The 57089-nt window shown below is 34.7% G+C and overlaps 6 protein-coding genes and 1 non-coding gene across 16 annotated transcripts; 3 read left to right on the plus strand and 4 right to left on the minus strand.

The window, feature by feature from the left end:
- Positions 1–1344: 1344 nt before the first annotated feature.
- CYP51G1 (CYTOCHROME P450 51G1) lies at positions 1345–4435 on the plus strand. The gene is made up of 3 exons (XM_086432997.1): positions 1345–1556; positions 1771–2317; positions 3273–4435. The coding sequence occupies exons 2-3, from the start codon at positions 1844–1846 to the stop codon at positions 4269–4271; spliced, it is 1473 nt and encodes a 490-aa protein (XP_086289123.1). The 5' UTR covers positions 1345–1556; positions 1771–1843; the 3' UTR covers positions 4272–4435.
- A 971-nt stretch (positions 4436–5406) lies between these two features.
- On the minus strand, positions 5407–10312 carry LOC147405322 (putative beta-1,4-xylosyltransferase IRX10). The gene is made up of 4 exons (XM_086432998.1): positions 9844–10312; positions 7082–7470; positions 6331–6572; positions 5407–6097 (listed from the first exon to the last, which is right to left on the minus strand). Exons 1-4 carry the CDS (start codon positions 9950–9952, stop codon positions 5584–5586), a joined length of 1254 nt encoding a protein of 417 aa, XP_086289124.1. The 5' UTR covers positions 9953–10312; the 3' UTR covers positions 5407–5583.
- Positions 10313–12743: 2431 nt separating this feature from the next.
- On the plus strand, positions 12744–12816 carry TRNAK-UUU (transfer RNA lysine (anticodon UUU)). The gene has a single exon. It is a non-coding gene; the product is annotated as a tRNA-Lys (tRNA).
- Positions 12817–12828: 12 nt separating this feature from the next.
- On the plus strand, positions 12829–16111 carry LOC147405324 (uncharacterized). The gene is made up of 5 exons (XM_086433056.1): positions 12829–13072; positions 13177–13296; positions 13427–13513; positions 14454–15083; positions 15620–16111. Exons 1-5 carry the CDS (start codon positions 12950–12952, stop codon positions 15926–15928), a joined length of 1269 nt encoding a protein of 422 aa, XP_086289182.1. The 5' UTR covers positions 12829–12949; the 3' UTR covers positions 15929–16111.
- Positions 16112–17032: 921 nt separating this feature from the next.
- On the minus strand, positions 17033–27012 carry LOC147405325 (protein MEI2-like 4). 3 transcript variants are annotated; one of them, XM_086433054.1, is made up of 15 exons: positions 26383–27012; positions 25427–25622; positions 25174–25219; positions 23210–23542; positions 22590–23032; positions 22343–22501; positions 21717–21833; positions 21477–21625; positions 20917–21014; positions 20402–20818; positions 19129–19789; positions 18554–18638; positions 18389–18457; positions 18029–18208; positions 17033–17844 (listed from the first exon to the last, which is right to left on the minus strand). In XM_086433054.1, exons 2-15 carry the CDS (start codon positions 25502–25504, stop codon positions 17692–17694), a joined length of 2988 nt encoding a protein of 995 aa, XP_086289180.1. In that variant the 5' UTR covers positions 25505–25622; positions 26383–27012; the 3' UTR covers positions 17033–17691. The 3 variants fall into 3 exon arrangements, with proteins under 3 accessions (XP_086289180.1, XP_086289179.1, XP_086289181.1); XM_086433053.1 differs by having other exon boundaries at positions 20399–20818; positions 26383–27011; XM_086433055.1 differs by having other exon boundaries at positions 20399–20818; positions 23210–23497; positions 26383–27010.
- Positions 27013–42978: 15966 nt separating this feature from the next.
- Positions 42979–50047, minus strand: LOC147405326 (Histone superfamily protein). 2 transcript variants are annotated; one of them, XM_086433063.1, is made up of 5 exons: positions 46865–50047; positions 46714–46785; positions 45084–45164; positions 43890–44063; positions 42979–43537 (listed from the first exon to the last, which is right to left on the minus strand). In XM_086433063.1, exons 1-4 carry the CDS (start codon positions 47025–47027, stop codon positions 43921–43923), a joined length of 459 nt encoding a protein of 152 aa, XP_086289189.1. In that variant the 5' UTR covers positions 47028–50047; the 3' UTR covers positions 42979–43537; positions 43890–43920. The 2 variants fall into 2 exon arrangements, with proteins under 2 accessions (XP_086289189.1, XP_086289188.1); XM_086433062.1 differs by having other exon boundaries at positions 42982–43537; positions 43897–44063.
- Positions 50048–50190: 143 nt separating this feature from the next.
- LOC147405327 (uncharacterized) lies at positions 50191–56472 on the minus strand. Of its 7 annotated transcripts, none has more exons than XR_015175898.1 (4): positions 56000–56472; positions 52567–53442; positions 52270–52389; positions 50191–50537 (listed from the first exon to the last, which is right to left on the minus strand). XR_015175898.1 is itself a non-coding variant. In XM_086433060.1 (3 exons), exons 1-3 carry the CDS (start codon positions 56393–56395, stop codon positions 52369–52371), a joined length of 1293 nt encoding a protein of 430 aa, XP_086289186.1. In that variant the 5' UTR covers positions 56396–56472; the 3' UTR covers positions 52269–52368. The 7 variants fall into 7 exon arrangements, 4 of the variants coding, with proteins under 4 accessions (XP_086289186.1, XP_086289187.1, XP_086289183.1 ...); XR_015175899.1 differs by having other exon boundaries at positions 52270–52393; XR_015175897.1 differs by having other exon boundaries at positions 52508–53442; positions 56000–56471.
- Positions 56473–57089: the final 617 nt, after the last annotated feature.

Genomic DNA, 57089 nt, shown 5'->3' on the forward strand with positions numbered 1-57089 from the left:
TCTTTCATGAACAGACATTCATATTCCACTCTTTCTTTTTCAATTTCAACTACGAACAAATAATTCATACCATAATTTTCTTAGATTTTATTTTCAAAAGTTTGATTTGCAATAATAATTCATTATTGGTATAAACTAAATTGCTGAATTCAAGTTAACTTTTTTTTTCATTAAAAAATAATGTCTATTTTATTATTACCTGAGGACCCCAGTCTTGATATATGTGAAACCAAACCAAAGTAGACCTTTTGTAGTCTAAAATCAACCTATTCAGTAAGAAAGCTTAGATGAAGTCAAAGACCTATAATTTCTTTTTGGTTTCCTTCTTTGCCATCTACTAGGGCTTTCTAGTCTTGAATTGCATATATAAGGGCTCTTGGATAGAGCTCTCAGTATTCTTTGGATCCAACAGTTTACTAAGATATTTAGGTCCATGTGCTATCAGTCATATTTTCATTCCTCATATCTGCCCTAAATAATCCCTCTTTATTTTATTTTTTGGGATTGAGTTTTGGGTTCAATTTTCCTCTAGTACTAGATTCTTTTTGCCATTTTGTATTGTTTCCTTTAAATTATACTGAAATTTAGTTTGAATGTATTTTAATTCATGTTATAGGCTAAATATTAACCATTCAAAAAATGTCAACTCAATTATTTCTAAATAGTCCCTAAGTTTTCCACAGTATTGGCAAATTCACCTCTTTTTTATTTATTGTCGAATTCACCACTTTTTATTTATTGTTGAGTTCATCATTTTTTAAATAAAAAGTGGTGAACGACATTGGTAAAACCCACCCATTTTCAAATTTTTGAGTTTTTTCGACTAAAATACATGGAAAGATCAACTAAAAACTTGAAATAACGACTTGTTTAGATGATTTCAACCCAAAAAAAAAAAAATCATTCTTGATCAATTTTCATCCAAAAATTAAGAAGAAAAAACACCTCGAAAATAGCTTCTTCTTCCTTCTTAATTCTTTTCCGACGGAATGGAGTCTCCAAAACTCAATTGAGATGCCAAAAATCCAACTTTTTTGGATGGAAATGATGAGTTCAAATGATTAGGGCATTCAATTGTGAGAAATGTGGGAGATTACGTCCAAGGATTGTTAAGAAAATAAAGAAAAATTTACTAAATGAAATATTAAAAGACAGCCCAAAATTAAGGGACTATTTTGAAAAAAAGTCCCTTCAGAAGTTGAGTCGAAGGAACTTTAGTAGTGAGGGTGAAATCTTTACTAATGGCCGGACTCTTTTCTATTCATCTTAGGGGTATTTGCGTAAAATCGTGCACATTTAGTTACTGGTTTTGTAGTCGATGGCACACAGATCATCTCAAAAGAGAATCTGTCTCCACACATACCTCCAATAAAATTTGGAAAAAACAGCTGTCCTCGCCTAAAGCACACAATATATCTTTCCATCTTTCTTTCAGTCTCTCTCTCGCTCTCGCTCGCAGAGGCGGCTCTGTAATGCAGCTTTGCTTTATATGCTCCTCTCAAACATATTTGGATCTTTATGATGGTTTTCTCTTTTAAAATCTGATGATCAAGCAGGTTCGATTCTCCAAAGCCTTTTTTATTCAAATTAGTTTCGGTTTGATCTTTCTAGGGTTTTGTTCATTTTCTTCGTTTTCTCAAAACATTTGATCGTATTATATCTGTGTGTGTGTGTGTGTGTGTGTGTTATAGCTAAAATTACTAACTATCTGGTCCATTGTTTCTTTCATTTTTCAAATAACTTTGTTTGATCCGCTGTTCTTTGATCCAGATCTGAGCTAAGTCGGTAAATCGGGGTCAATTTTCATCAACTTCAATCAGTTTTTGTTCTTGTGGATTTCACTATGTTATCGATGGATTTGAAAGAAAATAAATTCTTGAATTTGGGGCTTCTCGTTCTAGTAACATTAATAGTTGCAAAGCTCGTTTCTTCGCTTCTGATGCATGGATCTAAGAGACGCCTCCCTCCAATTGTTAAAACATGGCCAGTGTTTGGTGGTTTAGCTCGATTCATGAAAGGTCCTGTTGTGATGCTTAGAGAAGAGTATCCGAAGCTAGGGAGCGTATTCACACTGAATTTTTTGAATAAGAATATTACTTTTCTTATTGGACCTGAGGTCTCGGCGCATTTCTTTAAGGCTCAAGAGTCTGATCTTAGTCAACAAGAGGTGTATCAGTTTAATGTGCCTACGTTCGGTCCAGGTGTTGTGTTCGATGTCGATTACTCTGTGCGGCAGGAGCAGTTTCGGTTCTTTACTGAATCTCTGAGAGTTACAAAGTTGAAAGCTTATGTGGATCAGATGGTTATGGAAGCAGAGGTAAAGAATTATACAACTTTATAATTTGCTTTCTTTAGTAGTATAGATTTTTAATTAATTAGATGTCTGTTTTAAATTGTGTGAGTAAATATGATCTGTACATTTTAATCTGATGGTTAAAGCTTCATGAAAAACTTAGTTCTCATCTTTGTTTAATTTGATCTGAGGAGATCGTAGGTGATGCAATCAACTATGTTCATGCAACTAGACTTTGAAGTACATTGCTTAGAACAGTGAATGATTTTTTATTTTGATGTTTATTGTGGTTCTGATATTGGAAGATCATATTTTGTATGCCGATTAATTTACACCCTTTGTCATAAAATACTATTTTATGTTACTTATGATCTTTAAACATTATTCTTCCCTGTTACTTGTGATCATTCAGCCAATTCAGCAAAAAAAAGAAAAAATTATTATTATTATTATTGTTAAATTCAAGGTTCCTGGGATTAGGAAACATGTTTTGTAGATCCTAGAAGAGCTTGGTTTCATCACTAATTATTTTGGGGTGTTGAGATGAAGTATTGTAGTGTTACCTACATTTCTGTACCAGTTTCTGATATTTTATCTCGCAGATGCTTCACAAAGTAAGAACTGAAAGTTGTAGTTCACTGATGATTGGGCATGGATTTGATTTATCTTCCATGAAACGTTATTGTCCGATATTCCCAAGTTCATACATGTAAAGTGCCTGTGTATATTGTCCTCGGGTTATTATTCTTTTAGAGTAAGAATTTCAAAGAGTTCAAAGGGGTCTTTTTCAGGATTTCCTAGTTCAGAGGGACAATATTTGTAGTATTGCCTGGCCTTAGTGTTTGCTTTTCTTTTTCGGGTTTGGTCATCTCGGCCCTCCCTTCTTGTTGTTTTTACTTTCAATTTATCTATCCAAAAAAAAACCTGTTTATTAGAGCTCAAGATCCTCATTATATGTTCTTGAATTTAAACCTTGCAGGACTACTTCTCGAAGTGGGGAGAGAGTGGTGAGGTAGATCTGAAATATGAACTAGAGCACCTTATTATCTTGACAGCAAGTAGATGTCTCTTGGGTCGGGAGGTACGTGATAAGCTGTTTGACGATGTATCAACCCTCTTCCATGACCTTGACAATGGAATGCTCCCAATTAGTGTCATCTTCCCTTACCTCCCCATCCCAGCCCACCACCGCCGTGACCGGGCCCGCAAGAAACTTGCAGAGATCTTCACGAAAATCATATCTTCTCGTAAGGAGACAGGAAAATCAGAGAATGACATGCTTCAGTGCTTCATTGACTCAAAGTACAAAGATGGACGCCAGACAACTGAAGGGGAGGTTACTGGTCTACTCATTGCTGCCCTCTTCGCTGGACAGCACACCAGTTCCATCACTTCCACCTGGACGGGAGCCTACCTTCTTCGACATAAGGAGTACCTAACCTCCGTGTTGGATGAACAGAAGAGTCTTATAAAACAACACGGGGACAAAGTTGACCATGATATCTTGTCAGAGATGGATGTTTTGTACCGATCCATCAAAGAAGCTCTGAGGCTTCATCCCCCTTTGATTATGCTACTACGTAGCTCACATACTGATTTCAGTGTCAAGACTCGAGAAGGGAAAGAATACGATATTCCGAAAGGTCACATAGTTGCTACATCACCTGCTTTTGCTAATCGTCTCCCACATATTTACAAGAACCCAGATGGGTATGACCCCGACAGATTTGCACCGGGGAGGGAAGAAGACAAAGCAGCAGGGGCGTTCTCATACATTTCATTTGGAGGTGGCAGGCATGGTTGTCTTGGGGAGCCGTTTGCATATCTGCAGATCAAGGCTATATGGAGTCATTTGTTGAGGAATTTTGAGTTGGAACTGATCTCTCCTTTTCCAGAAATTGATTGGAATGCTATGGTTGTTGGAGTGAAGGGGAAAGTGATGGTGCGATACAAGCGGCGCCAGCTTTGTGTCGAGTAAATTAACTTGCTTGAAGGATTCTAGGGAATTAGTGTTTGTGTGTGTGTGTGTCTGTTTTTATTCACCATTTCTATGCCTTTTGTTTTTTGTAGTCTTCATTTCCCTTGGAATCTGTTCACTGAAGCTTTGTTTGGTTATGGTAGAAACAAGTTTCGTCTGCTAAAGATGCCCTTCCTGACTTGACTACCTACAAAAACCCAATTTTGTTTTGTTGTGGAGAAAAGTTGAATTTGTTTCTTTAAACAAGAAAATATTTTCTAATTTTAAGAAAAGACAATTGCCTGACCATAAACCTAAAAAAAAGTAGCATGGGGACGCAAGAGTGATCAATGTTGCTTATGTCCTTGTTCAGGTCATTCTTGTGCTGTGGCCTGCAATGGCATTTGGACACTAACATCAGTGTGGAGGCCTTGATCTGATATCTCAAGGAATCTAAGATTCTATGAAAACCAAAATTTGCCCAGACTGATGGTTCATATGTAATAATGTGATTCTCTTTTATTTGATGTAGAATCATGATTTTCTGACTCCCCCTCTACTCTCCTATTGTGGCATGTGACAGAGCTGTAAGATTTTTTTTTTCCTCAGGATGCAAAACCCCATAAACATGTACAGTTGTGAATCTCGTGGAAGAAAATCTACGGTTCTGTCACATGTCACATTGGGAGAGTAAAGGGAGAGTCAGAAAATTATTATTCTTTATAATATATATATTATGTGGTACTCAGAGACCCTAAAGAGAGACAAACATCTTTTCAATATATGGGTTAAAAGTTTCAAAGTCGGCTGATTTTTTTGTTAGTCAATCTATGACGAGGAGATTATCCTCAAAAAATCAGTCAAGTCCAAAATTTCTATCCCCATCTAAAGTGGTTTTCAAAAATCGGACAGTCCACGATTCTTCAACTTGTAAACTAGGATTAAAAGTTTTCGAAATGAGCTGATTTTTAGTGAGATGATCTCTTCACCATATTTTGAAAAATGTTTGCCACAATATTTGACTCTCTTTAGGGCCTCCAACCACTTTCCATATATGTGACCTGTACGATTGGGTGTATGCTTGTCCTACAAAACGCATAGGTCATTAAGATTGAAATAAAGTACAACATATGACTTATACATACAAAAAAAAAAAGAAATCCATATAACAATTTTTACAAAATTAAGATTTACAATTCATTAAGGCTAGCAATACAACTACTTATCGAGTTTAAAAAAAAAAGGCCAGCAAAACAACTCCCAATGGGCAGAGTGATGGTCTCAGATAAACCATTAAACAAGATAAGGATCTACATTCAAGAATCAACTGCTACTACCAAGGTTTGAGATCGCCCACTGGTCCCGCAGTCCAGTTCAGGTTCTTCTCACCCGACTTCAAGTAAATGCTTTCATCATGTGGTAATTTTCGAGCAAGTCCATTCAGTATCTGATGGAAAGCATCCCCCGACTGTGCTGGTTGTGGGAACAACATCGCTTGTTTCATTGAAGGGTTGGCAAGTAACCTTTGCTTCCTCAATATTACTTCTGGTGGAATGGAGGTAAGGATGGTGTCCAAATTAGGAACATCCTTCTCTGCTACAAACACCCCAATTTCCTCCCATGGGATTGCATCTGCAAACGGTAAAACAATGTCATCTGCTATGATGATAGGAATGCAACCAAATATCACCCCTTCAACCAATCTTGGACTCCATGGGGCCCACCCCAGAGGGCACAAACAGAAAACAGCCCGTTGCATATCTTCGTAATAAGTTGTTGGGTGCTCTGTTGAGATGTCAAAAAGTGGGTTGTTCTTAAAGTTCTCCCACACTGCTGCCCGTGCACCTCTGTACAATCATAAAACAAAAATAATAATAAAAGAGAGGGTATTTATCAATGCTCGGAATCCGATTAAATGAACATTTTAGGAGCATTGTGCCTTAACAGCTTCAGCATAGAACACCTCTCAAGTCGGGTCTAATGTGTGCCTATGTGTCATTGACTGTACATGGCTTCAGCTGACAGTCAGCTCATATTTCATTGTAACATAATTAGATTACTAAGCTTTAAAGAAATATACCTTGCATAATAACCACCTTCTGGGTCGTTTCCTACATCATAAAACAAACCTCTGAAGTAAACAAAGATGGACCGAGGGACGTCTGGAGGGATCAAGTGGGCTTGCATTTTCTGTGGAGGGGCATATGGAGGAATTGTGATCGAACCCTTTTTTAAACAAACATGGTTCTGTTGTCCAAAAGTCTGAACCAAAGTAGCATGTTGGAGCAAGGGAAGAATGCCACGTTCAATAGCTTTCTCTTCCTACAACGGACATGAACCAGATCACAACATATAAGTTACAGTTTGGTAAAAAAAAAGAATAAAGACGGATACAGTATCACATTCGAATACAACCTGAAAATTTGAAACTAAAAAGAAATGGAGAATAGTTGCATTAGATGAGAGGACAAAAACAAGCAACTGTCCCTGCCTCTGCCATATATAAAACTCGTACAAAGGGGAATCCACAAATTTGAGATCATAGGTTCAAATCGACAGGATTGGATGATCCTAATTTCTAACATTTGATATATGGTAGTTATTTGGATTTGGACATTCAGAAGTTCAATTAGCAGTCTAAATAATTATATAGACTTGTCCTACTCTTTCTTTTTACTTTTTTTTATGGGTAAGCTGGACTTGAACCCACAACCTCAAAGTTGCTTTGCAATGTCTCAAACCAACTGAGCTATGGATCTAAGCCCAATCGTGTCCTACTCCTTACATCCGTAAACAAGTATATATAGCTTGAGAGAAGAAATTTTTCTTACTAGATAGTGAAAGCAGGCCCCAAAGTCATGGGGAACAACAAAGAAGTGATCAGCCCCTTCGGTTCGATTCCAGTAAGGCCAGTTTGAAGAGATAAGCTGGATTGCACTTCTCATCATCCGAGGTGATTTGAAAGGCAATGGTAGCCCATTGGGCGTCAGATCGCAAGTGGTGTACACAGGGGTGTAGAACCAATCGGCTTCCTCAGGATTGAGCGTTCTGACAGGACTTGACAATAAGAACTTATGCATGAAGATTTCAGCAGCAAACATATGGGTGAGGCACCTGGGGTCCTTCTGCAGAATTTTCTTGTTATATTTGCTTGGAAGCTCATAAACAAATACTTTCAACCTTCCCACTGGATCATCTTCCAAGACATCACCAGCACTCCCTACATTTGGAAAAAAATCAAACCACAGTCACAGATCTAATACTCAGTGATTTTTTATTTTTTTTCCTTTTAGATTTTTGACTTTTTGACTTTTCACACTTATAATGAGCCAGCTCAATATGAATGTATACTCAAAATTGAGAACTTAAAAACTGTATTTTACAAATATATAAACATAAGCATCTTCTGAAAATCTCCACAAGATTTTGGGGCTAAAATCAATTTCTTCTAAGAGATTTAAAGTATTGCAAGAAATTAAAATTAATATCCAAGATCCTTGTGATGGAGAACAAAGCATTACTAAAAGCAAGGAAGACCTCTCAGACAGCGTTCTGAAAAATAATTGGAGTAAGTGCCCATGTCAATCGATAAAACTTGATGCAGCACAGAACTAATCTGTAGAACAAGCATATATCTTACTATTATTAATGCTCAACAATTTGATTTAGCTCCTAAGTTAATCTTCTGATTTCCAGCTCAAGATTGAACTTGGCGGGGATAGTAAAAACAGGAAAGTGAGTTAAAAAGTCAGCCAACCATGTAGAAGCTTTGAGTTTGGATTTGATCAGTGAGTTCTAGACCACAGATTACCAAGTCCCAACGGAATGGATCAAATCTCCATTGGAAAGATTGTACCAATCTGACTCTAATTTTACTTTTACTATGTTACAAGAAGATGTTTTGGTAAAAACTATGATTTAAGTACAAAAACTCCCTGATAGACAGAAACTTTGCATATTGAAGATTCCCCCTTATGGTTGATCTGAGAGAAAATACAAGTTTCACATAGCTACGATCTCCTAAATTCAATGATCAACCCAATGACATTAATGAAAATGACCAAAGTTAGGATTCTAACCATAACCAATCAGAATCAGTCCAATAAATTCAAACTGCAAACATGGTTTGGACCCTCTACCCTATTAGTTATGAGTTAAAAGTAATAGTTTTGAGGTCACAGGTTATGTCAAAGCTTCTCCACCAAAAAATAAAATAAAAAATCAAGCATCAATTCCCAATCATTCCAACCATAGTCACCAAGTCAAGTGTGGAAATAGGTCGGCTAGTTGTGTAATTGTTCCTACTAAGTGGTGTTCTCATATTATATCATTGAATCACATATTAAACTACAATAATAAATCATCAATACCAGACTGAGTTGCATGAGTTCACAATTTGTCAGAGTCATATCTAATAGACTACAACACCACCAGACTTGTCCTTGATATTGTCTCTTTAGTGGTCAACTTGAAATACCCATATTTTAGAAAGCAACGTATCTAATACAAACTCCATGTTGGTTAACAGTATCGGTCATCATTCGAGGTTTCAAAGGGGTTCAATTTGAAGAGTTTTGTTTTTAGTTATAAGGGGAGATGGTCTTTTAGTTTTTTAGGGGTTTTTTTCTTCTAATTATATAGTTTTTTTTTCATGAGTTCTGACAAATCGAAAATAAAGTATGGCTTCATAAAACTGACTTTTTTATCATAATGTACAATAAACAGATAGAAGCCTGTGATTGAAATTAAAACAAAAAACCAGACAATTTAAAGACTCAACCACCAGTAATGGTGCAAGTCAAATCTCTTGAGGTCAATCTGTTCCTTATTCCAGATTACAGAAGGAATTGCTACTGAACTTCATTGTCTCCTCAGTTTTGAAACCAATATATATGTAGCCTAGATACTTAAAAGATTTCAGCCTTGTATTGGTTGGCCTTCTCGACCACCATATTATCTTTCTCTATTAATAAAATCTCATCTAACTTTTAAAAAAAAATTCCAACTAACCTATCATTCCATTTGATTGCAAAAGGCCCATCTCCCGGCTTTGAAAGGAGAAGACCAAAACCCACAAAAATATCAAAACTTACAAACCAGCAACACTCGAATTTACACCAAATGAGAGACATTATCTCCAAAAACCATCTAAATAATTAATATAAATTTCCCGAATTTGAAACAAATTATTAAGGATAATCCAGAAGAACCCCTTGAAATTCACCCAAATAGAAAAAAAAAATGGAGGCAAACAGCCCAGAATTCGAATTCATATGAAACAAAATCCCATAAAGCTTAAACTTGACAGCTAAACCTCACAATTAACTCACTCCGAATTTGAATAAACATATCATAAACATATCTTAAGCTCAATCCCAGAAATCACAAATCTCCACACTAATGGCATAGATCAGAAGTACCCCAAGACCCAAAAAGTGAACCTAAAGATCTCTATGTTCCAACATTTCACCCCCAAATTATACCAAAAGGAATCCAAAAAACCCAAATGAAAACTAAAATGCTAAATATTTCACCAAGAAAATCAAATAATAATAAATTAATTAAAAAAAAAAAAAAAAAACAAGAAACGCACCAGAAATTCGCTCTGTACGTTGACTATGGTGAAGCTCTCCAGCAATAATCCTTAAAGACAAAGCAAAAGCAAAAAGAACAAGAACACAAATCCGCATTGAAATCTGCATTTCTGCTCCCAAAATCCAATTTCTAGCTACAGAGAATAAAAAAATTGAGCAAGAAGGAGATAGTATTTCTTTCCAAGGTTTGTCTGAAAGATTTATTTATGGAAATAGAATGAAAGGTTGGGATGTCGTCTTGGAGTGGTTGACAGAGAGAGTTTTCTTATATTTTGGGTTTTGGGAAGAAAAGGAAATAGAGATTCCCAAAGAGAGAGATAGAGAGAGAGACAGAGAGATGCTTGAAGAAACAGAAAAGAGGTTTGAAAATTTTGGTTCAGGAAAGATGTAGAGATCAATGTGGGTTTCTGAAAGCAATATGTTTCTGTAAGTTCGATGACAAGTCCATCTCTTTACCAAGAGACAGCTTGTCGGATCGGATTTCGGAACCAATTCTCTTCATTTAATTTTTCATTTAGGACGTGTTTGAATACATTGCAAGAAAATACATTTTGCCCAAAATCACGTTTTCAGTGTATTATAGAAACTTGGTGGTAAAAAATCATTATTTAAAATATATCTCTACGATTTCTCATACTTAGTTAATCATTCTCCACTCTAATTTTATTTAAAATAATGAATTTTCCTAATAAATGATAATTTTTTTTTCCAAGATTTGCCTTGCAATCAAACATAACTACAAGTCATAATAAGTATATTTCTTGGATTTCAATAATATTCCTATCTAATAAGAATCAAGTTTTTCAAATATATCAATCAAAATTTTCCAAAAAGATAATCATTTATGTTGGGGATTCGTAATAACCAACGACATATTCATCATTTTGAATATATTTTTTTTTTCATGATGAAGAGTTGTGTCTCGTTCTCTTTCTCTGGAAAAGATGAATTTTTTATCTTTTTTTTTTTCTTCTAAAAATTAAGTGTTTTTGTTTTAAAATAAAATGAAGAAAATGTAGCCAAGTTATATTTTTGCAGCTTGTTTTAGTGAAGGAAAAAAAGATTTCGTTTTTTCCTTCACTCTCAAATTAAACGACGAATTCACTATTTCTTTTGATTATTCAAAAGTGATGGATTCTCTACTTTTGAAAGCAACAAATTCGATGTTTAATTTATTTCAAAGTGATTCTAACTTACAGTCATAAGTTTCCCAATTCAAAACCAACTCTCCACAAATTCTAAATTTTTTTTATATGTCCTTACACCAAATATCTCTATTAAAGTGTCGTTGAGTCAAGAATTTCAACCCCACTAAACCTTAGGAAAGCAATCTTTCCAACCGGCCAACTCATGGAGTTGAACACAACAATGACTTCAACCACAATCTATTGGCCCTTCTTCAACTCTTTGTTCTTGTATATCGATCATTAATTGATATGATGATCGTTACCCAAATACACGAGAGTCTGTGTCAAAGGTCTCCAACCCCGTGCAAACCCCCACCAAGGCATCATGCTCCTTGTGTTTCAAGGTGCTTATTGTAAAAGCCTATGGGTCTAACTCATCCTCACAAAACCGGCTTGTAAGGTGAGGATTGCCCTAGGTTTATATATATCCCAAGGTCATGATACCTACGCGATGTGGGACTATCACTCACACTCCCCCTCACGTAATATGTCTCCTGCTTCCGTGTGGTTACCCACTCTGGTACCACATAGAAACTTATGGGCCTAATGCATCCTCACAAAACTGGCTTATAAGGTGACGATTGCCCGGATTTATATATAGTCCAAGGTCATGATACCTAGGTGATGTGGAATTATCACTCACACTCCCTCTCACGTTTAACATGTCTCCTACATCCCTATAGTTATCCGCTCTGATACCATGTAGAAGCCCATGGGCCTAACTCATCTTCCCAAAATCGACTTGTAAGGTGAGGATTGGCCTAGGTTTATATATAACCCTAAGTCATGATACCCAAGCGACGTGGGACAATCGCTCACACTTACGATATTTGAAAATTAAATTCACAACTCAAAATAATTACAATAAATGCATTTTTTTTTTATTGGATTACCTGTTTTTCCTAGTGATTAGTGGATTTGTGTCCCTATATTGTATATCTAACCAATCAATAAATAGCAATTAGTTCTCAATGTGTCAACTTAATAAGTTGGTAAAAGGCATATGTGTGACATACAAAAGGTTTTGGTTCAAACTTTCCTTTCAACCATCCACCAATATTAATCATAATCAGGGCAGTCTCAAAGATTATACATCTCAAAATCAGCATTCAAGACAAAGAAATTCACATGAAGGTTCAAAAAGATCAAAAGGAGACTAGAAAGTAGTAATAACGAATACAAACATGCTTAAATTAATAAAGAGCATTGTTGTATACAAAATGGAATGGGGGAACAAAATACGTTCATCAGACCATAAATTTTTGGGACCAAACTTCTACGATAATGATGATCATGTTGTTATTATTTTTTTTTTTTTTGGGGTTGAAAAGGATTTTATAATTTCAATTTACTAGTATTGGACATTTCTATGTATAAATGAGAATAATTTTGCAATTTCAGGCTAATATGAACATAAATCAAGAGGAATAACAACTAAAGTAGAGTCGTGTTAGAGTAACATTGAAATTGACATCGTTTGGGATATTGGTGTGCACATAACCATAGATGCCTTTCATCAAGATCCAAATATGCTTCTCACTCGTATCTCAATGAAAGCATCTATGGTTCAATAGACACATCCACGTCAATAATGTGCCAAACGATGTCAATTTCAATGTTACTTAAGCATTTTCCACTAAACTATTGGTCATGCCAAGCAATTGCCCAAATAAAATTGTATATTTAAGTTAACAACCTAAAAAGGTGTCAAAGCCGTCCTAGCTCAGCTGGTAGAGCGCACGGCTTTTAACCGTGTGGTCGTGGGTTCGATTCCCACGGACGGCGTTTTTTCAATTTTTTTGCGACTAATGTCTGTCTCTCTGCAATGGAATGAAGCTTTGCTTCTAACGTATTTAACTTTGAATCCTTTTCTCATCTTTTTTTTTATTTCTTCCAGAAGAATCCAAAACGATTTCAGATGGCTGAGTCGCCTTCCATGGCGAATTTCCAGTTCAAGCTTCTGCAAATCGTTCGTCGCCATGAACAAATGAAAACTGCATTTAATACTCTCAAATCGCAGATCAAGACTGGCTTGCTCGAAGTATTTAGATTCTTTTTTTTCCTCGATAATTTGGTTTCGTTTTCAAAATTTTCTTGTTTTTAATTTTTTTTTTCCTCAATTTGTTTTTATCTTTAATTGTATAGGCTGAAGATGTCTTTTCTTCTCTATCGGTTCCATTAATGAGACTTGTGGGAATAAAGACTGAAGAAATGGCAGAAGAAGGAAGATCAAGCACCATTTTCATGGAATCCAGTTGTCAGCAAGTCTCTCTCTCTCTCTCTCTCTCTCTCTCTCTCTCTCTCTCTCTCTCTCTCTCTCTCTCTCTCAATTTTTAAGTAATTAATTAGGGAATTTTGGATCTACATCATGGATTTCGATTGAACTTTCAAGCAGGTCTACCAGAGAAATGTTTCTGGATCTGAAACACGGAAGAGATCTCCGTTTCCCGCCAAATGCAAAGATCAGCTTCACAGATTGGAAGTAAGAAGCTTTTTTTTTATATAATTTGTTCCAATTTTTTTTAAATTTTAATTTTCGTCTGTGATGCGCGGCGCGTGAAACGGAAATGGCCCTCAAATCAATTTGATATTCTCTCTTGACGATAGTCTTCCATGGGAGACTTATGCAAAATGACCAATTATAGAACTATGATGTTTCGCCAAAGTCATTGATACTCTTGATTTCAGTCTTGCATTAGAGCAACACAAAATTACCAAAACACCCTCATCCTCACTCTCATGACAAAAACGCTTGATTTTTTCCCTTAAACCAATATCTTGAAACTCTTATCACAGTTTTTTGTTTAAATGTTTTTCCTAAGAAAGCAATATATTGCCCACCAAAATTTAAATGTTTGGAAAAATACTTTTAAAAAGAAAAAAAAAAAACTTAACATTCCCCAAAAACCCTATCTTATTCTCGGGATTCGATGGTTAAAGGAGATAGAATCGTTGGATAGAAAGTGTGGGCAGTTTTATTTTTAACATTTGTTCTTATGTAAGACTAAAGTTAAGGGAGTATGCCATCAGTTTGAAAACAAAGGGGAGGCATCTCTAACTTTCACCAAAATCTAGAGAAATTCTGCAAAATTGCCCAATAATTAATGGTGTGGCTATATAACTTCTAAAAATAATAATTCAGTGTATATGTGTGATTTTATAATTGGATTATATGTATTCTATTCACTTATAGTACAATTTTATAGTAGAGAGTTGCGATTGCCACCACACCAACTGTGTGCAATTCTTTGAAGAATTACATAGGAATTGGTGTGGCATTAGTAATAGTTGGTGTGGCAATAATAGCTCTCTAATAATAAAATCACTTATGGTGTGAATTCATATTATAATGGTGTGGTAATATCACCACCCTAACATTTTTTTGACAAAATTAAGTTGCCTGTAATTCAAACTCAATGCAGGCAGAGAGCTACAGTCACAGAGCCACCAATGCAGGCAAACAACTCATTGAGAAACAACGTCTACAGCTCCAACAACTAGTATATCTCCTCCAACGGATTGAATCCGTCGTAAATTCCCAACATGATAACATCCTACAGACCCTCGACGACCACCGCGTTTCTCTCCACAAATTCTTTCAAAAGTCCATTTTATATCTCTCCACCATTAACCAAACAAACCAGAACAACAAAGATACTTTGGTTATCACACTCAAACTCCTCCGAGCTATCTTCGGTCATGTGGGTTCAGCCCTTGAATCAATAGAAGGTGGTGTAGAGGACCTAATGCATGAACTAGCGGAGCATATGTGTGCCCCAATGGTGGAATATGTTCATGGACTCAAGGCCAACATGGCAGCCGGTACATTGCTTCACCTTATATCTATGGTGGAAGAGATGGAAGAAGTGATGAGAGATGAAAGTTTGGAATTGGAGGAAGCAAGGAAGAAGATGAGAGTAGAGGAAGAAAGGAAATTAGAGGCTTTGAGTAGATTGAGGGAAGCAGAGGAGAAGAGGAGAGCTATGAAAGAATTTATTGGGCTTCTCATTGAGGCCAAGAAAAGCTCAAAGGAACCTTTTGTTCCACATAAGGTAATGCTCTTGTGCTTTACAAATGCATGCACACATAGTCATGGTTTTAAATCTCGTTCGAGACCGAGACGACTATACGTCTCAGTATCGTCCACGAACGAGGCAGATAGACAAGTCAAACATATCGGACAACAGGTCATTTTTTTCTCATTGTTGAACGAGATGACTCAAACGTATTGGAAAACTAGTCCAAGACGAGACCATCAAAACGATTTTTAAAACCAATGCACATAGTAAGAAATCTAGCCATCTTAGAACCCACATTGAAGTGTGAAAATAATAAAGCAACAAAAGAAGAAAAATGGCACACAGAATACAACGAGTTACGTGGTTAGGCAGTGTGCTTACATCCACGGATCAAATCAAAATTTAATCACACTATTTCTTCTGGGTCTCACAATTTGGAAAAAGGGTTTCCAACTATGATCGATTCGAACTGATTTATTAATTATTTTATTCTAACTCTAACAAATTATTGTAAGAGTGTAACCTTGTTTTGTCTCTTTTTTTTTTTTTTTTTCTTTTTGTGTGTTAAGCTTTTGTCCTTGGAGGAAGATAAGGTTGGAGATGAGAAGTTAATTTGGGATCTACTAAAGGAGAAGAACAAAATTCAATCACAGGCAAGCCCAATAGGAACCAAGGATCTTCTTCACATCCAGCCCAAGAAAATAAGAAATCGGAAACTCAGAGGTGATGATACTATCTCAACATGGATTGAGCCCACTGTGAGTCGTATGCCAATTACAAGGAGGGTTACTAGGAGCTATACACGAGGATTGGGTCGAGGAATCCAAAGCCCAGAATGTTGGCCACGCGTGGGTTCATCGCCTTCCATGGTTGATTAGCAAGATCTCATGCACAAGCACGCATCATTTTCGGAAAAGGTAGTAGTTTTCCCATGTTAATGAAGTCCAAACATGGTGTGATTTCTAAAATGACATTGTAAACATGGCAAATGTGCTAGGAAGTTGGAGTGGCCAAAACTGGTATATTTCACATACATAATGGAAAGAAAAAAAAAAATTGAAAATGGATGATCATGTCAATCCAATCGCATTGATAGAGTACTGCTCTTGGCACCATTTTTGCATTTTCATTCTTTAACTTATCCAAGAAACAATTTGCCACTTTAGTATTTATATATGTTGAGAGACTTGGCATCATTCATGCCTGGTAGGTGACCTTAAACATTTTGTTTGGTCACAGGGATGAGTTTGAGCTCCTTTTCTATTTCTTTTAGAAAAGATTAAAATTAAAAGAAGAAAACTAAAGAAATCATAGGCTACTAGAGGTTGAGACTTAACTCATCCATTGCCAGAATGAGTTGCAATTTCAAAGGATTATAGAGACAATATTCCATGCACTAGTCTCTTGGGCAACACATATGGAGTTATATTACAGATTGATTCTAGAGATTTTTCAAGTAAAACATGTACATGAGATAGGATAAATTCAGAGTAAAAATGGGCTTTAATATGGGAAAATTACTTAAATGACCCTGGTAGAGGGACTTTTTCTGAATAGTCCCTACTTAATAGTTTACTTAGTAAACTTTTCTTTTCTTAACAGTCCCTGGACCTCATTTCTCACGATTGAATACTCTAACCGAAGTCATCGTTTTCATAAATAATAAAAAATTGGATTTTTTTTCATCTCAGCCGAGCTTTAAAGACTCCATTCCGTCAAAAAGGATTTAAGAAGGAAGAAGCAGCCATTTTCAAGGGTTTTTTCAAACTTTTTTTCACTTTTTTTTTAAGAATGGTTCTTTTCGTTATCCCTAAGAGCCTTTGCTTCATTAAATTATCTTTTATAGATGGAAAGATCAGTATGGGTTAGACATCTCACCGCCCATCGGTTGGATCGGTCAGGGCTAAAAAGATCACACTTCAGAAAAGATGACCATCTCTGCCTTCAACACATAAATAATGTCACCAATGACTACAAGCATCTACAAAGAAAATTTATTTTATTCATCAGACATATTCTTACACTGATCATCAAACAAGGAGATGAAAAAGGAAGACATAGGCACAACTCCAATTGGCAACCTTGACATCTCCTCCTTAAGTAATAGTATTATTGTATTAGAACACAATAACAACAACAACAACAACACTTCAAAAATTGTCACAACTCCAAATATTTGTGTCTTCTTTTTTTAATCATTCTGCACAATCCAAGAACAGAACCCAACATGGACTCAAAATCCATCACACAGAAAACAAAAATATATGAGGTAAGAAACACAAAGAAGCCTCCTCGAATTGCAGCGAAATACCATATTATCTCTCTTAGAAACTCTTGTACACTCTTTAGTTTGCAACCAGTCAAAATCTCGAAGCTCTTCCCAGTCATGTTTTTTTCTCTAAACTCGTTGACGGCCTCAAAATCCCAAAAAAAATGGGAAGTCCCTCATTCAAGTTCTGGAAAAGCATTCTTGTTTCCAAATTAAAAAAAGTAAGAACGAAAGAAGAAAGTAAAGCTTCTTCCCCCCAAATAATCTGTCAGCCCGCCCCAATTATTTAATTTCTAGAGTTGGGGCAGATATGATTAGCATTACTTGGTTTTTTTGATTCCAAGGTTAGTTCCCCGGGAAAAAGCAGCTTAGTCACTCCGAGTCCTTTGAAGAACCATCCATCCCATTCGAGGATTCCTCCCCATTTGCAGATATTGACGGACCTTCTTGATGGTTCTCCTCACTTCCATTAGTCTGGGATTTGCCAGCTCTCGAACGAATATTGACCCCCATTGGAAAGGGCTCCTGTGGAGGAAAATGTCAGCTATACATTTTTTTTTCTCAACCATCTACAATTTGAATCGCTTGGTTTTTTTCTAATTACAATCTTAAGCTCAGTACAGTTACACTCAGAAGAATAAGTTAATATTTGCGAGTAAAGAGAAGATATGAATAATAGTAAAAGTATAACTAATATGATAGTTCATACCTGATCACCTGCATTTGGGCCATCGGAATGAAAGAGAATAGGGCGGCATCGTTTATCCTCATTCATGAGGCTCGAATTCTGGAAATGGGCAATGAGAGCAGATTTCCCCTGGATACGAGCATACGCAAGTGAGGCCACCTTTTCACTGTTGAATTTCTCCCATTTCTTACCATTGAATGCCTGCAAGAAGACATATTTTCCTTTCAGTATTTCTTCTTTTTTTTCTTTTTTTCTTTTTTTTCTCCCTCTAGAACACGGGCATATGGGAGAAAATCCATAACAACAGTAAAACAAGAAACCTTATACCTATTACATTATAAAAGTATTGTACCAATCGAAAAAATTATAAATGGATCGTACCTGGTAGAACGGAATGATATGGAGAGGGTTAATCATGTTGATGAACGCATAGCCCACATTGCATTTGTTCTACATAAAATTGTATGCAACCTTTAATCAGTAAACTAATATATGGACACTTGAATGGCAGATAAAAGAGAGAAAGAGTGGAGAAACTTCACTTGCCTTGAAATCAATTGGCAGATAAATGAAATCGTAAGTTCCTTGATGGCGTTCATCAATAGCAGTCAAAAGCATCTTTGAAGTGTACCTAATTTACCACCAAATTAAATCAAAAGGGCCAAGTTAAAAATAAAAAAGAATGGGGAAGCACCCCAAAAACAATCTATAAGGTTTTTCTACTGAAGGACGACTACAAGGAAAAATAAATAAAAGACCCCAATTCCCTAGGAGATATTAGGAGTACTAAACATGATCAATCTGGATTATCTAAACCAGGAGGTCTCCCACCCCCAAATCAACCTGATTTGAATAATCAAAACTCCAAATTGTGCTGATGTTTGGTTTACAAAATAATCAAAGAGGTGACAAACCCCTACTGAATGGTGCTCACTAATTGGGGGAGCAAGTTTCAGATCATAGATTATATTATTAAATACTGTGTCCTACATTAATTAGGTACAAATTATCAAAAATTAAAATCTGTTGGGATAGAAGCTAGAATAAAAATCATATAATAAACATCTAAAATGAAGAAAATGGGAAAAGTTCAGAGAAACAAACTGGATTCATCAACATACTTGTTAGGAATGTTCTTTATCATAAGAGTTGTCCGAGTGTCTTCTCCACGCAATATGCGGTCAATATCAAGTTCATACTGTTTCTTGTTGTCAGCCGGATTGGTACTGATGTCGCTCCTACGGCTTCTAACCTGCTCATTAGAACCATAAAACAAATGCGGCATAGGGATCATCGGGTTTCTGCCAGGGACCATGTGGCACCTCTGCTGAGGAGAGTGCAATCCAACATTTGTTGAAGCACTCGATGTGTCCATACAGTTTCCACCAACACGAGGAAAGATATTATGAGAAGTGAGATCTAAATGATGCAATGGAGAACTTCCAGAGAAACCCCTACTCCCGAGGGAACCTGCATGGAAATCGGAGGCCTCGTGAGACTCCCTAGCATACACATGCCGTCTATCCCAGAGGGAGGGATTAATGGATGGTGCCGATCCCACATGGTGGTGGTTTCTAGGTATAACTGTGGTCGGCATATGAGATGGCGCTCTAGGTAGTCCATGTAGTTGTGGTGATGGAGGAGGATGAGCATGAACACCATTAACAAATGATGGCGAGTTTGGCCACATCATGGGAGGATGATGGTTAAATGAGTTAGAATTACTCCACACATAATGAGGTCCATGAAGAGGGCAGCTCCCATTTCCAGAAGAACCAAAACCTGTGAAAGAGAGGTTTTGTTAATTATAATCCAAAAGTAGTAGAATCACACTATGTAGAAGCCCAATGTTTTCTCTCTTTTCTTAGTCAAAATGAAACCTGAAAAGGGACCGCAACAGGTCTAGGTACGGGCCTTTCAGTTCAGTTCAGTCCAGAATCACACACATACACACAAGGTAAATTAAGATCCATTGCCCAAAAATGAAAGATAAACAATTTGACCAGTTAAATATAAACATTAAGTTTAAAGTACAATTGAAACAGATAACAGAATGAAACAAGCATATGTGTATAAATGGAGTGTGACCCACCACAGGGATCTTTCCACTCTTTACTGACTGGATTCATTGCACGTTAAGCGTAACACCAACAATCACGTGTACCATGAGATTTTTTTTTTTGGCTAGGCATACCATGAGATTGGTGAACTATCCTTATGATCTACCCCGGTGACCCAAATTATCTTTTAAGTAAGTTTTCTCCATTTTGCTGGGAGTAAGTGACCAGTTCCTCAATAATATGGGTAGGAACTGAGATGCACTGAAGCAACTAATTCTAATAATATAAGGGGAAGAAAAAAAGGGTGCATTCAGCGACCCATTGCACTTACGACCTTCATTAAGTTCGATTGAGTGCGCATTCAAGCCGACTCGGCGGATATGCCTGCTATCGATCGCTCCTGATGGTCTGGGACTGATGTTTGCAGTCATGCTGCCTGGAGAGTTGTAAGGAACACCACCGGCTAAACCATCATGGTACTCTGGAAGCGAATGAGGATAAAAAGTTGGCATGCGTTGGAAACCAAACTCCATTTGGCCCAATGCATGATGGGGCTCACCAAGGCCAGAGTTATTGACAACCGGTGCAATTCTCGCCGTAGAAGGTAAGCTTTGAGGAACACTTGAAGATATCCCGTGGTGGAAACTTTTTTCCATGATAGAGCTGATAGGTACTCCAACGGCAGATTGTAGACCCTGGAAAGCTCCATTTTCTATGCAACTAGAAGTGATTGCCCCATGAGAAACTGGTCCTGAAAAATATGCGAAGAAGCCAACATAAACAATTTTTTTGAGTGGAGAATAAACAAATTGTTTACAAGAAAGCATTCTAATTAGGCAAGAGTAATACCAAAGCCTACTGATGGTGAGTTAATAGGAGGGCTTTCCTGCTGCCGATATGCACTGGATTCCTCTTGTTCTAGCTCTGAAGGAAACTGTTGCATTAAACTGCAGAATACGATCGGTTAAAACTCAAGATATCGTAGAAGCACATAGCATGGTAATACGTAATGCACCAATCAAATTCCTACAGAAATATAAGTGGATGATAACAGCCAAAAGAAGACATTAAACTGTTGCATTAAACTGCAGAATACAATCGGTTAAAACTCAAGATATCGTAGAAGCACATAGCATGGTAATACGTAATGCACCAATCAAATTCCTACAGAAATATAAGTGGATGATAACAGCCAAAAGAAGACATCAAGGAAAACAGTCTCACTCCACATGAGACATTTATCATCAGTTAGGAATTGAAAGAACAGTGGCAGACCCCATACTTTTCTGATTCAAATCAGTTAGCCCAAGCCTTGAGAAAAAAGTAGGGAGGGGGGTGTGGGTTTGGGTATGTAGTGTGTGTGGGTAGTGAGGAGTAAACAAAGAAAGTGAGTGGTTCGACAATACTACCGTCTAGCTCCCCCAGGGCGGCTTGCTTCGAGTTTGATGCGCTTTCCAGCAATATCACTCCTGTTCAAGGCTCGAAGAGCAGATTCTGCAGCTCTGACATCGTAAAACTCTATGAATTTGTGATGATGCTTGTGAGGAGTTTCACGGATCTGTGGCCAGGAATAAAAACAGGCTAAGTGTGTAATATTTCAAACATACTTTTAAAAGTTTGTGAAAAAGAATATCAATGAACCGGCTCACCTCCTTAATTTCTCCATAAACACCAAAAATCTGGCAAATGTCATCATTTGAAACGGAAGAGTCAAGATTGAATACCACAAGGGTGCCCTGGTTAATATCTTTCTCTGAAAGATTATCCTAACAAAAAGTTCCACAAGTCAAGGTATCAACTACAAAGTACTATAAGTGCACATGTAGGATTTATATGGACGTAAACGCCAGGTAAACATGCACACGCAGATAACAAGACAGGAACTACTATTTTGATACTTATACTATGAGATTAAAATAAGATTATAAAGTACTATAAGGTGGCATGCGCAAAGGCACATGTTTCTAAAGGGCTTATTTGCAATTTAAAATATTGATTGAAGGGTGGTTTTGAAATTACATAGTAAAGAGGATATTTTTGTAATTTTAAAAACTAACCAACATGATTTTAGGGACGTGGGATTGCAATTTTCTTGATTTTTGACCAAAATAACCATGATTATATTAAGTTCAAATGTTAAAGTGGGACATTTTTGGAATCCAAATTTTGGGGTCGAACCACTTCTACTCCTCTCATTATAATAGTAAAGATAAACAACAACAAGAGAAACAAAAATGCCATGCATGAGCCAAAAAGCAGAAGAGTCAGAGCATACTTTTGGAATTGAATAGTGTATGTCAAGTTTCCTACGTCTCAACGGTTTGTTTTGAAGCGCTTTCATTGCGTTGCGTGCTGCCCTTATATCATAATAAGAAATCATAACAAAACCACGATGCTTGCAGGCCGTATAAAGAGTCCGAATATCTCCATATTGCTGAGCCCACAAAATTGAACTATCAGCATGGAAAGACTACAATGATTAAAATATAAATAAAGAACCGGAAAAAAAACAAATTAAGTACCTCAAAAAGAACTCTTAATTCAGAATCTTCAACATTGCTATTAATATTTCTCACAAAAAGTGTTCTAGAAGGGTGTTCACCATAAGGGTGTTCACCAGTAATTGAGCTATTCAATTCCCCAAGCTGACCATTAGATAATCCCCCAGAGATGTCTGTATCATTTTGGCCCACATAATAACTCAAGCTATCATCTCCTTCAAGTTCCATACCTCCACCACTGCTAAACAGATCAAAATCTTCTATATTATCCCCACCATTAGGTTGAGCAATGTAGTCAAGGCCATCAATCACTCCAAAAAGCAAGTCGTCATCATCAGGAAGTAGGTTTCCAATGGTATGTGCCTCAATTTCTTCAAGGGATTTAAAAGGCTCCTCATCCTCATATTGGGAGGTCATAGCATCAACAGACTGACCAAATAGAACATCATTTGATGATAATCTCACTGCATTAGAAGTTAGAAATCAATCAATCAGAAGTATATTGTGAAATTGAATTCAGTGGCTTAGGAAAACCAACTAGCTACAGAAAATCAAACTGGTTTCAGGCACCAATGAAATCACATTTTCACAGTTCGAATATGAGAACTGAGCAGGCATTAATATGAAAAAAGAGAACTTACAATTTTTACTAAATATCTCAGACAGTGAACTTGAGAAGAGACCATTCTCATATTGAGACTCCATATCAACCTTATTGCTTTCCACAGAATAAGATGTTGGTTGCACAAGCATGTTTGACTTTGTTCCTAGATCATGGTCTATAAATCTCCAAGACGGTATGGACGGATTGGTTGTTCTTTCTGCTCCAACCACTTGTCGCTCTAGACTAAGCCTGGCTTTCTGCTCCAGTGGGGATGGTGTAATTGACTTGCTTCCTAGTGTTCTTAACTTTCCATCCGTTCCTACTCCTGAAGCAAGGCAACATTGATGCAAGAACAAAGTGAACATTCCACCTCAGAACATATATACGAATTAGACAATTGGATGTAAAAGGGAAAATAAATGAACAAATAAAATATAATTGGGATAACTTGTCTTTCTCTACAAACATCACTAGGCCCAATCAGTAGTTGTATTAAAGCTCAACATGGATTGGATTAAAGTAGACAAGAGATGCTAATCAAGAACTGATTTGGAGATTCCAATAAAATCTAAAAATTAAATTAAATTAAATTTAAAAAAAATAAACAATAATGCGATAATAACATAGTGTAATGGAAATAAAGGAGGAATATATAAAGTAACAAGAAAGGTAGAAAGCACCCACCACAAAGCAACAAGATCCCCCGGCGTACAAAATATAAATTATTGAGACCATATTGGGAATATGATATGGAAAGATCTTCACTAATCCGGTGTCAATTAAATAAATAATCCAACCTAAAGATTGCAACTATTATACAACAAAACCCCTTCAAAGAATCATCTACCACTAGCAAGAAAAATCCCTAAGGGTCATGTCAGTTGCGAAATCAAGATTGTCAACTAATTCGACCCATAGAAAGAGAAACCAAATTTCTTGGATGGTAACATCACACGGACAAAGCTAATTAATGAGCAGAATGCACCTTTTGGATGAGGACACATCATCCACACTCCCTAAAATCTCTCCAAGCCAAACAATAAAATAGATCAACTAAGCGTTGTCCGAGCGGAATTTTTTCTGTAACCAGACATGCCTTCTAATGAGCCTCATTTTCCCTTTTAGACCCCATTATCAGATCAACCACATTCAAAAATGATTATCTTTCCACTCAGAAAAAGGCTTCTTAAAGAGATAGCTACTATCCTTTTAACATAACAAAATAGTCCAAAGAAAAGCTTTCCCCAAGGAATGACATCGTGAGAACAACACATAATTACATATTGCGGACATTTTCCTCTGCAGCATAAGGTTCAATCTCAAATTGCATACTTCAAACTTGAACTCGTGCTACGAGCATTGCTGAGGTGCCGCAAATGATAATAAATTCTTGGATTATCTTTACTACATTTGGAATGCGAGAAACTCGAAATTCTTAGGTGCAAGTAGGATAGATGGGATTTTTGTGCATCGAGTAGCGTACTTTTATCCGGATTTGAGCTATAATATTATATTCGTTATGAAGACATTTATGGTATTATTTCACATGTAATCTAACATTGCTTTTCTGAAAGAGTGTAAGGTGACCAAATTCATATCATTAGGACAATCCATTGGTTAAGTTCTAAGAATTAATAGAATCTCCAACTATGTGAATCGTTGTAAAATTATTATGTAGAATTTAAAATTTGAAGAATTTATTTCGACAAACAGCTGTTGTATATGGGGAATTGTCAAAGAATCTCACTGGATCCTGATTGGTGCAAATGGTGTCCTCATGAGTTAGAGCCTATTAACAATGATCAATTCATATAGAAGTATATACTATTTAAAAAAGAAAGTTATTTATGCAAAGAGCATATTTATACAAGACTGGTCTATATATCAATCACTAACGAAAAATTCACATTCCTTAAGTTTTATCACGATCTTGTACAAATGCGTCCCTTTTATGATTGAATCAACGGAAGTCTCAAAACAAGTGTAATTAAAGACACTCACCATGATGATCATGCATGGTTTCAGGATTCCAAAATCCAACTTGCCTCTGCCACATAAATGATACAGAAAAACTGGATAATTAAGTAAACCAAAAATAGGAGCAAAAGGAGAGCTGAAATTGCAAAAATTTATAAATAGGATTTTCGATTCTGCACTGCCATTAAATATGAATTACTTAAAGCTAAAAGGGAATATAACCCCGAAAAATAGTAAATTCTGAGTGGGAATTCAAATGTGACTACTGAAAAAATACCTCAGCAGGAAAAGGGATTTCGTCGTAGAAGTATGAAGATGGAGACAAACTCCTTTGATCCATTATTTCAGATGGCATCCTGCAACTCAGAAACCATAAAGCCTAAGAAAGAGAAATTAAAAAATATCACTTCTTCAATGACCAATTAAGTTCCCTCCCCGTTGTTTGCTGTGCCCCTCTACGAATCAGTGATGCTCTGCATAACAGAAGGATAAAAAAAAATTCAGAATTATATCTACGCCGAAGTATCAAAATTAAACACTTGAGCAGAAGGCCCTAAAGATAACAAGGAAGAAATCCATAGAATTCGAATAATTTGTATTGGAAAGAAATCACAAAAGGAAAATGGTTAAAAGGAATGAAAATATTTCACCAAAAAAGATTGTGATCCTTCAAGCAAAAAAAATTCAAAAAGTAGGGTGAAATGAAGATCGAGAGGAAGAATATGGAGTAGCTACGGCCAAGTAATTTCTCGAATCCAATAACCAGAGATTGCCATAAATTTCAGAAATTCAAATAGAATATCCCTGGAAAAACTTAATTCCAGTAAAACATGTATTTTTATTTCTCTGTGTGAAACATCATATAAACAATTCCGATTCAAAACAGAAGATATCATTGAAAACCTCAATATCGACCAAAAACCTCACCTTTGAACAGCAAACACAAAGAATGAACCGATCAAAACAAGAAAAAAGCTAGAACACCGTGAACAACAATCAACAAAAGCTTCACCGTCATCATCGTGAAGACCTCAATCTTCCTCTCTCTCTCTATCTCGCTCTTTCCACAAAATTTTTGTCTATTTTGAAAGAGAGAGAGAGAAAGATCGAGCATCTAACAACCAAATTGAGAATTTGAGATTGAAAAATCGAATGGATTCCGGAAAATGACGAACCAATCAAACAGGAAAGCAAGCTAAAACATCGTAAACAACAATCAACAGAAAATCTCACCACCACCACCACCATCATCATCATGAAGATCTCCCGATCTTCCTCTCTCTTAAACTCTCGTTTTCTTCTCTCCAATTTAATCTATTTTGAGAGAGAAATCTCAAGCATTTAACAATCAGATTGAGAATTTGAGATAGAAAAATCGAATGGATTACGGCACAAGTCAAGGAAATTGAAGAAGAAATCTTGGCAGCTGTGCCGTGTAAGAATTTCCAAAGATTTGATTCCTTCCGCTGTTTCCCCACATTGCAAGTTAGCACCACCACATATATACAGAAAACAAGAGAAAAGATTGTATATTACTCAAGAAGAAAGAGATCTCTCATTTCCTCCATCTCTCGCTCGCATCGTCGCCGGACTTTCAGAGCTTCATATCGGAATCAATGGAGTTTCCGGCGACGAAAAGCGTTTTTCAGTGATTCCGATCTCTCTCTCGCTCTATGTGAGAAAGAGAGAGAGAGAGAGAGCGAGGGTTTGATTATCTTTGAAACAAAAAAAAAAAAAAAAGAAACGAAATAGGAGGAAGTTTGTTTGGAAAAACTGCGAGGATAGAAAGAATGAAGAAGCAGAGACAACTCTCTTACAACAAACGGAGAGAGAATCGGCAACGACGCTTGGTAACGTTAACCGTTTAACGGCGTTAGCATTTTATGCGGATAATGTTATAAAGTATAAACTGTTCCGTTCGGTTTTAGTTTCGATTTTGAGTTTACCATATTGCCCTTGGCATTGATCACTAATGACTAAACCATGAGACTTGTGATTGTGACTTGTGAGAGCGAACGGTTACCTTACCCTTCCTCGTTTTGGTAAATATATGAGTTTCCTCAGTGTTTTCAAATTTATGACATGCCCCTTGACGATGGTCTTTTCTAAGAGAATAATAAAATTACTTAAATACCCCTGCCTTCAACAACAACAACAAAAAAAAAAAATTTGTGGATTTTCCTCCTTGAAAATATTCATCTTCGGCTATTTGGGTATAATCTTTTACCACACTCATTAAATTAAAGATTATATTTACTTCAACCTTTTAAAAGTTATTTTTACCATCCTTTACAAGCTTAAGATTCTATGGAAACACGCAAGAATCATTGTTAGTCCGAGAAATACTAAAATAAAGATTCAATTTATAAAAGTTATTCATCTTCGACTAAATAGCTAAAATATTATACCATACTCATTAAATTAAAGAATATATTTACTTCAACCTTTTAAAAGTTATTTTTACCATCCTTATCAACCTTAATATTCTATGGAAACACGTAAAAATCATCAAAAGTCTAGCAAATACATTGATCGACAAAGCATTAGAAAAATCTGATGATTGTGTTGACTTGGGATCTTGAGAAAAAAGATGATGTTAGACGTAATTCATCATCGAACTCATGCAAAAAGTGATTAGACGAACTAGAACATCTTGTCAACGCATGGTCAGAATGTAGGGAAGATCGTGCACGAAACTTCACAGTGGGCATGTGTTAACATCTTTGAGAGTGATATGAGTAAGATACTAGCAAACAAAGGCAAAAGATACGCAACCTCGACTAAAATTATCCATGCGCTCTATTAAAAATGTTATTGACTTGATTGTTGAAATATTTTCACAGGGTTATTGGGAGTTGAGAAAAGAAATAAGCATCATCATCACAAAATTGAGAAGATCCCAATCACTAAAAGTTGTAATACGTTGTCTTCAACCTTTAAACCCCAATAATAATATAAGATCTTTGAAGTAGAAGATGATAGAATTTTTATTTTTTTAAAAAATCAACCTTTTTTTTATTATGAAGAATTAAGATGAGGGCGTGTAGATTATTTTATTAAAATGAGAGAGAGAAAGACTTGATTTAATTCTAGATACTCTCTAATTTTTTCAATGAATCCATTTAGTAAAAAATATTCTTAATGCCCTCTCACTTCTTTTCAATTGGTTAGATTGATGATTCAAATGGGAGTGATGTTGGGGTAACATTGGGATTTACTGAGATTCTCACATTTCTAATACGGAGATGCGTATATAATAGTAGGTACTTTTACTCGTATCTTAAGGAAATGCATCTATGGCTATCACATCAATGCAGTGAAAAACAAAGTCCCTTAGGATTTTCCTTCCGATGGTCAAATTTGAATAGCTCAAAATTCAAATCATTGAGATCAACCTTTAATCCTATCATTGAGATCGACATTTTAAAATCCTCGAGAATAATGATTATAAATTATCAATCTCAAGAATCAAATCATCAGGATCAACAGGTCAAATTGCTATTTGAATACTCAATATCCAAAATTTGAAAGAAAGAAAGATTTTACTAAGTGTGGGTGCATTTAGAAATAAGTCCCTAACCACAGGGACTATTGAATATTTTACCATTAAAAAGATAGCTACTATTTCCACACCAATTCCTATATAAATTGGTGTGGCAATAGCAACTCTCTAAAAAGAAAAGGTTTCATTAACTAATAACTCATTGAATCGTGAGTGATGATTTCTATTTGGAAATTCTTTCATCATCTCGGGCTTCGTGAACAATAGGCATTTGGTTGGATATTAATGTTTTAATGAAAGAAAGAAGAAAAAAAAAACAAAAAAGGTAAGAATTTAATACTGGCGATTGTCAATTCTCATCATACCTACACCAACATCGAGATACGTGCCGTATACGTAATGATTAGATTCATTAATAAAATATAAAGATGTATGAATTAATAAGATATAAAGATAAGCTTGTCTCCTAGAATTCAATACTCCACTACAAGACCTTTTTTTTATATTTAAATTAATAAAAGTGATGACAGCTAAACTTACAACTGTGCACATGGACGGAGTCGCTGTCCCAAATCATTTTAATCTTAAATAGCAGATCAGAGATCAGCCCAATCCTCTGATCAAAACAATTGACTTTAGACCACTTGATTGGTGATATTTCTTAGGTGGACCCATATCTTCGTTTCTACATGTGTTGTCTTGATATGTAGTAGGTTTCATATCTAAAGGGTTAGGCACACCTTTTTCACGTGCGTACAGAGGTTTTTCACTTTTTCTTTTTTCAAATTTGATATTTATTGGAATATTCCCATATTCTAATAGTATTATGTGATGTAATTTAGACATCCCGCCCCACACTCATCATACTCCAAAAAAATGACTTTAATGTCCTTATCTACAATTTTTTTGTTTTTATTTTGTTTATTTTTTTAAAACAATTTGTGGGGACCCTAATGTCCCACAACAGAACCCTAGATCATGTGGCTCGAGGTGAGTAGAATTATAAATATTTTTCTTGTGTATTTCAAGATAAACAATTTACGATTTTGTGATGGGGCGTTAAATTATCACGACTCTTTCAATCTATATTCTCCAATCTCTTACCAAAGAATATAATAAAGGAAATGGATTTTTGGGTAGAAAGAATAAAGGATTTTTAGGTAGATTGTAAAGGATGAGGGCATTTAAGTTATTCTTGTTAGTTTTTGTCAGGAGACCACAATCAAGGGTATGTCATCATTTAAAAAATATGGGTACATCCTATTTTAACTAAAACATCAAGGACTACACGTAAATTACAACAAAATTTAGAACTTTGAGCATTAATGGAGGAAATGTGCATTGGCTGTGATCTTAATTTGTTTCCGATAGAGACAAGTTAGGTACACCCAACCAGACCTCACCAAATGAAGAAGATTCGAATTGTCAATATTTGAACACCTTGATAATATCTTTGACATATTTGGATAATTTGTCAAAGATTTGGGATTTATTTAACAAATCTAGTTTTTCAATTTAATTCTTTTTAGAGCCACATCTTTTTAATGAAGTATCCAACTCATCTAAATAATAGTAATAAATTAAGAGTTGTTCTGGAGTGACCTTAACGGGTACACCTTGAAGTGGTGGCGCATGTATGTTCGTAGATGCATTTTACTCGTATCTTGGAGAAAATGCATGTCCTCCATGTGTCCCTCACTGAAGTCACTCCAACATTAATCATAAATTAATTATATTAAAAAAATTTAATAACATATTAAACACAAAACCTTCAAGAAAGAGAGACCCCTTTCCCCATCACCCTATCTTGCATCATATAATTATCAAATTTTAGTATTGTCAGAGAGTCATGCTGGAGTGACCTAGAGATTGTACCTCATATTGCACATCATGATGTGAAAGTTTATAGGAATTATAAATGCCTTTGACTCGTATCTCAATGAAAAGCATATATGTTTCCTACTCACTTTCATGTCAGGACATGCAATTTGAAGTACAATCTTGAGGTCACTTCAACATTATTCATTGGCAAATGTATTGTAATATAACTCTAAAATTTTGACTAGTGTCAATTAGGGCAAGTAACATGTTGTACTTAATGTTTTTTTTGCTCAATTGAAATAATTATAATTTAGATTTGAAATCTTTAAAATATATTAATATAAATAGTAATTGAGTTGAATCAATTTGATGGATATAGGAATTAGAGTCAAATTTTCAGGTCTTAAATTATTGACTAATGATAAAATGACTCGAGTATTTGTACTCGACTCCCGTGGCAAGTGCACAGAACCGTAGACTTTTTACTTGTGTATCTCAAAGAAAAAGATCAATGGTTCTGTACACTCGCCATACCAACCGAATATTGTTTTTCGAGTCAGGAAATCATGACTTTAAATTATTTGTAGAAAGCATGAAAATTGGATGCTTAAGGGATATTTGAAAAACATTTCTACCCTTCTTAATTATTATTGATACTAAAGAAAATGAGCATATTATGGCTAGAAAGTAATAAAATTTGATAGATTTGTGACATTGGATAGTTAGATCTCATAATATATACAATGAAAAACAATCAAGAAATACAAGATTTACAAAATTCAGCTAAACCCACTTCTACCTATGAGAGATAAAAAAGTTTTACTATGATTAATGATGGAGTGAATTCAGTGGGGGGACATATGGGGGATATCTTAACGTGGTGACGCGTGCATGCCCGTAGATGCATTTTCTCTGAGATATGAATAAAATGCATCTACGGACATACGTGCTCCACCACGTCAAGGTGTCCCCCGCTTAGGTCAGTTCTACATGACTCTTTTACTATTATTAATGATGATTACAAGCCTAATTACTTTTATAAGTTTTTCAATTTCTATACCAACTCTCTCGAAACTTGAATATACCATATTTTTCCTTGCATCAAATATTTGTATTAGAATCTCATTACTTCAGAGTTTTTTTACCATATTGCCAATCCGATACCAAAACCCTTCAAATTTCATGGAAAAACTCAAATAAAAAATAAAAAAAATTATTTGAGACTTGAACGAAGGTTCTGAAAATGGATGGCTACCGAACTTCCACCTATCTTCCAAAATTAAAATTAAATTCAACTATGAAAATTAACTCTTTTTCGAAAGTTCATAGAATTTTGTCCTCTACAATTCTGAAACATCAGATAATGATTTTGGATGCCACAACTTAAGGCCAAGGACCCTTAGTAAGGGTGAAATTCTTACTAACTTAGTAAGGTTAGTCAAACTCTTTTTGAAATCTTAAACTCATGACCAAATAAGATTTTTATTCAGGTTAACATTAATAATAGTAAAGATAAAGTGTACCATAGCTCTATAAATTGGAAAACATCCATCATATCAAAGCCCTATTAGTCATTCTTTTGCACTTGTATGTGGTTCACACAAAAAAATCTTTAATCATAAAGTTGGCATTTTCTTTTGTTAAGAAAAGGTCAAATTAACATGCAGCGTACATCAATAATGAGAGTACATGGACAGCTCAGGAGAAAAGATATGACATAAAATGCCTAAAACCAACTACAATACATGTTAGTCTTTGATTGATTTTCAGTTGTACATACAACCACCCTAAAGGTTTAAGGGTAAATTACTATTTCATGATCAATTTTTGATGAATTTGCAATTCAGGCTCACTGTTCATTTTAATTATCAAAACATGAACATGCAATGAATTTGGAGGTTTTAAAGTGATAATTTTGTAGGTTAAAAAGAGAAATTGTCACTTTTGTTTCGGTAAATAAAACAAACAGTGGGCTGGAATAGTAAATTTGTCGAAAGTTGATCACATTTTCATAAATATCTCAAGGTTTAAAGCCAAATTTTAGTACGCATTCTAAATATTCTTATTTATTTTGTAACGGATACAAATCATTGATTAAGCTGAATTTTGGTGTGTAAAAGCAACTCTAACGCAATACCCATCCCCTTCCAACTATTATTTTGGGCAATGGAGTCAAAAAATAGTGTCTCCAACGCAATACCCATCCCTCAACATTTTTTGGGTTTTGAAATTTTTGTTATCCATCTTTTTTAGAGGGAAAATTTTAGGAAGTAGTGTTGAAAATACGTCAATTTCAGAAAGTTTTGAATTTAAATTGATTTAAAAAAATTATTAAACAATTTATGGGTAGCACGATTGGAGTGCATACCCATAATCGCTACCCATAACCACTAAAATGGGTATGGGTTTATGTAGCACAGCTGGAGTTGCTCTAACTTCAATAAAAACGACTAGAAAATGTATGGGGTCCTAATCCTAAAGATTGTGCTAAGTTATCCATAACCCAATTGGTTTGACACATTGCAAAGCAGCTTTGACGTCGTGCGCTCAAGACCAACTTATCCATAAATAAATAAAAAAGAGGTATGGAGTCATTTATATTTGTTCAATGTTTTCCTTTTTCCTCCATATATATATGAAGACAATCGTGAGGTTGAATCCCTCCCCATTAAGCTTCAACCTAAAAATTGATGATCAAATTGAAGACAATCGTGAGGTAGAATTTGTCAAATTGGTTGGACTAACTTTGATTTATTAAAAAAATATATATACTTTTCTCCTAAGTTATTATTAAATCAAATCTATGGTTCACTAATTAAATCAAATCTTAGAGTCGAAGATGAGAGGAAAAATATTAAATCAAGAGATTGAGGATCCTAGTTTTGAGGATAAAAATTCAGAGCTTTAGAGGTTGAAGCTTAAGGCGTTTTGATTAGTCTTGTACATTGGAATGAGGTCAAAGTCGAGGGCTATGTCCTCAATTTGAAAACACAAGGGCATTTCAAATATTCACAAAAAATGGAGGGCTACGTCTCATCAACCAAGATGTTGTTTTAATGGAGGGCTAAACTTTATCGGACAGATTACAGAGCCTTAACAATTTGGGCAATTTATCACGGAAGTCGATAATCTTGTCGTGTAGTGAATAATGTTCTTTATCTAAAAATTGCGTAAATTTTGTGTAAAATAATAATAATAATAATTAATAATTTATCAGACAGACAACCATACTTGGATCAGCTACTGTGCGCCACCAGAATTGGCCCAACAATAAGAAAGAAAAATAAATAAAGAGTTACGATAATATGACACCTCATCACACACACACGTCGTACAATTGTAGATCATTTGTCTCAAGATATATAAAAAAAGAATTTATAATTATGCATATTGTGGAGGTAAAATCTAGCTCCATCTCGAGATCTTTCCTGATTTAATTCTTCCTATTTTTCGATGTTTGCAGGAGAGTTTGCAATAAAATCACTTCGACGTCTAAATTAGAATTTTCAATGCCAATCCCACAATATATTCTCAGAGAGGATTTTCATATTTTTTGATGTGTTACTCCCTTATTTTTATAGAATTTTATGTCCTCAGATCTTCCTGAATTTCCTCTGTAATTCTTGTCGAAGTGGTTGCATCTGTTTAGCGATTCGTCTTGATTTTTATAGGAGTAATTACACCTAATCTCTTAATTGTGAGAGCAGTTACACCCAACGTCTCAGATTTTATGAGATTTACTCCAACCTCCGCATTATGTAACTTCGAAGATCGATTTTAATGTTGGTCGGATGATAAGTTGGCTCATCATACAATTTGGTTCTTCGATTACGATTCCTCGAGATTATCCCGTGTTACTTATCCAAGAAATACCCTCCACACGTATTTCGAGACAAATGATTTGTGATTTTCTGATGAGGAAATGTGTCAAACGGACATTAAAAAATCATTACACATAAATAAATAAAAAATCGTTATAATTTGACGATTTCCTCTGACATACACCCCCATCTCAGAATCGTAGATCATTTGCCTTGAGATGTACAAAATCATAAATCTTTTTTTTTATGTATCCCGATGCAAATGATCTACAACTTTGTGACGGGGCATATGTCATAAAGTCATTATTCTAAATTAATTAATGTATCATTGTGTATCCCGATGCAAATGATCTACAACTTTGTGACGGGGCATTTGTCAAAAAGTCATTATTCTAAATTAATTAATGTATCACTTTAGATCGTTATCCTCTTAATTTATTTAATACTAAAATGTCTTAAAACTATTGAAAATTTTGGTTGTCCACTTTAACAATAAAATAACAAATGTGAATCCAAAAAAGAAAAAAACAATAAGTTTGTTAGGTGTGTCTAGGATTGCCACGTGGCAAATATCTAACTCAAGTTAGAGAGAGAGAGGTAGAACTCTTCGTATGACAGTTGCGTACACGACAAAAGAAAGAGCATCGACAGCGATAGAACGATTGCGGTGCGAGTTTCTGGAAAATAAAATAAAATAAACGACCGACACGTGAAGACGTCATTATATTAGAATCCAATTTGAAAAAAAGAAATCTTATATCAACACATCAACTTTTACTCTGACACACCAATCTTTATGTGGAATAATTTGAAAAGATTGATTTGGTGCAAATAAACTTTGGTGTGATCATAGAATGTCCCTAAAACAGAGTTCATTAATATAGAAAGAAATTTGTTTTTCTTAATAATATTAACATTTTAATATTATTTTTCTAAAAATGTATTGTGGTACGATTGATGGAATTTAATCATCTTATGGTATTTTCTTGATAGAGTTATAAATAAACTAAAAATTAATTTGATTAATCAACAATCATATATATAAAAAAAAGTTGTGCTAGAGTGACCTCAAGATTGTATCTCATATCGTACATCCTTACGTGAAATTGAGTAAGAATTAGGACTGTCAATGGATGTTTATTGGTTTCGAATCTGAATCCAAAAATTTTATTTGATATTCAATTCGAATCCGACGAATATTCTAAAACTTTATCCGAATTAAAATCCAATTATCTTATCAGATATTAGTTAATATCCGATTAGAATTCGAACAATTTGTATATTAAAAAAATAATAATAATTTTGCTTTATCTAACTAATTTTTCATTATTTAAAAAAACTTATTATATATTATATTATTTATATAATAAATAAATAAAATAATGTGTATTATATTATATTATTTCGAATCGGATTCGAAATGTTAATATCTGAATCATGTTAATATCTGAATCTGTATCCAATAAGGATTTGAATATATAAAACTATCCAAATTCGAATCCGATATCCAAAAATTTTGGATAATATCCGATTTTTTTGAATTTGAATTCGAAGTTTTGAATATCCATTGACACCCCTAATAAGAATTATTCTTTTAAAAAATGATCAAAATAAGTGGCAATGAATCGTTATTAAAAATTGTCCAATCTAATAACTTTAGGTTACCCATATATTTGAGTGTCCCATAAGAACTTTTAAGGGCAAGGATATCGAATGGTTTAAATAAATAAAATAAAATAAATTCAAGTCCCCAATGAGGTGTTGGTTCGTAAGTAATCTTATCAGTCAAGAATTATTTGATTTAATGTAATTAATCAAATAAATTTGCTTAAATTTCTTTGAGATCATTCTTAAATTATAAGAGTTTTGGAAGAATCTCAAAATCTTGTAAGCTTGGTTTCAAAACACATTGAAAGTCGAGATAAGTTGGGTGAGTCATTCCAACCTCAGAGATATCCAAGTGAAATCTATGAATAATCTCCATCATGATTATTTTTTCTAAAATATAATTACAAACTTAGATATATGATCAATTTTTAAGATATAAAAGCTAATGATCGATTTCATTTTTTTCGACAAAACAGGTAACAATTTTTGTAATTTTCTTTAAAGTCATGATTTTTAACTCCGAAAATTTTCACTCGATTTGCACGCAGTTGACATGGTAAGGGCACAAAACCATAGATCACTATATTCAGGAAAAACGAGGAAAACGATAAATGGTTATGTGCCCTTGCCACAACAACCAAGTGAAAATTTTCAAGTAAGAAAATCATTAGCGTTTTCTTTATTATAAGAGTCATGATTTTCAAACTCAATTTTTTTCACCCAGCTAATGTGTCAAGGGCACAGAACCATAGATCATTTTCTTCGAGATACACAAGGAAAAAATATCTATGGTTCTGTACCCTTACCACATCAATTGGAAAAAAGAAAAAAAACGAGTCTGGAAATCATTAGCCCTTATTATAGAGAGCTGCTATTGCCACACTAACTTTTACTAATACCATGCCAATTCCTAGGTAAATCATCAAAGAATTGCACACATATGGTGTGGTGTTAGTAAAGGTTGGTGTGGCAATAGTAACTCTCTTATTATAAACTTTCACGTAAAACCTATGCTTAGACATCACATGGGTTTCACGCTTAAATTCCGGTTTAAGGGACAATTGTTGGGAAGGCAACACAACTGACACACCAATTACAACGGTTCAAGTAAACTTAAAAAAAAAAAACTAAGGAACATGGGATGTGATCATAAGTTATTCCTAGTAAATCTATTTATTATTATATGATGAGATGAGATTCAGATTCCTTCATATTTACTTTTTCACTCACGTGTCCCAAACCCAAACCCAAATCTAAATAATTTAAAGGTTAATATTTTAATTACCTAACACTTGTTAATGACCAATTTCACCTTTTAGGTCATCTCATCTCCAATCATGTATTATGAATGTGTTTTATAATTGTTGACTCCATAGGTCAAAGCCTATATGTTTTTTTTTAATTTTTGTTTCGATTACCAAATGATGGATCATTGAGAAGGATTTTTAATGAGTCTAGATATACTAACAACCTATTTATATTTCAGCATGTGAGGTTCATATAAAATAATATTTTTAATCATCTAATCATATATTAGAATCTAATATTATTGGTTATATGCAGGTATCAACTAGTTTAGTTGGTAAAGTTTTTGGATAATAATACAAAGGACCTGGGTTCAAATCTTGTTAGTATCGAAGGGTATTTTTGTAATTAAATGGATTTTTGAAGATTACGTAATAAATAAGATATATTTGTAATTTTCAAAATTAACCAACGTTGTTTTAAGGATGTGGGATTGCAATTTTCTTGATTTTTTATCGAAATAATCTTAATTATATTAAGTTTATATGTTAATGTGGGAGCATTTTTGGGATTCAAATTTTGGAGTTGAACCACTTTTACTGCTCCTTCTCTTGTTATAATAGTTAAAATATTTCTATTTATACACCAAAGGTTACTTATAACACATAATTAATTAAGTTATATATTATAGATTAATTGCAACTAAAGAGACAGAGAAACATAAGTCACACTATGTGAAAACTGAAAATTTTGACAAAAAAATTCAACTGGCCAAAGGCCGCATATTTTAGAAAATGAATTTTGACGCCTTATGGCCATTGAAATTTTTTATGATCCTCAATTCGATAGCTTAAAGCCATCAAATTTATTTCCTCTTCCATTAATTTAACAGTTTTGGTTTATCGAAAAAAAAAAATTGACAATGAAAAATTTGACACTTTGATCCATCAAATTTTATGAAATTTGACGGTCTTGGACTGTCAAATATAGTTTTTTTTTTTTTTTTTTTTTACGTTGTATCATCTTCTAAAATTTCTTAGAAAAATTTAACATGAGAAATCCTTTAGAGAGAGCGAGAGAATTAGTGGGAGGAAGAAAAGTTGAATGATTAATTTGATTTCAAAAATCTTATAATTCAAAAAAAACTTTTTTATTTTTTTATTTTTAGCAAAAGTAGATCCTATAAAAAAAAAATCTCAAATTTCAACAACCCTCCATTAATTGTACTTCCAGAAGTCCATTTCTTTGATGACACACGCGCACACACACCCTCTCTTTATGTACCTTTAAAGAGAATATTTGGAGGTGAAGAAATGATTTTTCTTTTTAAAGAAAACATTTGAAAGAGAAAAATGAAAGACTCAATGATCTTTTTAGTACAAAACTAAAAAATGGGGTACCATAATAAATAAATAAAAACAAAGAATGATTATATACATCCCAACAAATTACTTAAGCTGTAAAGTTTGATGTGTTATTAGAAAAACACCGGTGTACCAAGATAAGTTTTTATTATTATTATTATTATATAAATTATCTTAAATTAGTGGTTGAAGTGGACAATCAAGATTTCTCAAATTCAAGTCAAATTTTAAAGAAATATGTCTAAATAAATCAAATTTTTGTGAGATTGATCTTCAAGGGTAGAATTATTTGTTATTGTACCTTTGGACTGTTTAAAATATTATATATATCCACATGGATCCACATGCAAACGTACTGATTTCTAAAAGCTGAACATCAGCGGTGTACTTAGTAAATGAAGCATTACCACCAATAGTTAGCTCTCCACTTTGACATTTGGTATATACAAGTGTCTCACCCATTACATTGGTCAGCTTTCTCTGAGAGGCCCTACTTCACAAAAGTACATATATAGAGAGAGAGAGAGAGAGAGAGAGAGAGTACTGCCACACCAAATATTACTAATGCCATACCAATTCCTATCATGATTTCAAAACTCGTTTGAGTCATATATGTATTGCCCCATAATAAGACGGATGGAGGACAAGTCAATGTATCAGACGAGATTTAAAACTCATGTTCATTTTTCTCATTGTTGAACAAGACATTTAAAACGTATCGAAAAACTCATCTGAAATGATTCAATCTCATTTATAGCCAAGACGTCAAAACGAGTTTTAAAACCATTATTCCTATATAAATCACCAAAGAATTGCATATAGTTGGTAACTGAAAATCAGAAATATAATAATAAATAGAAAATAACTTCCCGAAGTTAATCGTGAGAAATGGATATAAATATAATTTATAATTTAAGCAGTCGATAAGCGTCGGGTAGCTTGATCACGAGCGAAAGGAAACAGGGAGTCAGTGGGTGGTCAGATTCTAATTGAAATTGATATGTAAAATCTGAATAAAGATTGATCAACATGTCCTTGCTTCGAATATTAGATAAGAAGAGATTCCGACGTCTAAGATTGGGTGCCTTGCCTGATCAGTTGATAGGGGAGTAAGAAGAAACAAAACTAGTTAGACCAGAATTTATCGAAAGACTAGTTTCCATCCATAAGCATTCACTGATACCTCGAGAGTCTATAAGGACTTGAGTTCATAAAAACAAAGAGGATCAATGTAATATGAGTTGAGTTCTAAGGAACGAAGGGTCAATGTAATTGAGTTTTGACTTACTATGCCCGAGGGAGACTTTATAAACTTTATTTTTTCGATGGACCTTTCCATCGGAATTAGCCTTCTGATTGGGATCAAAACCTCATGGTTTGGGGGGTCTCACTCAAGAAAATTATGAAGAAAGATTGACTGGTCTTGCCTTTGATTCCTTGAAGGAACAAGTGGCATTTTAGGAGGAAAAATAAGAGTACAACAAATGATTTTGCAACATGAGAGAATCACTTATGATGAGATTAAAAGGTTAAAAGATGTGTGTGATAAGGAGAGATCAAAGGAGCTTATTGAATATTGATCATTGGCAGAATCAAATAATACCACAGTTACACTTAAAGTATAAATTGCACTTTTTTCAGAATATAAAAAGAAAGAAAAAGTGATAAAGAGGAGAGAGAGAGTCTATTTTAAGAACAAAACTACTTGCTATACAACTTGAGAGGGTTGTAAATAATCCAGACCCAACCTCTAATAAATGGTCTAGGTTAGAAAATTGCACCAAACCCAATTATTAGTGGTTGGATCTAGTCTGGATTGAGCTAATAAATTGCACAATGTGGACTTATGAAAGGGATATTTACGAAAAAGTGATCAGTTTTTGGCAAATTTACGATTCTAGCTCATTGTTCATTTTAATTATCAAAATGTGAATGCCAACGAATTGGAAATAGTTTCGTAGGTTTAAAGTGAGAATTGGAAATAGTCACTTTAAAACCGTCAAATTTATTACTGATCTTAATTTTTTTTAATGAAAACGTGATCATTCATGTTTTGGTAATTAAAAAGAACAGTTAGCCCGAATCGTAAATAACTCATTTTCAACTCACGAAATGATAATTCACCCTTTATGAAAATGGTAAAAAGGATGATTGGGTAGCAATGAACATGAGCACATCAAATCTTTTTTTCTTTTTTTAATTTATGGGTAACCTATAATCAATTTTTATGACAAGAGATTAACAACTAATATTAGATGAAAAGTTAGATTTTTTTTTTTTTTTAGTAGATGTGATGAGGAATTGAGTGGTAGGTAATGAAAAGAATATGAAGGTGGTGGATCAATTAGCACCTAAAAAGGACTAATACAGCTCGGCAACAACAAATATCTGCTTCTCTAACCCTTTTTTTTCCTAACATGAGATTTAAATTATCTTTTAGATTAAAGGTCAGATTTCAGAGAGAGAGAGAGAGGATATTGTAGGGAAAGTGAAGTCCAAGCAAGTGGGGTAGAGGATGTGAACAAACTACAAAGACAAGAGAAGAGCATTTTTATAATATTGGAACAGCTGAAAAGCTCATGTTCATTATAATGCACCACACAAAAAGGCAAAAAGGAAAGAAAGAGAGAGAGAGAGAGAGTCCAACAACTGGAAAAGGTTGGGAAATGGGAACTCTTATGCTCTTCCTTCCCCTTCGCAACAAAATCCAAACAAAAGAGATTCAATGCCATCATCTCCAACCAACCTTATCTTCTCTCTCTCTCTCTCTCTCTCTCTCTCTCTCTCTCTCTCAATATCTATATAAAAAAATGAGAGTTGCTATTACCACACCAATATTTGCTAACACCACTCCAATTATGTGCAATTCTTTTTTCATCGATGGGAATTTCGATACCGAGAATATGAGCATTAATTCCTTGAGGGCCACCCGTGAGAGCATACCCTCACTTTACCTACATGTGATGTGGTGGTGTTGCATGTGCCTTAAGACTAGTCCTTGGATAAGATCATGGTTTATGTACTGGGCAAAATCTAGTTAAAAGCCTAGTATGCAGCCTACAGGGATACCCGGTTAACTAAAAACAAATCTTCGGTGATTTACCTAGCATTATCAAAAGTTGGTGTGGCAATAGCAATTCATTAAAAAAAAAAATGGATCTAATTTTTTATGTTATAATAACAGACAAGAGTAGATAAGCAAACGGAGTCAGTAGGAAACTTCCCATACTGTTGTAGTTATGGCAGTTGGATTCAATCATTTTCCATCAGTCATGTCAAGCCATTCGATTTGATCCATTTCTTTTGGTGGTAGTTTAATCAGAGCATATTAGATATCATCAATCAATCCAATTTTTTTATTAGGTAAGATCAACATGAGGTGGGCGTAAGATTTCAAACCTTACTAAGGGTCCTTGAACTCACCTTGTAGCATTCAAAAACGACAAAATCCTATCAACTTAAAATAAATAATGTTATTTTTCACCTTTAAATTTGAAATTTGAGAGATCAATAGCCATTCATTTTCAAAACCTTACCAAGGAAATCTTACTAAGGAAAGTGTTTCTTCAATCATAAACCAAAAGATAGTATGGCAAATTTAGGATTATTAAAATGTTATAAAGTTATTTTTACCATAGTAACAAAGTTTGGATTAGATAAACATTCAATGGGGCTTCAATTTGGTTAATTCTAATAAAAACGATTGGGAAAACTTCTGGGGTTATACAAATGATATCTTTTGGTCTCTTACCAAAAAAAAATTCATATCTCGTTCTTGATATTTGAATGTTGAAAATAAAATATTGAGGGTGAAGACTAGAACTGTTAATCCTATTGTACAATTCATCAATAAATCAACAACTAATTTATTAATTCAACTATTTAATCGGATAATTTTATGAATTTTTGAAAAAATTCGGAGAATTTTGTGACTATATTTTAAGTCAGCATATAGAAATCATCAATCAGTCCAATTTGTAGCATGTAGGTTCACCAAGAGGTGGGCCCAAACAGTCATCCCAAGTAGGCCCAAAGATCGTATGGCATCTGAGATTATTAAAATTTTATGATGTTTTATTCCTTGTGGAACTCTGAACCATGGTTTTAAATCTCGTCCAAGATAACTCATCCTAGTTGTAAGTCATCTCAAAGACATGGTTTGTTCTAATCTAAGGCATTTCTTTAAATCTCTTCCGAGACGACTCAAATAAATCGGATGACCAGTCCGAGACAATTCAGTCTCATGCATGGACAAGGCAAGACCTCAAAACGAGTTTTAAAACCATGCTCTGAACTCCCTCTTAAAGGTGGACCACTTTAGTCCTGTTTGAGTTTTGCTGTGGGCTTCTGCTTCCAATAATGTGTGTTCGAAGCAAAAGTAGTAAAATGTGATTGCAAATTTATCGTTAAAATTGATTCTTTGGACATATTGATAATTAAATTAGATATATTATTCTTTTTAATTATATTTTAATATCTTAATTGCATTTATGGAGAGTATTTAGTTATTAAACAAATAAATAAACTTCTGGCCATTTTCAACTTCTTGCCCAAGAACAAGAATATATCTAGTTGTCCATCTCATTCCATTAATAATGACTTGTCGGTTGAAACATGAATGTGCCTTTGAATGAACAATGTCAAGAGATGCCATTTTAATCTATCATTAATAGAAAAGTTGATCATAAACACAGAGACGAAGATACTTGGCACGAATACAAGTGAGGCCCACAGGTCAATACCTTGTCTAAACAACTACAATGGTTAGATCAAACTGACTGGGTCTAAATATGAATCAATCAATTTGTATAGAATGTGAAGCTTTTGTTGTTCTTTTACGTCTAAATATGGAATTACATTTAATCTATTTGCAGTGTACATAAATTGAACCAATTTGAGGAGAACCGTTGTCTAGACCCTAAATTAGAAAATGTAACGTAAATCTGATTAGACTTTTTTACATTTATACCTATTGGCTCTGGAAGTTTCACGAGTCCTGCCCAAATCAGATGTGTTTGAATCATCCCCTGATGAAAGAACGAGAAAACAGAACCCAACCATTATGAGAACAAGTGTAATCAACTATAAGGTGCACTTGCCATCTTATTAATTAATGGGTCAGGATCCAGTGACTCATGAAGAATGACTAATGGAAAAAAACACATGATCCCAACCGTTTAACTACAAAATCCAAGGGTTGAGATTTATCGTACCTCCGAGATGTGTGTAATGGAGATACATATAAATCTTGGCCGTTAAATTTTGTGTTTACACGGTCAGGATCATTTGTTTTCTCAAGAGTCAACAGATCCCAACCCTTAATTAATAAACTTGATATGTGCATAAGAAAAAGAAAGATATCACAATCTTTATATGTACCTTATACCTATTTTGTGTATTGGGGTAAATATCAGTCGATATGAAGTACACTGGATGTAGCTTTGTCTTCCTTCTTTGAAGCTTTCTTCCGCTTCCTCTCACTTTGAGGTTCTTTCCCCTTAAGTTCATTGCAGAAGGACCTCAATGATGTAGCCAGATGGTCGTTCCTATGTGCTGAGACCATATTGAAGAAAACTTATGCTACCACTAAGTTTGAAAGAGAACACAATTTGAGGAATAATAGTTGGGGCTTTTGCTTCTAGAACAATATACAAGATGAAAAGTAGAGCACGAACAAGGATGACAAAAGTTGTTTCCCCAATGCAATAGACATGGCATACATGAAAGGGGGTCAATGCTAGGATTGCCGTTCAGTGAATCCAACTTTGAGGATCCACCAAGTTAAAATTGATCCACTTGGATCCATCAACTTTGAATCCAACTTTTGGGCAGTTTGAGACAAGAATATGGGCAGTCCAAACCAAATCACTGCACAAAATTCTCCATATTTTTTTTTTCAAAAATTCGCAAACAAAGGACCAGCGGATTTCAAAAATTTGCAAACAAAGAACCAGCGGATTAATCGTCGTGTAGGTTAAATTTTTTTTACTACCCTTCAACCTTGACATTTTATCTTCTTCAACCTTCAAAACTAAAGAACAACATAGGGGTTTAGGGAGTTTGAAGATGATGGGTAAGAAGAAGATGATTTGTATAATCCCCACAATTTTCCCTATTTTCTTTCGAAACTTTGCTGGAATTATAAGAATTAACTGACCCACCGCCCAATAATTGCCGAATCCGAACTTGGTTACCATGGTCCAAAGAACTATATGCATTTAATTTACTAGGATCATTCAATCAATATAATATTTTGCATATGTGATCATCCAACTGGGACCCATCATGCAAGCCACTTGTCTGGCCTGAACAAGTGACAATGCCTTCTTCCCATCCTCCCACTTTGACTTAGCATTACTTCTATAATTATGGTAATTAATCAACTATAATTGGCAACTAATGGACGTATTTATTCTAGTTAAAGAAACATCACAATCTTAAAACTAAATAAAACAACTAAAATCGGATCGATGATCAGGGTGTGACAAATAATTAGCCAACAAGGGAAATACATTCAACAACAAAGGATTTTTGTGAAACATCATTGTAAATTCAAATGGCTTATACACTTACCAGAAAGTATAACATCCTCCATGTTTACTGACTTGCGACCTGCATGCTGTGCAAATAGCTCAAGGTCCTTTGCCAACTGTTCTGCTTTTCCTCATAGTAACCATTTTATTAGTTAAGCTCGCTATGCACAACAACAAACAAGAAAACTAGGACACATGAAAACAGGACCCCACCATATGATTCTTACAAATACTAATTAAAAAAATTATACTAGTGTAGGGCACTACCAAGCAGTACCAAAAACAAAAGAGTAGGCTGGTTTTTAGAGGTTGGAAGGAACTAAATGTTAGAATTCAGTTACAAAGGAAGTTGATCCATCGTCATATAGGCCTTTTCCCATACATTGAGGAGAGCAACATGATCCAAAATTTTAGTTTTTTGACTTCATGACAATCCGCTCTATAAAGCGTAGTTGGTCCTATTGTTATCAAGTAAAATTTTAGTTTTATTTTGATTGGTACAAATTGGTCACATAATACTCCAAAAACATATCTCCACTCATCCCCATGAATGTATATAATAAAGTTGCACTACATCACTACATATATTTTTTCCTAGTCTTGCATTAAAACCCTTGGTTTTTAAGTCTTAGTTTTGTGTTTACTAGCATGACCAACACTACATCATCTGCAAATAACACATTATCAAGGACATCTCCTTGAATATAGGCAGTTAATCCAGCCAAAATTAATCCATAAAAAGATACCGATTTAGGGTCCATTGTAATTATAAACTCCTTATTTCACCACCGACTTTTTATAAAAATAAAAAATAAATATAGGTACAAGCTGGACATGAACCCACGACCTCAAAGTTGCATTGCAATAATATCACCAACCATTCTCAAACCAGCTACCACTTTAGTATACATGTTCTTGTAAAGTCATCATGAAGATCTTTGATTCTATGCATGCTGCCCAAAAAGGGGTTCCTTGTGATATTTGAATACTACAAGAAGGATTTTTGAAGGTATTGAACCAGCCACAAATGGAACCCTTTACCCGTAAAAATGGATTCTTTGAGCGGATTGAACCAATAATTGAAGGAATTTAGTGAGAGGCTTGTAAGTCCAAAAAAAAAAAAAAAACAACAACACAAAAAGACTAACCCATCATATTAAGCCAAATTTGTTATCAAATATCTTCGATGTGGTCATAACTTTTTCTCCATCGCTCACATTGCAATGAAGAGTTTCTAAACTTGACATGAAACAATAACTCAATAAAGTCGATAATCCTGAAAAAGACATCTGACTCTTAATCTACGGATAAAAAATCAATAGTGATTCAAAGACCATAACAGGTGCTATACTTGAAGATTCTTTGAACCCAACATCACTCAAGTCCCAGTTTGTAAGCTTAACAGAAGACATTGACGTTGTAGTTTGTAGGTTAAACTTCTTATTTGATCATGTTGTTTGGGTTCGTTCTGGTATTCGGATTAATGTTCAATAAACCTAACTGATTCTGGCTCCCATATTTCTGAAAAATTCAAATTTTACTTAAAAAAACCTGATTTTCTTCAAATTGGGTATTGGGTTTTGGCGAATGAGAAATTTGATTCCGAAACAGACGCTAATTAGGTTCGTTAGAAACAGTTGAAAAGTAGAATTAAAAGGGCGGATTTTAACCTGTAAATTTGAAAGCTAGATCTGCAATACAAGCCATGACTGGTTGAGAGATCTCCATTTTGTTTCTCTTCGCTGCCCAATTAAACAAAAAAAAAAATTGAAAAATATTTAGAAAAAAAAAATCAGATAAAGTGCGGGAGACGAATCGAACCTTCGGATTCAGCGATTGAGATGGCGGAAAGGCGGAATCGATCCCTTAAAAGCTCTGTCTCTGCGTCGTCTCCATCTTCTCTCTCAAAATCGCTTTCGTCTCCTCTTCCATCCATTAATTTGTGTTTCTTCTTATTTTCACTCAGTCCGCCCAGCCCTCTCATGACTCATCACTCTTCTTTGGCGCTAAAAAATTTAGGTTGATTTAAACGTACCCCTCTGAATTTTTGTGAATATTTGAGAGACCCTTGTATTTTGGAACTGATAACATACCCCTTGAATGACCTCTCTCTTTTCTGAGAGACTAATAAAAATGATTTAAATGCACTCGATCATAATAACAAAATTCAGATTCAGTTAATTCGGATAAATTTGAGAAAAATTCGTAATAAATTCCACAAATTTTCGAAGATTATAGAAAATATTTTATTGGATTTCTTATCAAAACCTATCATCTATAACCTCTTTCTAAATCCTTTCTTCTTAGTGTTTGAATGTTAAAAAATTGAAATTTTGGGGGAGAAGGGTAAAAATGTTATCATATTTCATGATTAATTGAGAGATCGTTAATTAATTCGTCAATTTGTCAAATTAAAAGTAAATTTTACTCAAGAAGTTGAAGATAATTGATTTTGAAGAGAAAAAATAGTCTTCTTCTTAAAGTTGAAGGAGAGGGCATTTACATCATTTTCATTAGTCTATAAAAAAGGATGTAGGTCCAGGAGGCATGTAATCAATTTGAAAACACAAGGGCCATCTCCTATATTGAGCAAAATGTGTGTGTGCGCGCACGTACGTGTGGGTGGGTGGGGTTGGGGTGGGCGCGCGGGGAGGGTTTGATTAATTTTATAACTGTTATAATAAAAAAAAATTTAATAAAAAAAAAATTCAATGTTGGAGTAACCTCACTAGGGGACACACGGGGGTATATTGACATAATGACAACATGCCCATAGATGCATTTACTTTGAGATACAAGTAAAACACATCTACAAACATGTACATGCCACCATGTCAAATTGTCCTCAGCTGAGGTCATTCCAGCACGACTCAAAAAAAAAAAAAAAAAAAAAAAAATCAAAATCACCATTTATCGATTATGATTAACGAATGTAATGAATCCCATGTTTCGATGAATTTTAGAGACACCTCCGCAGTTTGATCAAATATTAGAGAGAACCATCATATTTAAAATCCCAAGATTTGGTCAATACTAAAGATATTCCCCTTTATTTTCAAATTGATGAGATGCCCTCTTGACTTAAGTCCTCTTCTATGAAATTAACATAAATAACTTAAATATCCTCACCGAATCAGGTTCATTCAAAAGTGAGACTACGAACCCTTATTCGAACCGAGCAAACCAGGTAACATAGATAAAAACAAAGGTCAATGGCTTATGAACTACCTCAATGAATCAGGTTCAGGGCTGAGCTAGTCCCACTCAATCTTCCCACCACCCTTATGTTTAACTTGTGACATTGCCCCCACTCATTCACCTCACTCCAATTTTTGCCCCCGCGCTCCATTTTTTGAAGATGACATTACCCCTTGACTTGGGCCTTCTCTCATAGACTAATTGAAAATGACTTAAATACTTTTTTCTTCAAACTCTAATCAAAAGCCTTTGAATTTTCTCGGTAAAATCATTCGACTTCAAGCTCTTCAACCTTACCATTGACTATACTTTGCCCCCACTACAAGAAAATCCTAGCTTCACCCCTGATCAGATTCGTTCAAAAGTGACTAATCACAAACCCTAGTTCGAACTAAGCGAACACATAACATAGATTTAAAAAAAATAAAAAAGTAATAAAGGTAAATGGGGGCATGCCATTTGCTTGAAAGTTTAAGGGACTTATCTAAAATATTATCAACATGGGGTCAGGTATATAAAAAATTACGACACTGATGAGAACCATACCATGAATTGGTTTGATTCGAACTAATATCAAACCACTTCACAATTCAATACCCAATAACAAATAGGGTAACCCTAGTTGATCTCAATCTCTTCTTCTACATGAACGTTACCTAGATGACTCATTGTAGTCTGCATCATTTGTACAGGAGGAGATATGACTAGAGGTGGCAATGGGTCGGGTCAAGTCATGTTGAGGTAAGGGTATTATGAAAATTTACCAATCCCAAATCCAATCCATTTATAAATATATATATATACCTGACCCAACCCATATATAACCTATTTGATAAAATTCTAATATTTATTGAAAAAAAAAGTTACATTTCAACACCATAACTACAAATAATGTCACACAACCATAAACCAAGTTCACTAGTAAGTATAACTTTCTTTTGATTTTTTTTTTTCAAACTTCATATAATTTTGTCCTTTACAAATATGTGGCATCAAATCATGTTTTTGGATACCATAAGGTGATGTGGTCAGAAAACTACCCTTACTAATTTAGCATGTTTTTCATTATTATTATTATTATTGACTAAGTAAATAATGAGGGTCATTATTATTATTATTATTATCACATAGACATACTAGCCTTACCCGCATGGATCACCATCTTAGGAATCCAACAATACATGCCTCTAGATGTCAATGAAAAAACAGATTTAAAAAATATAAATATAAATAAATAACTAAAGAAAGTATTTTTTTTCTCCCAAACTAAAAACTTAAATATTAATTATTTGAAAAATATCTTAAAACATTGTCTATATTTATATAATTATAAAAATAAAATATATAATTAATTTTTTTTTTTTTAATTCTTGTAAAAAGAAAAGAGTAACATAAATAATTGTTGATGTATTTAATTAAAACTACACGTTAATGACAAAATAATCAAATGTGTCAAAATAGGTTGATGGCCCTATCCCAAATATAACCCATTTAATAATCATATTAGACGGGTTAACACTATCATGACCCAAATCCAATTAGGTTTGATCCCAAATCCACTAGCTTGGTGCCGTGTTAAGATTGCCCCCCTTAGATATGATAGAAAATCCAAGTAACCTCTCTTATCCAAAAGGTTATGAAAAAGGAAAGATTTGAGTAATTATAGAAATCTAAAGAAAATCTTTTGATATTAAATATAACATCTTGAATAATGATTTTCAGACGCCCACCGCCGCACCCCCTACCCCATACACGCCCATCACAAAACCATAGATCATCTGCCTCAGGATATGCAGAACCACAAATCTTTTCCTTGTGTTTCTCAAGGCAAATGATCTACGGTTCTGTGATAGGGGCATAGGTCAATCGGGGTGACTCTTATATATCTTTGTTCGATCTACCGTAAATCTTGTGTAATGCGTATTTAACACAAACAACGAAGATTTGACTAGTAGTAAAAACTAAACAAAAAATCTAATGGCATTAAGTATCATATCTTTGCTCAATCTATTCTATCCAGTTCTCCGTGATTTTATTTTGTATATAAACCCCACCATTCTGGCATGGTTTTTGTATGGTAAAGAATTATATCATTTTTTCAACAAAGATTTCATTCTTGATTTGGTTTTCTTCTTCAGGGATCGTTGTTCATGGCATTTCATGCATTTCTGATATCTGGGTGATAAGCCTCAACATATGAATGGATTATGGCATACGGCAAGGGAATTGAAGAACAGGTCCTGGCAGTCATCCCATGTGTGAGAACATCCAAAGCTTTGATACCCACCCTTTTTTCCTGCATTGCAAGTTAACACCACAGAGAGAGAGAGAGAGAATCATATCAAATCATCGATGAATTTTTTGCAGAGCTCCACTTTGGAATCAGTAGAATTTTCTGCGATTAGGAACTCGTTTTCATGGCTAGAAGAGAGAAGTGGAGATGCTGAGTTTGTTAGCTTTGAAAAGACCCCAAAAGAAAAAATAGATGTCAAGTATCATGTCTTTCGATACCTGTTAAATGTATTTCAGATTTTTTTTTTTTTTTTTTTTTTTAACATTTTTGCAAATGATTTGCAGTGTATCATATCTTTCTTGCTGATATATACAATTAATATTTAGTGACATTTTCTTTAATATAAAACATATCATTGTAACATAAAGTGTTCTATAAATAGAAAATATATATTAAAAAATAAATAGAAATTAACAATACATACTTGATCTATTGTACACCAGTGTATGCTCCAAAACAATTAAATAATAAAAATAATTATAAGAAAGTTTATGAAGTGCCCGTGACATATGCATACCAATCAAATTAAAATAGCCAAAAGACTAACTAAGCTTTATAGAAATTAATGTTGGATGGTCAAGAAGCTTCATGTAAATAAAGTGAGCATAGTTGAGAGAAAGATGATAAGAAGGTTGACGAGGAAAGAGAGAATTGGCAAATTCACGAAAAGCAAAGAATAGCTCCAATAGAAGAAAATAAACTAAGAGAACATTGACTGATAAAATCTGGGCATCTTCAACAAAGGATGGTTACAATCCCAGTTTAATGAAATATTCAAGTTTAAGATCCAAAAAGAACGAGTGATGAATATAGATGAAGATCATGAAAGCAGATATGAACTCACTTTGTATAACAAATGATGTGATTCTAAACATTGGAGTGGAATAATAGGTTTCCTTTAACCAACCCCAAATATTTAGGATAAGGCTTCGTTACTGTTTGTTTCACCCCCCATAACCAATGATCAACAATTGTGAAATATGAATGTTGGCTAACTAGGTGTCAACTTCTCAAGAGAAACATTTTCCTTGCCAAACTTTGTAAGGATTTTAAGCCTTACTAAGGGTCGTTTTACTCGAATGGATTACCACATCAGAAATCCAACACCACAGCCCTCTTAAGTTTCTTTGAAAAACTCATATTCAAAAAAATAAAAGTCAAAAAATAATTTCTTTTGAGCTTGATCCAAGGTTTTGAAAATGGACGGGTGCTGAACTTCCACATACCTCCCGAACTTAAAATTGAAATTCAAAGGTGAAAAATAACTACTAAGCCTCTAACATGTCAAACACGAACTTCAGTAATATCACCACAACAACAAAAACACCAAGGTTTTTTTGATGAATTTGGATGGTAAAGTGAACTACATACAAACAACTGCATAATGTATCCTGGACTGTCAGTGGGGGAGTCATAGGAAGCCCTTCTGATAGACAATCATTTGAATGGTCACACAGATAGCACCCTTGTGCACATAAAACACTAGTGTACATCACTTTTCCCCAATAAATAACAGACACTTCAATTCTCAAACTTGTCTCCATTATCTGTTTCATGATCTAGTCATAAATTAGGGATAGAACCAATGGGGATAATTGGCTACAATTCAAGTCTACTATAATTTAGTTTTTGTTGTTATAGGTGTCGAAACACCTAGCAAAGCTATGAATCTGATGTTTAATGCTCAATCTAGTTTCTTCACTAAGCAAAGAAACCCGACTCTAGTTTTAAATACCTTTAGTCAAAAGAGTACCTCTCCCAGCTCTTGCAAACTGAATCAATTAGGCAGAAACTTTGTATAGAGGGAGTAAGGTTGACCTCTCGTTCTGCCACCTCAGCTGTCACATGTGAAAATCTGTCTTCACAGGAATTGAATGTCGTGAATTAGCCCGGCTACCTTGATTTTAAAACAAAAACCAAGTGAACTAATACATGACGATGAAATTCCATTAAACACGGGATATAGCACGTACCATCATGGGTTTGCCAAAACGTCAGGAACCCATCAAGAATCGGAGTCAGGTGAACTAACCTTCAACCGATACTGACGACCTGGTTTCCGCAAACTACCGCTTCTATCTTCTATGGTTGTTTCTGGCTCATCTTCCTCCATTGCACAGGCTTCACTTTCTTGGGCTTCTCCAGCTGCAATGCTGATGGGAAAGCCGGGCCGCCGTGATGACTCCTTGGAAGCATCTTCAAGTTTTTGCTTCATTTCAGAGCTGTTTTTCATCGTTGTAGAATCCCCGGCCTTCTTTTTAGGAGTAAAAGTTAATGATTTTGGAAGATCAGCAGAAGTGCCTTCCACCCAAGACTCCACTGGGTCTGACCTCTTCACCATATTAAGGAAGTCCAGGTAAGTTTGTCGGTTAGATTCTTCATCAACATCACTCAATGAATCAAAACTATATCGTGTATACTTGGATGGATTCCGTATATAATCCGGAACTCCAGGACCATCGTGTGGAGACAAAGAAGCGTCTTCTGAAACTGTAGTTGCTGCCATTGAACTTGTGATTATCTCAGAATCATGGGATTCAGGGTTGTCTTTCAATCCAGGATCGAATCTGACACGTTTTTGCGACTTAGAATCAGTCTTACTTTCCTTCCTTTTCAATATAGATTTCAAGTTGCCACCATTTTCAATTTCTTGAGTGTCCACAGCAGCTGGCACTGCATTAACAGAAGCTGGAAAAGAATCAAAACTTCCAGAAGCTTCATCTTCCCTTAGCCTGAGTCTTGCAGCTAAGTAATTGGCACGTGGATCCCTAGTTCGGTCCTGAAATGAATGGGGAAGAACATTTTCAGAATCCAAGTATGGTCCATAATCGGTAATATCCTTCATATACATCCTGTCATCAGCATTTTCCTTGCCAACTGCCACTTTGTCATATTCATCCTCCTCTTCCTGCAGATGTCCAGACAGATAATGGATATTAAAAATTTGAGCTCCAGAGCATATCATAATGTAAAATATATGAGAAAGCATGACAAGTTTGACGTAAAAAGTACTAATCTTTAGAAATGTTTCTGTAGAACCCCCAGAAGATGAATAAATGAATAAATAGTACAGAACATGTAAGGTAAAATAGAGATCATGAAACTCAAAGCTTATAAAAAATAAAAATAAAAACCTTCAAAACTTAAGGGTCTCCTTTTCAAATAAACCTCATCTCTTCCTCATGCTTTTCTTTTTCTAATCAATCCGGAAAATAAAAGAGAACTACACGCAGAATAAAAACATGATTTCCATCCCAAACATCATTATATCATGGACAAGAACTTTGCTTCTCACAAACCCCTGATCAAAGAAAGGAAGGGTTATTCAAGCATATGCAATGAGGTCTCCAATACACAAAGCAATGCAAAAATAAATAAATATCAGAAACTAGAATATTTTGCATTAAGAGTTGAAGCAACCAACTTCTTCCACTCCCTTCCGAGAAAAAATTTGGGTTGATCTCTGATCTTTACCTTGAAAAAAGCACCATTACGTGTTTTTCTCCTCTAAAAACCCCAAACTTGCCAGAAAACCTTGATGAATCTAAAAGATATATATGAATATTACTACTTTCATATCTCAACCATTTTCTTACTAATAATGAGAAAAAAATTCAAATAAAGGAAAGTATTTAATACAAGAGGAAAGAAATTTGTTTTTTTTCTTTTACTTATCAAAAATAAATAAATAAAAATTGTTGAGGATCAGAGCAGTAACTCATTGTCAGAATATAGCACATCCCCAAGGACTCCCTTTAGCTAGCACATTCGTTCTCATTTGCAATTTCGGAAACACAAAAACTAGGTGGCAATGGTAATTGGGATAAATCTAGTCACAAAGCAATCTAATTACATGAGAAGAACTCCAATAATCTATCCTCTTCCTGGGTACCCAACTGACAACATTGCTCTAATCTCCCTCAACAGTGAGAATCCCCAAGACGAGAACCTTTGAAATCTTAAGAATTTAAAGAAGGGAAGGACTTCAGCTTTGCCAAAATATCATACTTGAATTTCAACCTATAAATCTCACGATTTATTGAGAACCAAGAATGGGTGCAAACAATCCCCGCCCAAATTGAAGTATGAGCCTAGAAGCCTATAGAACCAACACATGTGCAACTAAGATTGCATGCCTTCTGCCCATAGATCAAGCAATCAAAAGATTTCAATCTAAAAATGAATAAAATTCTTCATCTTCTCTCTATGCTTGAATTCTAATGAGTACCATGTGATGAACTGTATATCTCTTGGCTCGCATCACATTAATTTCGTCTCCAAAATAAAAAGCCATGGTTCTACGTAGATTGATTTGAATGTTATTCTATCAAACCCAAAACTGAAAAACAACCCTTCCCCTAAATAGTAAGAATAAGTCATTCAAGTTCCTTTCACCACCTATGACCAAGTTCCAACAGGAGGCCTACCAATATGAGGGCAGCCAAACATTTAAATCAGCTACTATCCAATGAATTGAAGATTAACAACACACTAAATCTTCAAAATTCATCTCACCGGAAGATGAATCAAGCAATTAATGACATACAATCACCTCCTCCCAAAAATACCATAACCTCTTCAATAAGTTCCTTTCATAAATCCCCAATTTCTTTAAGCAATCACATAAATACCATGGTTAGTTGCCCCAGTAACCTTTTTTTTTTCCTGAGGTCGGGTTGAGTTATTCCAACCCAGGCTCGCCCATCAATCGGGTTGAGCCTGGGTTGAGTTTGGGCCAGCCCACCCAGCTTGCAGCCCTAATTTTCACTAATGTAGCATTTTACTCTTATTTCAAGACATAACAATAGAGTTACAAGTGGGATCTGTTACATAAACCTGGCACTACCACTGAGATAATCTGTTAAAGATGAATACTAATTCATAATAAATAATATTTTAAGCCTCTCAAGCTTGTAAAAGTGATCCAGTCAAGAACACTTAACCAGGTACCACAGTCTTAATATATAGTTGAGACTAGCGTTTCACCTCGACTAGTATTTGAACCTAACGTCCAAGTGGGTCTCCAATCTGAACCACCAAATATCATCGGCTTATGATTGAGACCAGGACCAAGATTCTCTAGGACTTCATCTGACCAAGCCATTACAGAGTATTTTGAGGTAATATTTTCCAATATTCTTCAGCTCAATTCATTCAGAGAATAATTTTATGCAATTTTTTCAATAAAGCCGATCACATTCGGCTCAAAATACTGTGAATCTTATAGGAAACAAAAAATTGATCTATTTGTTATTCGACTCTAAACGTGGATATCTGCATGAAATTAACTTAAATTATATTCTAATTCAAGTCTGTTATTTTTTATTTTTTTTTTAATTAAAAAGTATATAGGGCTTGGAATTGTTAATTTCTTCAATTTTTTACGACCTTACAAAAGAGAATCAAATGGATTGAATAATAAAATTACGCACAATATCAGAACAAATTAGAAGAATAATTAAAACCTCATTATCTAGAGTACAATCCAAGCCAATCGAAGATCTAATCTCCCACTCGTCTTTCTCGTCTCCATCGAGATTAAAGGATCGTCTCGAAGAACAACGGACTTGCTCATCATCTCCATTGTCATCGTCATCACTGAGATCTTCGCTGCGATTTTCGAGATCTTTGAGGAGATTTCCAGATCTATTTTCAGAAATCTTTTGCTTGTTGGAGAAGAATCCATCGAAAGTCGAAGAACTAGGGTTTTCTTCTCGGTCGGGACTGTCTCTCTCTCGATTCCACTCTCTCTTCTCCACCTCATCGTCGGTAAGAGACCACAAAGAATGGAGAGATGGGGACGAAGATGGAGCGAGAGAACCGAATATCTTATCCACTCGAACCCTAAAACTGTCGTCCATGGCTCGTGAGATTTGGTGTAATGGGTCGCAGTCGCACTCGGGAGGGGATTTTGAACTAGACGACCACCGCCCTATTGGATTTTCGTGCTTTCGCGAAGGGTGTTTTAGGCAATTGGGGAATTCTCGTGCGATGCACGTGTTTAATAGTTTATTAAAAACACCAGCGTTTCACAGTGTGATGACGTGGAGGTTGGTATAATACCGTAGATGAGTTTCTCGAGATACGAGTGAAAGCATGTATGGTTATTCTCACACCTCCATGTCATCACAGTGTGAAACAGAGTGTCATGGACCATCACTCACTCAAATGAAAGACAAGTAAGTTGGAGGAAATTTTATTGACACGTCGAGAACCTCTAATATTCTCTCTCTCGATTGAGAGAAATGCTCTAATACTCTATATCCAGTGACTCTAGCAACTCTATTGAATCCAACTCCATTAAATCTGATGGTGAAGTGAGATTCCAACGACTCCATGGAAGAAGAAAAGAAAAAGAGAGAGATTGAAGAAGATCTTTCTAGCGTTATGCTTGAATTTTTTAAGATGTTGATTCATCAAAGAAGATAACACAAGTAAAGGAAAAAAAAAAAAAGGGGGGGGGTTAAGTTTGTGGGGTGCCCTTCAAAAGAAATTTATAGTTTTTTTTTTTTTTTTTTTTTTTTTTTTTTTTTTTTTTTTTTTTTTTTTTTTTTA

This window comes from Akebia trifoliata, chromosome 3 (assembly GCF_017979445.1).
Source record: "Akebia trifoliata isolate Shusen 1 chromosome 3, ASM1797944v1, whole genome shotgun sequence".
NCBI classification, from domain to species: Eukaryota; Viridiplantae; Streptophyta; class Magnoliopsida; order Ranunculales; family Lardizabalaceae; genus Akebia; species Akebia trifoliata.

Excerpts from the sequence above, each read along its gene's own strand:
- CYP51G1 (XM_086432997.1), top strand. The coding sequence starts at position 1,844 with ATGTTATCGATGGATTTGAAAGAAAATAAATTCTTGAATTTGGGGCTT. Across the intron at positions 2,318-3,272 it reads AGATGGTTATGGAAGCAGAG|GACTACTTCTCGAAGTGGGG; the intron begins GTAAAGAATTAT and ends TAAACCTTGCAG.
- LOC147405324 (XM_086433056.1), top strand. The coding sequence starts at position 12,950 with ATGGCTGAGTCGCCTTCCATGGCGAATTTCCAGTTCAAGCTTCTGCAA. Across the intron at positions 13,297-13,426 it reads TGGAATCCAGTTGTCAGCAA|GTCTACCAGAGAAATGTTTC; the intron begins GTCTCTCTCTCT and ends ACTTTCAAGCAG. Across the intron at positions 13,514-14,453 it reads ATCAGCTTCACAGATTGGAA|GCAGAGAGCTACAGTCACAG; the intron begins GTAAGAAGCTTT and ends AACTCAATGCAG.
- LOC147405327 (XM_086433057.1), bottom strand. The coding sequence starts at position 56,395 with ATGGACGACAGTTTTAGGGTTCGAGTGGATAAGATATTCGGTTCTCTC. Across the intron at positions 53,443-55,999 it reads ATTGTACTCTAGATAATGAG|GAAGAGGAGGATGAATATGA; the intron begins GTTTTAATTATT and ends GGACATCTGCAG.
- LOC147405322 (XM_086432998.1), bottom strand. The coding sequence starts at position 9,952 with ATGCAGATTTCAATGCGGATTTGTGTTCTTGTTCTTTTTGCTTTTGCT. Across the intron at positions 7,471-9,843 it reads ACGTACAGAGCGAATTTCTG|GGAGTGCTGGTGATGTCTTG; the intron begins GTGCGTTTCTTG and ends TTCCAAATGTAG. Across the intron at positions 6,098-6,330 it reads GAAGGTGGTTATTATGCAAG|AGGTGCACGGGCAGCAGTGT; the intron begins GTATATTTCTTT and ends ATGATTGTACAG.
- LOC147405326 (XM_086433063.1), bottom strand. The coding sequence starts at position 47,027 with ATGAGAGGGCTGGGCGGACTGAGTGAAAATAAGAAGAAACACAAATTA. Across the intron at positions 46,786-46,864 it reads CTCAATCGCTGAATCCGAAG|CGAAGAGAAACAAAATGGAG; the intron begins GTTCGATTCGTC and ends TTAATTGGGCAG. Across the intron at positions 45,165-46,713 it reads TCTAGCTTTCAAATTTACAG|AACAGTTGGCAAAGGACCTT; the intron begins GTTAAAATCCGC and ends GAGGAAAAGCAG.
- LOC147405325 (XM_086433053.1), bottom strand. The coding sequence starts at position 25,504 with ATGCCATCTGAAATAATGGATCAAAGGAGTTTGTCTCCATCTTCATAC. Across the intron at positions 18,458-18,553 it reads ATCTGCCAATTGATTTCAAG|AACAAATGCAATGTGGGCTA; the intron begins GCAAGTGAAGTT and ends AATTTTATGTAG. Across the intron at positions 18,209-18,388 it reads ATATCATTCCGTTCTACCAG|GCATTCAATGGTAAGAAATG; the intron begins GTACGATCCATT and ends GTCTTCTTGCAG.